At 39.6% G+C, this 72,089-nt stretch overlaps 3 protein-coding genes across 5 annotated transcripts; 1 reads left to right on the top strand and 2 right to left on the bottom strand.

Moving 5' to 3' along the window:
• Positions 1-9,013: 9,013 nt before the first annotated feature.
• Positions 9,014-15,114, top strand: LOC122776695 (mitochondrial carrier homolog 1-like). Of its 2 annotated transcripts, none has more exons than XM_044037349.1 (12): positions 9,014-9,256; positions 10,082-10,166; positions 10,251-10,357; positions 11,043-11,111; positions 11,216-11,273; positions 11,597-11,648; positions 12,885-12,944; positions 13,119-13,212; positions 13,853-13,900; positions 13,986-14,053; positions 14,416-14,491; positions 14,882-15,114. In XM_044037349.1, exons 1-12 carry the CDS (start codon positions 9,104-9,106, stop codon positions 14,954-14,956), a joined length of 945 nt encoding a protein of 314 aa, XP_043893284.1. In that variant the 5' UTR covers positions 9,014-9,103; the 3' UTR covers positions 14,957-15,114. The 2 variants fall into 2 exon arrangements, with proteins under 2 accessions (XP_043893284.1, XP_043893283.1); XM_044037348.1 differs by having other exon boundaries at positions 11,040-11,111.
• Positions 15,115-27,131: 12,017 nt separating this feature from the next.
• On the bottom strand, positions 27,132-32,766 carry LOC122776732. 2 transcript variants are annotated; one of them, XR_006361257.1, is made up of 5 exons: positions 32,064-32,766; positions 31,946-31,972; positions 30,459-30,650; positions 29,028-29,553; positions 27,132-27,249 (listed from the first exon to the last, which is right to left on the bottom strand). XR_006361257.1 is itself a non-coding variant. In XM_044037402.1 (4 exons), exons 1-4 carry the CDS (start codon positions 32,134-32,136, stop codon positions 29,087-29,089), a joined length of 759 nt encoding a protein of 252 aa, XP_043893337.1. In that variant the 5' UTR covers positions 32,137-32,765; the 3' UTR covers positions 28,701-29,086. The 2 variants fall into 2 exon arrangements, 1 of the variants encoding a protein (XP_043893337.1); XM_044037402.1 differs by lacking the exon at positions 27,132-27,249 and having other exon boundaries at positions 28,701-29,553; positions 32,064-32,765.
• A 1,766-nt stretch (positions 32,767-34,532) lies between these two features.
• pex10 (peroxisomal biogenesis factor 10) lies at positions 34,533-41,201 on the bottom strand. Its single transcript, XM_044037277.1, has 6 exons — positions 40,700-41,201; positions 39,476-39,556; positions 38,828-39,240; positions 37,555-37,721; positions 37,059-37,194; positions 34,533-34,720 (listed from the first exon to the last, which is right to left on the bottom strand). The coding sequence occupies exons 1-6, from the start codon at positions 40,809-40,811 to the stop codon at positions 34,652-34,654; spliced, it is 978 nt and encodes a 325-aa protein (XP_043893212.1). The 5' UTR covers positions 40,812-41,201; the 3' UTR covers positions 34,533-34,651.
• Between the last annotated feature and the right edge of the window lie 30,888 nt (positions 41,202-72,089).

Here is a 72,089-nt window from a genome sequence, read left to right as displayed (position 1 = left end):
ACCGGCAACATTTCTGAACTTTCCTCGTGGGATGTTGAAAGTCAGTTCACTCTATGTGATAACATGGGAGGAGGAGGAGGAGGAGGAGGAAGAGGAAGTCTTTCAACTCCGACCCTGAGCTGTTCAGCAGGATTAGGCCAAACAGATCAATGGAGAATCGACACAAAAAGCACACGACTCCAGCAGCTTTACTGCATTCTTTCTGTCAGAGGCAGAAACAGAAGTAGCAACTGAGCAAAAATGAAAAATATGCCCTTTGATTTGGTGAGTTGGAGACTTTTTATTGTTACTTGAGCATCGACGATGGCTGTGGCGGACCAGTGGCATCTGCTGGGATTATACTTTCTTCTTTTTCTTTTACTTAAGTAGCATTCATACTCTGTCTTACGTCTGTCCGTCCCAAACATTACTCCCCTACATACATCAGTGCGTCTTTTGTGTTGCTATGGAAGTTTACAACAACACTCCCTCAAACAAACATAGTGACCATTAAGAGGTTATTTTATTGTGTTTGATCCGAAAATAGACTGAAACACAAGCGGATTTTGCAAACTTCCGGTTGCAGAACCTTGACATGTCTCCAACCAATTCAAAATGGGAGTTCTAATGGGTGTCGTCAGTAGAGGTCGACCCACACTTGTGCACCTGTCGGACAGTACTAGCTGTCAATCCCACTGCAGACTTGTAAGAACTGTGACAAGGACCAAGTGAAAGGTGTTTGCTGTGCCGCCAGCGTGTTTCCACCTTTAACGCAGAAACATCCACAGTTATTTAGATTAATTGCTCTCAGAGAAATGGACCTCCCTGACATGTTTGTTCCAGTTTGTCACATCCTGATGCCGCTGTGGACTCGCCCTGTAATGATGATCAACACCAAAGGCTCCTCTCCACATTTTCATGATGAATATGTGCGTGTTTTCAGCGCAGACCCAGTCAGTGCCGCCTAATGAGTTTGTCACATCTCACAGATGAGGGCACCTTTGCTAATTAACTTCAGCCAGCATCCTCCGTCCTTGTCGACGGCTGAGAGCACTGAGCTGTTAATTCGCCGGCCTCGCTGCGAGCGAGCCGCAGTCTTATCGGCCTCTCCACTCTGGACATGAGAGGGACATTTAAATGTGTCTCATGGAAACACGGCAGCACAACAAAGACACGCTGGTGTGGGGGAAATGAGCTCAGCTCAGAGAACAAAGAAAGATGATGGACCCGATCGTGATTAAGAGGAAACTGAATACATTTAAGTGAATGAAGTCAGTGATTAAGGCTGCTTTACATGAACTGATGTTTGTTGTGAAGTGGCTAAATATAATTTGGATCACTTGGAGGGTGAAATGAGTCATTCTTTGCAAAGTTTGTAAAGATGCCGGTAGGACATGCGTCTACTTCAGGTTATTAAAGGTCCACTGTGTAACTTTCAGGACGGTTTATTGGCATAAACTGAATACACCCATCAGTATGTTTGTGCAAGTGTATAATCACTTTAAAATTAAAAAAGTGGAATAACATTTAAATGTAAACAAAAGCCATTTTCAAGGTCAGGTTCTGACGATCACACTAGACTGGGTAATGAGGGAGACCACAAAAGACCACAAAAGAAGGAAGGACAGGGATCCAGTGGACGCTGATGGACATGCTAGATGACCTGGACTTTGCAGATCTGAGCCCTACTATCAGCCAGATGAGAGAGAAAATGGTGAAACTGGAACACAACTCGAACCGAGTAGGACCGGCAATAAACGCAACAAAAACAAAAGAAATGCGGGTCAAAACAGCTGGGAAGGACAAATCTGTGTGCTGCAGAGGAACAGAGCTGGAGACAGTGAAGGAATTCACTTATCTCGGGAGCGTCGTCAGTAATGATGGAGGGACAAACCAGGATGTGAAAGGCCAAGGCTGCGTTTTCCCAGTGCAGTCTTGTGTTTCAACTGAGAACCGTACCTTTCTGTGTGGTAAGCGGGGTACATTGAATCTTGTGGTGAGAATTCAGATTTAAACTGAAGTTTGTGACGCTCAGTAAACTGAACCATAGTGTTTTTTTTGTCTCTTGCACAAACTAAAGAGAATAATAAGACACTTTAACATCCTCATCTTCAACTCCTGTTAATTACATCCAAGTCCTTCTGAAGACTTCTGTGATGTGTGTGAAGAAATGACCACGCACTGAGTATAATCTCCTGTTTTACTTCTTCATCCCCTTCAGCTGCAACATTTTCACCTCCTCCAGACACTGTTGTCATTGTGATCATTAGTGTAAAGGAAAGTCATTTCTCCTGCGGCGCCTCGGGAGAACACATTCCATCTGTTTGCAGGGACTTTAATGATCTGGACTGGGAGGAGTCATTAGTTGGCCATGAGATGCTGATGAATAATTATTGTTAAACTTGGGACTGGTGGAAATAGAAATAAATGTTTAAAAAGGATGGTGACTGTTGGGGAAAAGATCTATACACAGAAAAGTAAAGACATGTCACTGTGTTTGTTTTATTTTTTTAATTCAATAACTTTTTGGTGCAGAACATCATAGAAAGATTGTTTCCCATATTTTAAATTCGTATTTAAGCAACATCAGAGGGTATGTAGTACTTTTTTTCCCCCACATTGGAGTACAATGTTATTAAATGGTTTATATTAATATAGTGCTTTTCTGGACATGCTACTTTGTTGAGGCTAAATTTATAGATCCGTCGATCTGTGCTACTTCCTCAGTGTTTTGCTTTTACGAAGACCGTTTTTAAGATCATTAAAGGTACAGTGTCATGTGTGTTCAGACTCATACAGGTAGGAAGATCTGATGATGAAAACTACCCAGCAAAAAAATGCCTCCACATAGATTTATGTCGGTAACGTGATCTGAGCTGTCAAACTAACCCCATATGGATGGATGATTTAAGAGAAGATAAATTATATTTATAGAGGATAACTTTATTAACAATAATGAAGTGTGCATGATTCAATTACCCAATATTCATGTTGGTGACCTGCATTCACAGTTTGACCCCATTTATACCAGCGTGAACCCCAACTGACCTCATAATCCATAAAGTGTCCATCCTTCTCAACCCTGTGGAACCACCAGCTAATAAAACACTCACTGTGTGTGTGTGTGTGTGTGTGTGTGTGTCAATCAATACCAGATAGAAAGAGAGGAAGATTTAAAATAAAATGAGCGGTGGGAAATGTCATTGGTTCCAGCTCTGCAGACTGTATTGTTTGAATTTATGACGAACTGACCGGAACATAGATTTAATTTAAACTCACCATATATCTGTCCAGACGTCTGTTTCCTCCGCTCTCATACTGACATTTACCATCAACTGTGCTTCCAAAAGGTCCTGTGCCTCAACAACAACAACAACAACAACTACGAGCTATATAAATGTCAATATATATGTCAGAGTATCACAAGTTTGCCTTTTCACAAAGGTGATTGTCGGTGGAGAACGTATTTTTAGTATCTCACAATCAAGGGCTCCCTGAAAAGCTGCCCGACTACAGTATGTGGCTGCATGTGCCACTTCCAACTGCTGTTTCCTTTACCATGCAGCATGTAGTGAGCGATAAAGAGTGATAAATGTTGTTTCTTCCTTTAAAATTAAAGTGTTCCTTATCATAAACCTAATGTCTATTTCCTAATGACGTGAAATGTGTATACGGAATTGATGGCAGTTCTTCCACATTTGAAGTTGATGTCATAATCCCGCCCCTATTCAAGGCACCGCCCCCTGAAATTTCTGTTAGAAGTGTAATTATAATCTTTTATTTTACACACTCATCAGCGATGGTGAATTTTACTTTTGCATTTAATCTTCATTGTGCAAACACAAAATGGCCGCAGGAGCCTGAGGGTTGGGTATCTTGCTCAAGGGCACCTCTGCCCTTGATCTGTCTGTGAATTTATATTTTATACATTTGCAATATGCATTAATCTAATCTGTTGGTTAGGGATGTGTGGTGACGGGTTCTTCCTTGCTTTTGTTGTCTAATCCCATGAAGCACTTTGATTTGCATAGCTTTGTATGAAAAGGCGGTGTGAATAAATAAAGTCTGATTGATTGAATCTGATGAGGACAGTGTGGTGTGTGATGGAGGACAGTATCGACTCTTAAAAACCACCCTCTCTTTTTACTGCCACTGCATTTCAGCTCAGACAGAAGCAGCACTTGAAAATAACGGTTATGTTCATTACTGTGCGAATGGAAATGGTCAGTGGCCTGAAACCAGCGTCTGTCATAAATACTGCCTGTAAATCAACCGACCCACAGTGTCTCAGTTTGTGTTTTGTGTGTACTGGTATTCCTTATATCGTGTGGACCTAGATCTGTTTACACAGTCACATTATGATGACTTGTCTTCCTTATGGGGACAAAAATCGAGCCCCCATGATGACAATTACAATATTTTAAGGTGAAGACATGTTTTAAAGTTAGTGAGGTTAGGTCAGTAGTATTTATTTAAAGGGGACATATTATGCAAAATCAACTTTTTAACCATTTTAATACTGATATTTGGGACTCTGGAGGCCCTACCAGTCGCCAAAGTGTGGAAAAACAATACTCAGTCATGTTTTCGTGGTCCCGCTTAGTGTAAGTATAGGCGATAAAACGCTCGATGTTGAATTCCTTGCGCTTATGACGGCAGCATGCGCATTTCACCGCAAATGTTACCGCCCCACCAGTAAGTTTACTTGGAGAGCTCCACCTTAGCTCCACCTTGTCCCTGCGAGAGTGCAGGCGAGGGAGGAAGAGCGGTATTATGTCAACGCGGAGGGACAAGTGTGCTGTTGGTGGCTGCACAGTGGAACACAGTGTTTTACACAAACTTCCAGCCTCAGAGGATTTTATATATGAAGAATGTGCCGGATAAAGTCAGCAAACGTGTGTTTGTGTGTTCGCACCACTTCACATAGACTGCGGTCAGCGGTCGCCGTATTTAGTCAGCGAACTATTTCACGACGTACAAAGACACACATTGTCAAGAAAATACAGTCACATACAGCAGCTGTTTATGCAGCGATCAGCGGTGGATCAGCGGTGCTGTCCATAAGTGTTTTTAACTGATTTACAGTTCGGCACTGTTCGGCTCGATCCTTATGTGGGACGTCTCTTCCTGTGACGGCACTCTAGCTGTTTTTGATATTGTCAGAGAACTAGTGGAGGGAGGGGGAGAGGAATGGAGCTGAGCGAGTGAGCGCTGTAAAGAGGACAAATCAGAAACCCCCTGGAAGAAGTGGGCGTGTGTTTGCCTGTGTCTCATTTGCATGTAAAGGGACCATGCACAAAACCGAGCGTTCTGAAAGGGGCGGGTTTAGCAGGGTTATTGAACTGCTATGGTGCTTCATCCTTATGGTATTTTGACCAAAGCATGTCACTGACATGTTCATTAGGACACAAGGGAACTATTTTAATTGGGAAATAGGGTATAATATGTCCCCTTAGTGCATCCTCTGCACAGATCTGTGCCACAGGCGCACCCATGGTAAATTGCCGTGGGAATAATACACAACTCCTTATATGGACATCCTAGGGGGGGTCATATGCTTATCTGTTGTTGAGTCACTCTATATTGCACATTCTTAAAGCCTCTGTATATACACTGTACATTTAAACTATGGAAAAAAGCAGCCAAAATGCTCTGTGGTCTAAGGATTAAGGTTAGAGTAAGTCTCCAGGAAATAAGGCAATGTCCACTGAAGTCATGCAAACCAGAGTGTGTGTGTGTGTGTGTGTGTGTGTGTGTGTGTGCGCACGCTCACTGTGGACACACCAGCTTTTAACCATGTGTGTTTAAAGATGACCTACTGTTTTTTTTCCACAAGTGACAAGGTGAAGGCGACAACCGACGCAAACAATGACACCAGTTATGTAAATTAATCAAGAGTCCTGTTGACATTTACACAATTCAAGCTTTAACGTGTCCTGTAATCAGTGAATGAATGAGGAGTGAATGAGTGAAGATCAGCGAGAGTCGCTATCACTCGTCACGTCTTCAGGCACTTGTCTTTTTTTAAACCTATTATTTATGTAATGTTACGCCCTTTTAATAAAATAGCAAAATAAAATTTTCCTTATCTTCACCAGGTTTTTATTTATATGAATAATATAGATTGTCTTATATACTGTATATATACACTCATAGAAGCATCCACTGTTAACAGGAGGTGGACAACAGCCTGGATTTATGTTTATATTATTACTGGCTCCAGTGATCTGGCTGTGTGTCATACAAATTAAACTGTCATATAAATATACGGTATGTCTCTATAGACTGGAAAATATGATGATGATAATAATGATAATCTCGTCCTCACAAACAGGGATTTTTACTCAGCTGTTGTTCTTAGGACATCCCATTTATTTGGACAACATAAATAAGGTGTTAACCATACTCAGTTAATGCCTGAGATAGGACTCCTAAACTTAACCAGTTCCTCAGAAATTTAACACCAGATCAGATTAGGACCAAATCCACTATTACGAGATTAGTGTTAAATTTAAATATTTTAGTATAAACATAACACTGAAAAAAAGTTACATACACCCTGAGAATCAAACCCACTCTGAAAATGTTTTGAAAAAAGTATTTTAGCATTAAAGTAAGACTTAAAACAGTTAGACATAATGCATTCCCTCGCCCCTTACCCTGAAAAAAGCCCTTTAAATTTGTGGGACCCAGGCAAAAATGTCCCCACAAAAGGTGTTTAGGTTATGTGGTCCTCACAAAGATACACACACAAGAACACAGGTCATTGTAAGGCTCATAGCACCACGTGCTGGATACGTTAAGCAATTACCACATGTCCATATCACACCAGTAACACTCTACATTACTCAGTTATATTTACTTAAGTAAACATTTGGATAAATTGTATACTTGCCAGAGTAGTTTTAACTTTTACTTGAATCATATTATTCTAAAGTAACAGTACTCTTACCTGAGTACAGTTTTTGTCTCCTCTGCCAACCTCTGGGTATTTTATGAAAGGTAAGCAGTGATACTTTATAGATTTAATCTTATGTGTCATTGAAAATGAGTGTCTGCGTTACATCATATCCAATAACATCAAATTGAACTGAATCAATCCATAATAAAAAAAATATGAAATATGAATAATGTTCCAGGCCCATTCTACTTTTAAACTCAGAAAAAACTTAGGTCATTATACTCAGCCCTAAACACCTCAGAGAAAAACTTTCTGATCACATTATCACTTTAGATGACATCACCATAGCTTCCAGTTCTACTGTGAGGAACCTTGGATTTATTTTTGACCAGGAAATGTCACTTCACACATAAAACAGGTCCCAAAATATAGGTTTACTTGTGGTTCCCAGAGTCTGTAAGAGCAGGATGGGAGGCAGAGCCTTCAGTTACCAGGCTCCTCTCCTGTGGAACCAGCTTCCAATGACAGTTAAACTTTCCTTTTTGATAAAGCTTATAGTTAGAGCTGATTCAGGGAAACCTGGACCATCTCTTAGTAATGTTGGTATAAACCTAGACTGCTGGGGGAATTTCCTGTGGTGCACTCACACTCACTCTCTCACACTCAGGGTATGAAAATGACTTTTCGTATGTCATTAACCTTGTCTCTTTCTCTCCCTAGTTTGTGTCTTTCCTTCCTTTCCTCTCTCTCTCTCTGTATCCTCATCTTGCAGGTTGCAGGATCCAGATCCAGTTTTCGAGGCTGTTGCTATCATACATATCATCACCATTATAATTATGCTATAATTACAAGTTGATATTAGTATAATTTTTATCAACACTCGCTGCTGCTGCTTATATAAATTGCATTGTATTGCTATCAACATGTCATCATTGACTGTATAAACTTGTAACTTGATACAGTTGTTGTCTATCTGCTCCTGGTCTCTTTCTCTCTTCTGTCTCTACCTCATCTCCCTCTTGTCCTTTCTGTCCCCCACTTCTCCTCTGTCCCCCATTTTCCTTTCACCCCAACCAGTCGAGAATCTCTGAGCCTGGTTCTGTCAGAGATTTCTTCCTGTTAAGAGGGAGTTTTTTTCTCTCCACTGATGCCTAGTGTTTGCTTATTGTATGAACTGTTGGGTTTCTCTGCTTGTTTGTTTGTTTTTTTTAAAAGGTATGTTTACTCCAGAATAAAGACCCAGTGTGGTTTTGACATTCAGTATTACTGTGTCTAATGTGCTGTGTTTAAAATTTAAAACATAATAAATCTCAAACCTAGGCAGTTTTGTTTAACTGTGGTGTTTAATTTTGCCAACATGGGATAAATGGAAGGAAAAATACCACTGTGTAGTATATTTATTATATGGTGGTATTTTTATTTATTTTTATTTGCACTCTTGTGCATATAAAGGTTAAAATCTACTTTAGAATCAAGGACCAACGTGGCTTTGATCTCCAAGTCATTTTGTCTTCCCGGTTTTTTTTTTTTCAAATCTATTCCAGAATCGAGACCCTTGTCACTGTGGAGATTCACATAAATGATCTGATAAATGATTTTTTATCAACTTATTTTAAGGAATAATTCCTGTGACTATTCTATTCCATTTTGAAATAGGACCATTTTCGGATTTGGTTTTTAAGGAACATTTTTGTTTAAAGTTAATTGAACAATAAATAAGGATGTGTTTATAAAGGAATGTGTTCCGAGTATGAATCAAAATGTACAATATTTTATTTTTATATACACAAATCTAACAACTTTAATATTTTTTTTATTTGTGACAACTTTAAAAAAAAGTAGTTTGCTCCATTCAAAAATGGTTTACAAGAAATCAAAAATATTCAGGTGGATTATTTACATTAAGTAATAAAGCAAACCTATTAATTTAGGAAAACTAGAAATGTTTGCTTCACCTTCTTTTTCTGGTAAGATAATTGTACTCTTACTCAAGTATTCCTTTTTTGTACTTACTACTATACAAGACCGATAATCGGTTGGAAAATAGGGAGTCTAGAGAGTAGAGTGATTATTGTATCCACTAGATGGCAGCAAATCCGCCTTTGATGCGTCTTCGTCTGCTTTGATGCAAAGAAGAAAAAGGACGCTGTCGTGTTGCTGTCCGTCTGTTAGCAGCAGAATGACCGGTGTGAACGCTGCGCTCCATCTCTGGCTCTTTACTTCATGATGGAGGCGGAAAACTCGCCCGGCCTCGTCGTCGCTGCCGGACAGGAAGCTACAGCGACTCCCGAGGATGTGGAACCCCCGGTGTTGCTGCTCGGAGCGGCGGTGACAGCCGCCTTGCACCCGCTAATCTACGTGAAGCTGCTCATACAGGTAGCCGATGTAGCTAAGTGGCTAACGGTAGCTACAGGGGTGTCGTGTTGACGGTGTGTTTTTATGTGTGTATTTATGTTTTTGTGAGGACCAAACTGCTCATAAACCGTAGGAAATGAGGACATTTATTAAGATGCCCTCACTCTCTGTCACACCTGTTTGTGTGAGTGTCTGAATCGGGTTTATGTTATGTTTTGATGGTTAAGGGTAAAGATACGAGCTCTTGTGAATGGAATGGAAGTCCTAAAAGGACATTTCTAGCTCTGGTTCTGTGTGTGTACATGTCTTTAATGGGCTGTGAGGACAAAACGTGATTAAAACGTCTTAATGAGGACATTTTGAAGAGAGGTTGACCAATATCGACTGGTGGCGATTAGGGCTGCAACGATTATTTGATGAATCGATTACTAAGACAATAGAAATTATTAAAACCGAAGACATTTGAGAACAGCCTGATTTCCAGGTTTGTTAAACACTGACGTTTTTCAACCTTTTAACTACATTTTATGGACAAAAGAATCATCGCAGCCCTAGTGGTGATATCAATCAGGTACAGTCATTGTGGACCTTTTTAAACGATGAAGCTGTTAACAACACATTTGTGGCACTCTACTCATAAACTGTATGAAGCGACTGGCCCCCAATAATGGACCATGGTTTAATGTATTATGAGAGTTAAGTTATGGATTTAGTTGTGTGTGTTCATGAGAGACTGTAAAAAATAAAACTCGCCTTGTCGAATTACAAAATCTAAAAGTCAATAGTTTCTTTATTCCAACAAAGCAGATAATCTATGGTTTAATCTGAGTCTTTGTTGTTGTCCAGGTGGGACATGAACCTCTTCCTCCAATTGTGGGCACGACCATGTTTGGTCGAAAAGTCTTATACTTGCCTGGCTTCTTCTCCTATGGTGAGTGTGGTGTGCGATCTTGAAATGGAATGTGTCTGGACGTGAGTTCAAGAGTCGCTGACAATGAGATGGCTTTGTTTTCAGCACAGTACATTATCAAGGTGGATGGAAAGATGGGACTCTTCCGAGGACTCTCGCCTCGTATCGTGTCCAGTGCCGTCTCCACCGTGGTCAGGAGCAAAGCCAAGAAGGTAAAGCAAGGACTAGCATGAAGAGCTGCTCCTCTTTGCTAGTAATTGAGTTGTTTGGTCCACAAAATGTCGATCAGCATTTCCCAAACCTCATAATAATGATGTTTTGATGTCTTGTTTTGTCCACAAACCAAAATAAATAACTTTTAATGAATTCTTTGTTGTAAGGAGCAAAGAAATCAGGAAATATGCTCATTTAAGAAGCTGAACAGTAAAACATTAATTTGAAGAAAAACACTAAGAATGACTAATCTAGAATAGTTGCCTATCAATTTAGAAATTGATTAATAATTGATTATCGGCATTATATGGTTGTTATCATACATTTTTTCATTTGTAAAACTTGATTGAAGTTGCTAGGTGACTAAAACTCTTATCTAAAAGGTTATTTTTGTCTTAGATTTTTATGACCTATTTCATGCATTTATAGTTTAGTGTAAATATTTTATATTAAATAATTTCTTGTACTACTTGTTATATTAAACATATATATTTTTTTATCTGATGGAGGTAAAAAAGAAAAATGGCTAAAATATGGACCAAAAAACAGCATTGGCCACAGGAAAAGTTTTTTATTGAGGTGATGTAAGAAAGAAAGGGAATGTGTGTGTGGCATAAATGGACAGGAAGTGCAAATGCTTAATGTCAAATTAGACATTAACAGCCAAACTTATTTATCCAGCAGGTGGCACTTTTGACCAACGTAGAAAAGATAGAAGCGCCTCAGTCTTCACTCGGTAAAGTGGTTAAAGAGGTGAGAGGTCAGCTGCTCCCGACCGACATGTCATTTCTGACTAATACTGTATTCTTTCATTTATTTTATTGTGTTTTATTGGAGCAAATCTTTCATCTCTGCAGACCACACATGAGATGATCATCCAGTGTGTGACCAGAGTTGCCATTCACCCTTTTCATGGTATGTCCTCCGTTTTTTTTTTTTTTTTACTAATTTCAAGAGATAAATGTGTTATTTGATCACCAGACAGTGGATATGAGATAGACATCTTATTACCACAACAACAGAAGAAGTTGGGATTGAAAAACAAAAATAAAATGGACAAAAAGTCAAAGTCAAAATCACAAGTGTTCACTATCTTAACAATTATGTTCACTGCTTTTATCTTGTTGTTAGTTGAACTGTTTCAACAGGAAACACAAGTGTGTGTGTCTGATTTTGACTGTTTCTTGCTCAAGCTGGTGTTACACCGACACCTTGTGGTTGTTTTTTTCTTCTCGCAGTGATGTCCGTGAGGTGCATGGCTCAGTTTGTTGGCAGAGAGGTCAAGTACAGGTGAGACACAGTGCTGTTCTACAGGGAAATCTACTCTTTTATTTGGGTTAAAGTTTGGAGTGGAAGTTATTATTCCTAATGATATAATCCTTGATTATGTTTGTGGATCCTCAAAGGTATTGATAGTGGGGAATTTCTATCGTCAGGATAAACGTGAATGAGGTACTTACAGCCCTAATGTTACAATTTAAAGTGCCACAAGGGGGCGCTTGCATCCACCTATCATCATTTCTGTGGTCTTGATTATAAGGGCCCGAGCCACGAATGGCAGGGGCCGGGACCTATTGAAATCCTTCAGATTAATGTTATTATATCTGTGGCTTTCCAGTCATTTTTGCAAAAAAACTCCTGAAACTTGGCATGGAGGGCAGGTCTGGCCAAGATGTGATATTGGCATAGTTCCCAAACCCGTGCGGTACTCAAGGGCTCTATAGCGCCCCTGAAGGTGAAACGTGGATGGAGCACACCAACATCAACTTGCGCCGAATTTCACTAAACTTGGTGGGAATATGTTATAGCCCAAGATGAACAAAAAAGTCCATTGGGACCACGGGCTCAACTCAACAGGAAGTCGACCATTTTGAATGTATCGTCCACCATGGCGATTTGCACACTTCTTAAATGAACGAAACTTGTCTGAGTGCGTGTATCGTACCGACATGCAAATTCGCCATGAAACAGGAAGTGCCCTATAACTTCGCCATACATTGACTAATCGCCTCAAAACTTCATACGTGACACGAGAGACCGACCCCGAACATGTCTACGGACACAAACTTCACCCAATGTGATGTCGGCCATTTTTAATTATTATTGTTAAGATTCTTGTTTTACACTTTATAATGTTCATTGTTCTTTTTGCAATTATTAAAAATAACGTCAAGAACAGCTACTTATTTTATTCAAGATATTCGGAAGATAATAAAGCAACCAACGATTATTTTCACAATCGATTAATCGTTTGGTTGATAAAATGTCAGAAAATGTTGAACAAAATGATTCAGTTTTAATTTCCTGGTTAAATGAAGCGAGGAAACTGAGAAATAATACAAAATAATAATAAATAATCTGAGAAAACCTGACAGTTACTGATTAATCGGTGCAGCCCATGAACATAGACATGAAAACAGAACTGTATTGTGACTTATGTCCGGTCAGCAGATAATCGCTGAGTGTGAGAACATGTTTACGTTGTCTGTCTTCACATGTTAATGCATCTTTTTGTCTCATTTTCAGTGGCTTGTTCACTTGTATTAGAAGTATTTTGAAGGAGGAAGGATTCACAGGATTCTTTACGTGAGTTTTATGACGACCTCACATTTGATTCGGTCAAATTATTCCTTGTCGACATCCTCCAGTCTGACCTGTGTGTGTGTGTGTGTGTGTGTGTGTGTGTGTGTGTGTGTGTGTGTGTGTGTGTGTGTGTGTGTGTGTGTGTGTGTGTGTGTGTGTGTGTGTGTGTGTTTGCAGTGGTCTCATTCCCCACGTGCTGGGAGAAGTCCTCTTCCTGTGGTGTTGTAACCTCCTGTCTCACTTTATCAACACCTACGCTGTGGACGACAGTGTAAGTTCTTTTTTTAATGAGCATTTCAGACGATTTTGGGCATTAAATTACATGAATGAAAACAGAACATTTGGTCTTAAATACTGCATTTAAATGTGTCACGAGGTGGAAAATTTGGCTTATGGAGAAATGGTGCATGTGAATGAGAGCAATGGAAACGGGTTCAACAAATAAAAGAGGATGTGTAGAAATAAAGCGACTGAAAAGATAAAAAAAAAAAGGTGCTGGAAAAATGGAAGAACTGATGGATACAGCGAGCCAAAGGAGAAATGTGTGGAATAAACAGTAGCTCAGGCAATTAATTATTTTCATACAAATTTATCAAATTGTTGATCGGTGTCTCCTGAACCTACTGCCGCAATGAAGTCTCACCTGGACATCCGTCTGTTATGTCATATACTTTAACGCCACCTATTGTTTATCTCAATGAGGTAACTCACATTTCCGTAACAGCAGTGGATGGAAATGGAAACAGTATTTTGCAAAAAAATGTGGTTAAATGTGTTTGTCACTTTTAAAGGGGACAGATTATGCACTGCTCCTAAGGACATTTGTTGAATTGCAGTTAGAAAAACTTTGTTAAATCAGTTAAAATCCACACACTCACTCGTTTCCATCTGTGTGTTGTTTTCTGTTTCAGTTCAGTCAGGCTCCAGCTGTGAGAAGCTACTCCAAGTTTGTGATGGGTGTAAGTTCAGCATTCACATTGTTTGATTAAACATTTCCCTTTTCCGGATCTGTCGCTTAAATGCTGTGTTTTTTTGTTTTCGTAGATCGCCGTGACTGTGCTGACGTCGCCGTTTATGTTGGTAGCTGATGTTATGGCAGTCAACAACTGTGGGTGAGTTCCATCTTTTCAACACATTTGAGTTCATGAGTGGCGAGGCCACATGGTGTGTAGTCTTTAGCACTTTTGCCTCTAAAGAAAGAAGAGCCTGAGTCAACGTCACAAAGAAAAATGCACAAGTTTGTTGCGTATATTGAAGCTGAAAATAAGTAAATAGAATTTATTTGGTACTCTACCCAGCGACTGGTATCAGTTTTTTATCAGAATCTTTTTCAGTGCTCAAACTACAATGTTTACTACAACAAAGAGACTAAGTTAACTAAGTCCAAACTATCGTAGACTTGGACTGCTTTGTGAAATGTTCTCACTTTCTGTCACACAATAATAACACAACAGTTTGTGCTTTGTGTCATCAGTCTGGCTGCAGGTCTTCCTCCTCACTCTCCTATCTTCAAGTCCTGGATGCACTGCTGGAATCACCTGAGGCACAAGGTAAACTCAGGACACGAACACATGAGAGCAAGTTCAGTAGAATCTTTAAAACGTTTCAGCTTTTTACCCACAGGAAACTGGCGTTTTGGGAGACATGCAACGCTACTTTTGGAATCTCAAAATGCCACCCTAGCGTTTACACGACGATGATGTCATAGCGCCGCCTCTCTAACATAACACTCACCCTCGTCAGCTTCATGCGCTCACTCCACGTCTTCTTTTCCGTCCTTGGTGTGTTGTTTTGTGCCATTTTACCATGTTTTTTTTTCGCCGTTGTCTAATTTCAGCTTTCGTGACATCTGGGTGTAGTAGTCAATATCCGTAGGACTAACAGGTTTACCTGTATTTTAAAAATCATACTGCGTTTTAATCTATCTCTCTCTCTCTCAGGGTCAAATCTTTAGAGGATCCAGCTTCTTTTTCCGCCGGGTGCCTGTGACCTCCATGCCAATTATCAAAGACTGACTCATCATTATGGGATGTTGGCACCACTGCTCACACACCAAACACCTGTTGTATGAGCTGCAGAGACTTTTTTCTTTTTCTTTTTTTTAATTTACATTCATCATCTCCATAGCAACAACTGCTGAGGCTCGTGGGAACTGCATTCTTAAAGAGAGAAATCATGGGTATATAGAGTATATATACACTGCATTCCAAATTATTATGCAAATTGTATTTAAGTGTCATAAAGATTAAATGTTTTGTTTTTCAATTAAACTCATGGATGGTGTTGTGTCTCAGGGCTCTTTGGATCACTGAAATCAATCTCAGACACCTGTGATAATCAGTTTGCCAGGTTTGCCACACACGGGTTCGTGCAGATAAAGGCACAATGAGGAAGGTTTCTGCCAGACAAATACATGGCATTAAGAGAGCAGCTTCTAAAATGCCATTACAGAGCAGCAAACAGGTATTTGAAGCTGCTGGTGCTTCTGGAGTCTCGCGAACTTCAAGGTGTTGGATCCTCCAGAGGCTTGCAGTTATGTGTAAATCTTCTATTCGGCCACACCTAGAAATAACCAGGTCCTGAAATGTAGATGTGACATGAGTGTTTTCTGAATAAAGAGCACCAACATTTACATTTAACTGATTTTGATTCATCGTTTTTATATTCACATTGATGAACATATATACATATATATGTGTATATATATGTATGTATATATGATCAATGTGAATATAAAAATGATTAATCACACACACACACACACAGACAGACTGCAATTGTACAGCTGTATAGTTATGTATGTTCATCAATGTCCCCTGTGTAGATATACAGTCTGATTCTTCTGTGAACCCCACCACCCTGTCTATATATATATGTATATATGTTCATCAATGTGAATATAAAAACGATTAATCAAAAATGCTAAACTATGACTTTTTTGTCACATTTTGGACGACATACTAAACTATGACTTTTTTGTCACATTTTGGTCGACATACAAAACTATGATTTTTTTGTCAAAATTTGGATGACATACTAAACTATGACTTTTTGTCACATTTTGGACGACAAACTGAACTATGACTTTTTTGTCACATTTTGGACGACATACTAAAGTATGACTTTTTTGTCAAAATTTGGACAACATAATAAAGTATGACTTTATTGTTAAAATTTGGACAACATAATAAACTATGACTTTTAAAATTTGGACAACATAATAAACTATTATTTTGTCACATTTTGGACGATCATACTAAACTATGACATTTTGTCACATTTGACGACATACTAACTACTGACATTTTGTCACATTTTGGACGACACTAAACTATGACATTTTTGTCTAATTTTGGACGACATACTAAACTATGGCATTTTTGTCTAATTTTGGACGACATACTAACCTATGACATTTTTGTCACATTTTGGACGACATATTAAAGAATGATTTTTTTTAATTTTTTTTAAGACATACTAAAGTACGACTTTTTTGTCAAAATTTGTACGACATACTAAACTATGACTTTTTTGTCATATTTTTGATGACATACTTAAGTACGACTTTTTTGTCAAAATTTGTACGACACATACTAAATCTTTTGACTTTTTGTCATATTTTTGATGACATATTAAACTATGACTTTTTTGTCCAAATTTTTACGACATACTTAACTATGACTTTTTTGACATATTTTTGATGACATACTAAACTATGACTTTTGTCACATTTTGGACGACATACTAAAGTATGACCTTTTTTGTCAAAATTTGGAAGCCATACTGAACTATGACTTTTTTGTCAAAATTTTTAAGACATACTAAAGCATCACTTTTTTGTCAAAATTTGGACGACATAATAAACTATGACTTTTTTGACATATTTTTGATGACATACTAAACTATGACTTTTTGGTACTTACGCGTTCCTTAGGTAAGGACGGTCAAAAAATTCAAAGCAGCCTATGCTCTAAAATGAACGGGAAAGCCGCCATCTTGGATTGAAAGTACATTTTTTGCAGATGTTGGCCATTTCGCACCAATGGTATGTGAACGCACTTGTCATAGAGCTTTCATGGGATCACCTTGAAACTTTGTGAGGTCACTGTGAACAAGTTGAGGATCCAAAGGTATCAAAATCTTTTCATTAAGTATCACGGCGAACAAGAAGAAGGTCAGGAAAGTTGGCGAAAATCACGATTCCTCGCAACACACAACAATCTCTTATAACTTTGCCATGGAAGATCAGATATTAACCAAACAAGTGACAATCGATGATGGGCCCTTGCTAAAGATGTCTATGCAAAAACTGTAAATTTTGAAAACATCGCCTCCTGGTGGTGGCAAACACTAGGAAGTCTGGTATTTCGCAACACACAACAAACTCTTATAACTTTGCGATTGAAGGACAGATCTTAACCAAACTTGTGATGATCAATGATGGGCTTTTGCTGAAGATGCCTATGCAAAAACTGTAAATTTTGGAAACAGCGCCACCTGGTGGTAACAGAAAGTACAAGTTCACAATTTCCATTATAACTTTAACAAATTTCCTTGTATCAAACTCAAAATTTGGGAAAACATTCAAAACACATGGTAGATGATGCGTGCCTAATATGATAACAAATTGTTCAACAGTGTTGCCATGACAAAACTGCAAAGTCAGATATTTGCGACAAAAAACAAACAGCTACAACTTTGCGAATACTATTCCAATCTGAATCAAACTTGCTAGGATTGATGATATTTAATTCCTGAAGATGCCTATATGAAAATATTCACTTTCAAAAACAGTGCCCCCTGTTGACGGCAGACAATATGACGTCTGGTATTTCGCTACAACAACAAACTCTTATAACTTTGCGATGGAAGGTCAGATCTTAACAAAACTCGTGACGACCGATGATGGGATCTTGCTGAAGATGCTTATGCAAAAACTGTACATTTTGAAAACAGCGCCTTCTGGTGGTAACAGAAAATACAAGTTCACAATTTCCCTTATAACTTTAACAAATTTCATTGTATCATACTCAAAATGAATGAAAACATATAAAACACATGGTAGATGATGCTTGCTGAATATGATAACAAATCGTTCAACTGTGTTGCCTGGCATAAATGCAAAGGATTCCCTCAACTGAGTGGTTTGTTCATGCAGTAACCATTGCTCGCCACATGATGGAGGCATTTGCCTACAAATCTATCAAATCTAACATTTACAGTTTCTCATGCTGCTCTAATTGGGATTGTTGTATCCACTTGAAACTTGATACTTGAGACCTCAGACCCGTCCGGAACATGTCTGTAAAGCAGTAATGCCAAAGTCAAATACACGGGGGCCAAAATAAAAAAAATGGTACAGGTGGAGGGTTAAATATTTATTAAAACTTGCAATTACTGCACATATTGAACCAATACCAATACCACAGCCTATATTGCACTCAATCATTAAATTAAATTAAATTAAATTAATTTAAATTAAATTAAATTAAATTAAATTAAATTAAATTAAATTAAGCAAAATATAAATAAAATCAGTTGCAATATTTTCTCAAGGCTCTTTCAGTAACAAATTGAAAACGTTTTTCCGTCTTCTTTTTAACAGGTAAACAGCAAAATGTTATTTTCCTTCAAAGCTCAATGGCAAGATAAATGCAAAAATGAAACAACATGTTACAAAACAAATCAGTGTGCTGCTCTGATCCTCACCAATGTCTGTCTTTTATAATAAAATTAGAAGTTAGTGCAAACTTGAAAAGTGCAAAACAGTTGCATGTTTCATAGTGCCTTCTTCAGTTATATTCTTTCATAACGACACACTGTCTCCACACACAAGACACACAGGCTTTCCTTTTACTTCGGTGAACATTATTCTGCCTCCCACCTGTCTTGAAAACCCTGTTTTCACCGTCTACTTTTCTATTTGTCTATTTGGGGGAGTGGGAGATGAAAAATGACAGCAATGTTTAGTTTTCCACTGTGACTGTGATGCTGTTCATGAAGGATGACACGGGATCGCACTCACAGTGCATCTTGGGATGTGTAGTATTATGGTGCTGAGGGCACATAATAGTGCAAGCCGGTTTTAATAGTAATTAAAAATCATCCCGTGGGCCAGACTTAACTCATTCACGGGCCTTGATTCTGACATATGTGCTGTAAAGGATAACCTCCCTACAGGAAGTAGAACTCCCGAAACAGGAAGTCAAGTCTAACATTTTCCAATCTTCACAAAACTTGATATGTGAGGAACGTCCCTGAACACGTTTACGGACACACCTTTCACCAAACAGGAAGTCGGCCATTTTAAACAGGAAGTGCCATCTAACTTAGCACATGGACGCTGAAAATAGGCTAAGCTGAAAATTACTACTGCCGCAAGCGGTGAATGAACGGAAGATGAGCTAGACGTCTCGCACGGCGAGGTGGGCGCAGGGAGACCCGCGAGCCGTCAAGCTCGTTCTTCTTCTTCTTCTTCCGCCTACCAAATGAATCGCATTTTTGAGGCCCTGAACATGCCCCAAAACTCACCAATTTTTGCAAGCGCATCAGACCTGGTGTAAATTTACGTTTATTACTGTTTCGGGGAATGTGCGTTAAAAAATGAAAGTGGGCGGGGCAAATAACTGCTCCACACCCTAAAACTTGTGGGCCTGAGGAGCACGTTTAATGTACATGCACGAAACTTGGTACACGCGTTCCTTAGGTTGGGACGGTCAAAAAAGTCAGCGTAGCCTATGCTCTAAAACGAACATCTTGGATTGAAAGTAAATTTTTTGCCGATTTTGGCCATTTCGCACCATCGGTATTTGAACGAACTTGTCCTAGAGCTTACATGGGATCACGTTCAAACTTGGTGAGGTCACTTTGGACAAGTTGAGGATCTAAAGTAGTTAAAAACTTTTTAATAAGTATCATGGCGTACGAGAAAGGTGCCGGCAAAATTGGTGAAAATTTTTATTTTTCGCCACAGGCAACAAAACTCTTATAACTTTGCAATAGAAGGTCACATCCCAACCAAATGACCTAGGGTTGATGATGGACCATTGCTGAAGAAGTCTGTGGAAAAACTGTACATTTTTAGCACAGCGCCTCCTTGTGGTAACAGAAAATACAACAAATACACAATTTCGGTAATAACTTTTACATAGTTAATCGTATCAAACTCAAAATTTGTGAACACGTTCAAAACACATTATAGATGATGCGTGCTTATTATAATAACAAATTGTTTAACCGTGTTGCCATAGCAACACTGCAAAGTCAGATATTTGTGACAAAAAAACAAACTGCTACAACTTTGCGAATCTGAGTCCAATCTGAACCAAACTTGCTAGGATTGATGATAGTCCGGCCCTGAAGACACCTATATGAAAATGTTTACTTTCAAAAACAGCGCCTCCTGGTGACAACAGACACTATGACACCTGATATTTGAATGAACTTCTCCTAGAGTTTTTATGCGATCACCTTGAAAGTTGGTGAGGTCACTGTGAAAAAGTTGCCGAGCATAAGTTACTGAAAGCTTTTTAAAATGTCACTCGGTGTACGAGATAGGGGGCGCCAAAGTTGGTGTTCATTCATACTTTTCACAACAAAAGGCGAAACTCTTACAACCCGTAAAACTTGTCCTCCTGAGGAGCACGTTGAATGTACATCCACGAAACCTGGTACTCACGCATTCCTTAGGTCCAGACGGTCAAAAAAGTCAGCGTAGCCAAAGCTCTAAAACGAACAGGAAAGCCGCCATCTTGGATTGAAAGTAAATTTTTTGCAGATTTTGGCCATTTCGCACCAATGGTATGTGAACGCACTTGTCATAGAGCTTTAATGGGATCACCTTCAAACTGGGTGACGTCACTGTGGACAAGTTGAAGATCTAAAGTTATTAAAAGTTTTTCAAAATGTCGCATGGTTTTTGAGATAGGGGGCGCCAAAGTTGGCGTTCATTCATATTTTTCACAACAAAAGGAAAAACTCTTATAACCCCTAAAACTTGTCCTCCACGTTTAATGCACGTTTAATGTACATGCACTAACCTTGGTACTCACGCGTTCCTTAGGTCAGGACGGTCAAAAAATTCAAAGCAGCCTATGCTCTAAAACGCACGGGAAAGCCGCCATCTTGGATTGAAAGTAGATTTTGGCCGTTTCGCACCAATGTTATGTGAACGCACTTGTCATAGAGCTTTCATGGGATCACCTTCAAACTTGCTGAGGTCACTGTGGACAAGTTGAGGATACAAAGGTATCAAAATCTTTTCATTAAATATCACGGCGAACAAGAAGAAGGGCGGCAAAGTTGGCGAAAATCACGATTCCTCGCAACACACAACAATCTCTTATAACTTTGCCATGGAAGGTCAGATATTAACCAAACTAGTGACAATCGATGATGGGCTCTTGCTAAAGATGTCTATGCAAAAACTGTAAATTTCGAAAACAGTGCCTCCTGGTGGTGGCAAACACTAGGAAGTCTGGTATTTCGCAACACACAACAAACTCTTATAACTTTGCTATTGAAGGTCAGATCTTAATCAAACTTGTGATGATCGATGATGGGCTCTTGCTGAAGATGCCTTTGCAAAAACTGTAAATTTTGGAAACAGCGCCACCTGGTGGTAACAGAAAGTACAAGTTCACAATTTCCCTTATAACTTTAACAAATTTCCTTGTATCAAACTCAAAATTTAGGAAAACATTCAAAACACATGGTAGATGATGCGTGCCTAATATGATAACAAATTGTTCAACAGTGTTGCCATGACAACACTGCAAAGTCAGATATTTGCGACAAAAAACAAACTGCTACCACTTTGCGAATACTATTCCAATCTGAACCAAACTTGCTAGGATTGATGATAGTCAATCACTGAAGATGCCTATATGAAAATATTCACTTTCAAAAACAGTGCCCCCTGTTGACGGCAGACAATATGACGTCTGGCATTTTGCTACAACAACAAACTCTTATAACTTTGCGATGGAAGGTCAGATCTTAACCAAACTCGTGACGATCGATGATGGGATCTTGCTGAAGATGCTTATGCAAAAACTGTACATTTTGAAAACAGCGCCTTCTGGTGGTAACAGAAAATACAAGTTCACAATTTCCCTTATAACTTTAACAAATTTCATTGTATCATCATTGTATCATCATCATGAATGAAAACATGTAAAACACATGGTAGATGATGCTTGCTGAATATGATAACAAATCGTTCAACGGTGTTGACATAAGAACACTGCACAGGATCTACTCTACTGAGTGGTTCGTCAGTGCAGTAACCTTTGTTCGCCACATGATGGAGGCATTTACCTACAAATCTATCAAATCTAACATTTACAGTTTCTCATGCTGCTCTGAAAGGGAAAGATGGGGCAAAAGGTACTGCAAGAGGGGCCAAGGAAAAAAAACCCAGGGAAAATGAGAAGAGCGAAAAAGTAACAGAGGGAAAAAAGAGAAAATGCACCCTTGTTATGTAAGTCAAGGTACCTTCCCTAAACACGTTTACGGACACGCCTTTCACCCAACAGGAAGACGGCCATTTTAAAAGGACACGCCTGACATTGCGCAGGGATGCAGCTGAAAAAAACAGTACCACAAGCGGTGAATGAACGGAAGATGAGGAAGAGGACTCGCGCTGCAACATGGACGCGTGGGGACTCGCGAGCCGTCAAGCTCGAACCCGTTAATTACCGCTTGCGGTACTAGTTATTATTATTATTATTCCTCTAAATGAATCGCCTTTTTGAGGCCTTTCCCATACACGAAAACTCACCAATTTTTGCGAGGGCATCAAACCTGGTGTAAATTTACGTCTGATAGTAGTTCGGGGACACTGCGTTCAAAATTGAAAGTGGGCGGGGCTTACGAAAATGAAAAACAGCTTTCATCAGGCCGATTTTTCTCGTGTTTCACGTACATGCACGAAAATTGGTACACGTGTTAAGCATGTCAGGACGGTCCAAAAAGTCCGTGCTAGCGCCGCTGTAAGTCCTACAGGAAGGCCGCCATCTTGGGTTGAACAGCCATTTTTGGCCTATTTTGGCCATTTTGCAGCAATGGTATGTGAACGAACTTGTCCTAGAGCTTACATGGGATCCTGTTCAAACTTGGTGAGGTCACTGTGGACAAGGTGGGGATCTAACGATGCTTATGGTTAGTTGAAATGTCGCATGGTGTACGAGAAAAGGGCCGGCAAAGTTGGCGAAAATTTGTAATTTCTCGCTACACGCAACGAAACTCTTATAACTTTGTGATGGAAGGTCCGATCGTAACCAAACTTGTGGCGATCGATGATGGGCCCTTGCTGAAGATGGCTATGCAAAACCTGTCAAGTTTGTAAACATCGCCTCCTGGTGGTGGCAGAAAATCTAAAAAAAAAAGTTACTTTTACAATTTCGGGAATAACTTTTACAGAGATTATCGTATCAAACTCAAAATTGGTAAAAATCCCCCTAAACACAAGGTAGACTATGCGTGCTCAATATGATGGCGTAGAGTTACATGATGTTGCCATGGTAATGATGCAAAGTCGGATTTTTGCGACAAAAAAACAAACTGCTACAACTTCGCGAATCCTAGTCAAATCTGAACCAAACTTGCTAGGATTGATGATAGTCCGGCCCTGAAGACGTCTATATGATAATATTCACTTTCAAAAACAGCACCCCCTGGTGACGGAGACAATATGACCTCTGGTATTTGAATGAATAAATCCGAGAGTTCTTGTGCGATCACCTTTAAACTCGGTCAGGTCACTGTGAATCAGTTGAGGAACTTAAGTTATCAAAAAATTTTTAAAATGTCTCATGGTGTACGAGATAGGGGGCGCCAAAGTGGGTGTAAATTCCTATTTTTCACAACAAAAAGCGAAACTCTTATAACTTTGCGATGGAAGATCCAATCCCAACCAAACTTCCTATGTTTGATAATGGGTAGTTGCTGAAGGCCACTATATTGCCAAAAACAATACATTTTGAAAACAGCGCCTCCTGGTGGTGGTAGAAAATACTAAAAAAAAAAAACTGTTACAACTTTGCCAATCCTGGTCCAATCTGAACCAAACTTGCTAGGATTGTTGATAGTCTGGCCCTGAACAAACCTATGTGAAAATATTTCATGTCAAAATCAGCGCCCCCTGGTGAAAGTGGACGGGCCAAAAAACTGCTCCAACCCCTAAAAATTGTGGTCCTGAGGAGCACGTTTAATGTACATGCACAAAACTTGGTACACGTGTTCCTTAGGTCGGGCCGGTCAAAAAAGTCAGCGTAGCCTATGCTCTAAAACGAACAGGAAAGCCGCCATCTTGGATTGAAAGTAAATGCTTTGCTGATTTTGGCCATTTTGCACCAATGATATTTGAACAGATTTGTCCTAGAACTTTCATGGGATCACCTTCAAACTTGGTGAGGTCACTTTGGACAAGTTGAGGATCCAAAGGTATCAAAATCTTTTCAATAGGTATTATGGCGTAAGAGTAAGGGGCCGGCAAAGTTGGTGAAAATTTTAATGTTTCGCCACAGGCAACAAAACTCTTATAACTTTGCGATAGAAGGTCACATCCCAACCAAATTATCTAGGGTTGATGATGGACCATTGCTGAAGAAGTCTGTGAAAAAAACGTAAATTTTGAGCACAGTGCCTCCTTGTGGTAACAGAAAATCCAAAAAATAAACATTTCGGTAATAACTTTTACAGAGTTAATCGTATCAAACTCAAAAATTGGGAAAACATTCAAAACACATGGTCGATGATGCTAGCTTTATATGATAACAAATCGTTCAACGCTGTTGCCACAGCAACACTGAAAAGTCAGATATTTGTGACAAAAAACAAACTGCTACAACTTTACGAATCCGAGTCCGATCTGAACCAAACTTGCTCTGATTGATGATAATCTGGCCCTGAAGACGCCTATATGAAAATATTCACTTTCAAAAACAGTGCCCCCTGGTGACAGCAGACACTATGACACCTGATATTTGAATGAACTAATCCTAGAATTTTTATGCGATCACCTTGAAAGTTGGTGAGGTCACTGTGAACAAGTTGCCGAGCATAAGTTCCTGAAAGCTTTTTAAAATATCGCTCGGTGTACGAGATAGGGGGCGCCAAAGTTGGTGTTCATTCATATTTTTCACAACAAAAGGTGAAACTCTTACAACCCGTAAAACTTGTCCTCCTGAGGAGCACGTTGAATGTACATGCACGGAACTTGGTACTCACGCGTTCCTTAGGTCCAGACGGTCAAAAAAGTCAGCGTAGCCGAAGCTCTAAAACGAACAGGAAAGCCGCCATCTTGGATTGAAAGTACATTTTTTGCAGATTTTGGCCATTTCACACCAATGGTATGTGAACGCACTTGTCATAGAGCTTTCATGGGATCACCTTCAAACTTGCTGAGGTCACTGTGAACAAGTTGAGGATCCAAAGGTATCAAAATCTTTTCATCAAGTATCACGGCGAACAAGAAGAAGGGCGGCAAAGTTGGCGAAAATCACGATTCCTCGCAACACACAACAATCTCTCATAACTTTGCCATGGAAGGTCAGATATTAACCAAACAAGTGACAATCGATGATGGGCCCTTGCTAAAGATGTCTATGCAAAAACTGTAAATTTTGAAAACATCGCCTCCTGGTGGTGGCAAACGCTATGAAGTCTGGTATTTCGCAACACACAACAAACTCTTATAACTTTGCGATTGAAGGTCAGATCTTAACCAAACTTGTGATGATAGATGATGGGCTTTTGCTAAAGATGCCTAAGCAAAAACTGTAAATTTTGGAAACAGCGCCACCTGGTGGTAACAGAAAGTACAAGTTCACAATTTCCCTTATAACTTTAACAAATTTCCTTGTATCAAACTCAAAATTTGGGAAAACATTCAAAACACATGGTAGATGATGCGTGCCTAATATGATAACAAATTGTTCAACAGTGTTGCAATGACAACACTGCAAAGTCAGATATTTGCGACAAAAAACAAACTGCTACCACTTTGCGAATGCTATTCCAATCTGAACCAAACTTGCTAGGATTGATGATAGTCAATCCCTGAAGATGCCTGTATGAAAATATTCACTTTCAAAAACAGTGCCTTCTGTTGACGGCAGACAATATGACGTCTAGTATTTCGCTACAACAACAAACTCTTATAACTTTGCGATGGAAGGTCAGATCTTAACCAAACTCGTGACGATCGATGATGGGATCTTGCTGAAGATGCTTGTGCAAAAACTGTACATTTTGAAAACAGCGCCTTCTGGTGGTAACATAAAATACAAGTTCACAATTTCCCTTATAACTTTAACAAATTTCATTGTATCATACTCAAAATGAATGAAAACATGTAAAACACATGGTAGATGATGCTTGCTGAATATGATAACAAATCGTTCAACGGTGTTGACATAAGAACACTGCACAGGATCTACTCTACTGAGTGGTTCGTCAGTGCAGTAACCTTTGTTCGCCACATGATGGAGGCATTTGCCTACAAATCTATCAAATCTAACATTTACAGTTTCTCATGCTGCTCTAATTGGGATTGCTGTATTCACTTGAAACTTGATATGTGAGACCTCAAACCCGCCCGGAACATGTCTGTAAAGCAGTAATGCCAAAGTCAAATACACGGGGGGCCAAAATAAAAAAAACAAGTGGAGGGTTAAATTTTTATTAAAACTTGCAATTACTGCACATATTGAACCAATACCAATACCAATACCATAGCCTATATTGCACTTAATCATAAAATTAAATTAAATTAATTAAATTAAATTAATTAATTAAATTAAATTAAATTAAATTAAATTAAATAGGAAAAAGAGGAAGTCTGCCATTTTAAACAGGAAGTGCCCTCTAACTTAACACATGGACGCTGAAAATAGTCCAAGCTGAAAATAACTACTACCGCAAGCAATGAATGAACGGAAGATGAGCTAGAGGACTCGCACGGCGAGGTGGGCGCAGGGAGACCCGCGAGCCGTCAAGCTCGAACCCGTTGATTACCGCTTGCGGTACTAGTTATTATTGTTTCTGTTGAACCATTAGTTTTTGAGTCAACATGAGACATGTCCAGTTTAAAAAAGACACTTATCGCTCGCGACATGAGCAGCAGCAGCAGGTTTGAAAGCAGGACAGTTTTAAAGACATTTTCCCTGTGTGTGTCTCTCACCTGCAGCAGCAGCAGCAACAGTCACAGCAGAGTCTGTCCTGTGTCCTGTGTCCTCCTGTCTTCAGCCACAACAGCAGAGTGTTTGTTCCCAGCAGGTGTCATGTGACCAGTGTGGCTCCGCCCCTGGATGTGAGGGAGTGAAGTGTAAGTATTAACAGCTCAACTCAACAAGTAAAAAAACCTATAAACTCTGGAACATCTGTTTCTCTTCTGTGTTTTTGGTCAGACACAACATTTATAATAAACAAAAATAAACTTTATTTTTAGCTATATCATATTATTTTCTACATGGATTATTTGGCCTTGCCTTTTTCACACATTATTAACCAGTCTTGTATAAAGTACCTTAAAGTGATACTTAAGTAAAAGCACAAGTATCTTACCAGAAAAATGGACTCTGTAAGTTTTTACATTATTACCTAAGTAAAAGTCTTAAAGTATATGACATTTACTGTACTTAAGTATCAAACGTCATTTTCTGATATAAAATGTACTTAAGTTGTAAAAGTATTAGATAAGTGAGGATCTAAGGTTGAGCCATGGTGGCTCAGTGGTAGACATTCCTGTGGTCTTTCAACAGGAATGTTATGGGTTCAATTCCTGGCCCTGCTTTTCTATATGTGTCCTTGAGCAAGACACTTGTTGAAGCGTGTGACTGGGTGAAAACTGTAGTGTAAAGCAGCTCATTGAGACTAGAAAAGCTCTATATAAATACAGACCATAATAATAACTCTTCTTCTTCTGATTTTATTTGGTGGTAACAAGTAACAAAGACAGTTAGAGGAAGTGTAGTGGAGTAAAAGTAAAAGTTGCTAGAAATATAAATAACAAAGTAAAGTAGTATGTGAATTTTGTACTTTACTTTGTTATTTATATAAAATAAAAAAATAAATACAGCAACAAAGTTTTTGTACTTTTTTACATTATAACACTTACTTATTATCTGAAAATAATAAACTACTATCTCAAAGGTTTGACTTACTGTCTCAATAAAAGACGAGTTACTGTCTTAATGTTTACAATAAAGCGGTCAAATAATGACTTCATATGTATAAATAATGAATTAATTCATTAATAATGAATGATTCACTATCTTAGTGATATATTATTTCAACATGTTAACCATCTCAAAAATGCCTCACTATCCCATTAAGTTGACTAACATTGTCAAAATAGTGACAAAATACTATTTAGAAATGTTTGTCAAGAGATTACTACCTTAAAATATTGACTTGTTATTGCAAAAAAAATGACTCAAATCAATACCTCAAATTATTCACTATTTCAAAATAATGATTTACTCTCTCAAAGTATCAACATACTTGTACAACAAGTACAACATGGATGTCCTTTACACGCCCGACTTGAAATGTGAGTGGTGTTGTTGTTGTTGTGCAATGTTTGTGTAGAAATCAGTTACATCATCATTTTGTGCTGAGGCAAGAAGAAACTTCCCTTTCAGAACTTTAACGTTTGATTGACATTTTTGTTATTTTGTTAATGTTAAGTTAATGTATGTCCCTGGATATACTGTGTGTGTGTGTGTTTGCAATGGCACAGTAAAAGAGCATCAGTTCAGTGTGTAAAACGTTGTTTAATTGCAAATAAAATGTATTTTACACTATTTACATGGCACAAAGTTGAAAAATACAAGTGTGGGAGTGGAAATATTTAAAGGATTAGAATCCAGTTGAGTCTTATCTGTCTTTACTTTGTGACCATTACAGATGATTTGATTTTGTATTTATTTTTGTTTTACTTCTTTGTTAAAGTTCTCTGAAATGGATTAATTCCTTGACAATAAGATACTTTGAAGGCATGTGTAGAAAGTTCTATCACAGAGCGACACAGCAGTCAAGACACACTGTGCTTGTGGTGCCTTGTTGTTAAAGGCTGATCACCTGGGTCTGGTTGAGGTTCGGGAGGATCTGGTTGAGGATTTAGAAGACTCTTGTCCTGGTTAGAAGGAATACTTTGTAAGTATGTTTACCAGTGCCATGCAACCATATAAACAAAACGAGATCAGCAATGCATTTGCTGCTAAGGCATAAATCAGCGTTGTGGACCAGAAACTTAGCAGATAGAGAGTTTTGTTGCAGTAAGCCACAGCAGATGAGACACGCTGTGGTGCTGGTGCCTTCAGGTGCTCACTGCTGATGGGGGCTGACGTCTGAATCAGCCTCTTCCAAGTCTGGCTGTTTTTGATCGTCTGAGTCTGGTTAGGGTTTAGAAGGCTCTGGTTCTGGTTTAGGTTCTGAATGCTCTGGTTTTGGTTAAGGTTTAGCAGACTTTGGTTGCGGTTGTCCAGAGCGGGAGCAAGCTTGTTGTCAGGCTCCGCCGAGGTGAAGAAGTTCCTGTTGTTTTCGTCTGGATCAGTGATATTCTTCTCATAGTTTGGGGGATACACGGAATAAATCTGGTAACTACCTGAGAACAGAGAGAGAGAGAAAGAGACAAAACTAAGTCACCAATAAATCACGGTCATCACATTTCCAGCTGAGTGTTTGTTGCACAGACCCAGAAAAATGTTGCTATTTAACTTTTCTGCAAACCATGGAAAACAGTACACTTGTGTGCAAGTGGACATCATTTTCTATGGTTCTCCTGAGAAATCCTGGACCTCTATAGTAAAATGAGTCCACTTATCATGTTATCAGACTGCCCTCTGAAAACAGCGATGTTATGTCGTATGCAGTGAAAATGGAGGACACAAACAAACTACTCTGTCCTTCCGAGTAGACAAGTATTCTGTTTTTGCGAAACGCCACCATGGAGGCTTGAAACTGGGGGTTCAGATTCCACAGTTGCCACTTGATTCATACACGTCATATCGACATGACATGCCCACTCAGCGATGACTGTTTTTATGGATATTATGATGATATGATGGGGAAAACACGATCTTTTTGTGGCCCTTTCTTGTCTGTCCTTAGTGTCTGTTAGTCTGATATAGAGCTGCAACTAACAATTTTTTTCATAATTGTTTAACCAAATTAACCAAGTAATTGTTTGGAAATTGCAAATAAAATGTATTATACACTACTTACATGGAACAAAGGTGAAAAATACAAGTGTGGGAGTGGAAATATTAGGAGGATTAGAATCCAGTTGAGTCTTATCTGTCTTTACTTTGTGACCATTACAGATTTTGCATTTCTTTTTCTTTTACTTCCTTGTTAAAGTTCTCTGAAATGGATTCATTCCTTGACACTAAGATACTTTGAAGGCATGTTTACATTTACTGTAAAGCAAGGCCCTTTCTTAGAGGTTCAGCCACATTTGCAGAAATGTAAAACACCAGCATATGATCTTGAGGACTGGGTTGTAGTTACCATAGAAGAACCAGATGAGGACAAACAGGCCCAGGATGATCATGCACACCGTCCAGACTTTGTCCAGAGCTGCTGAACAGAGGATCTTAGGCAAAGCATGCAGGGCCATCAGCAGCAGGGCCGATATCCCACACACCATCACGTACACTGGGATACCTGGTGCTGCCGGACATTCGTGTAAATAAACTCCACCTGTTCACAAAGAGGCAGAGGCACAAAGTGTTATAAATATTTAAGAGAATTTGGGCCATTCATTCTTTCTTACAATAAACGAAATCCCAGCAGCTGAGGTTTATGTGAAAGTATTGCACATTCAATTCTAAATCATCACCTGTCGCCTGCACATGTTCACTTTCTTTTCCTCACCCTTGAATATATGCAGTTTTTACCTGTTACACAACTTTTGTAGTATAATAATAGTATAGTATAGTATAGTCCATTGTACTATATTATAGTATAGTATAGCATAGTAAAGTATAGTCCACTATAGTCAAGTATAGTATAGCATAGTATAGTATAGTATAGTACAGTGCAGTATTGTGTAGTATAATGTAGTATAGTATTGCATATTGTGGCACTTTACAGTTCAGTATAGCACAGACTAACACAGTTAATATAGTTACAGTTATAATTTAGTATAGTGTGTATGGTATGGTATAGTATAGTTAAGTATATTATGTCATATTACAGTACAGTATAACATAGTATAATACAGTACAGTATAGTATAGCATATATGATGAAAGTATTTGTTAAATTATAGTATAGTGCAGAATAGTACAGTGTATCTGTAGTATAATATATATACAGTGTAGCTCGGTATAGTATTATGAAAGTAATATACTATACTAAAGTAGATAACATCACATTATAGTTTAGTAGTATGAAAGTAATTTGTTAAATTATAGTATAGTGCAGAATAGTACAGTGTAGCTGTAGTATATACAGTGTAGCTCAGTATAGTATAGTATAGTAGTATGAAAGTAATATACTATACTAAAGTAGATAACATCACATTATAGTATAGTATTGCAAATGACGGTATTTTAAAGTTCAGTATAGCACAGAACAATACAGCATAATATAGTATAGTGTAGTAAAGTTTAATATGGCATATTACAGTACAGCACAGCAGATCATATATGATGACAAGTATTACTCTATATTATAGTTTAGTACAGAATAGTGTAGTGTCGTATGGTATTATGAAAGTCATATACTGTAAATAGTAAATCAGACACCACAGTGTAGTATATATATATATATATATATATATACATACATATATATATGTATATATATATATATATATACGTATATATGTATACATATATATGTATATATGTATATATATATATATATATATATATATATATATATATATATATATATATATATATATATATATATATATAATATAATAAGTATATTATATATATATATATAAGTATATTGTCAAAAGAAAAGATCATTGAGTGTCTCACTTACCTATAGTGATCTGTGCAGCAGGGAAAGCTAAGGAGAAGAATAGACAGGATTCACATTTAAAATTCAATTCCCAACTTGTTCTTTAATTATTTGAGATTATTTTTCCTCATTTACTCACCTGCCATAAGAACACCTGCAGCGATCATGCCAAATATATAACTAAATTTAATCCTTGCCATCGTGACACACATATCTGCAGTATGAGCACAGTAAATCTAACAGATACTGATTTGTCAGTGAGTTAAAATGAAGAGATACAACTCAGGGACTAACATTATGTCTGGCTCTGTGAAAACACCTGGGTGTCAGTTTGGGATGTTGAGTCATGTACACATGTCCTAACTATCGAACGTGAAATCGATTGCAACACCTGAGGAGGAAACATGAAAGCGTGGATTTTCCTGTGATGACTCAATTACATGGTGTTACAGCAACATTAACTCCACAAGTAGGACAAACGTCCCACTATTAATGCATGGACAATAGGATGGGAGTAGAAACGCTACACATCTACAAATACAGACCTGTTTGAAAAGAGAATTAACTCTGGTTCAAACTCCATCACCTTCATGACAGGTGACCGTGATGTTACTTTCTCTCTACATTGAATCAAACCTGCTCCTCCTCTGCTATAAAATGATATTACATTTGGCCCAATAATTAGTGTTTATTAACTAAAACATCATTATTTCAAAACAAAGTGAACAAAGGAAAAGGGTTTGGAGATCCTGGCAAAAAAGTAACAAAAAGGTGGGTAGCGTAGGACCCAGCGTGTTCCCAAAAGAAAAATAGATTAAAGGCGACATAGAATGCTTGTATCACACATATATGTTAGTTATGGAGGTCTACTTACATATATTAACTTGTTTTCATGGTTAAAAACTAAGGAAGTGCCGATCCGCTTCGCAGAGCCCAGGAAAACAATACAACACTATTTTCTCAGCAGTGGAACTGTTTGTTCTGAAACTTTAGGGTTTCATAAACGAGGTAATGACGCAGATACACACACAAACGCAGCGTTAATTGGAGCTTCTGGTCTATGTCGCCTTTAAATAAACTAAACCCGAGAACACGACTGCCGGTAACCCCCAACCAAGTCCTATATTAGGTGAACTGTAGAGAGAAATCAAGCTTGCTGCCCTCTCTCTTTTCACTCCCCCTTTTAAACTTCCCTCCCCACGATGACGCCTTCTCCTCCTCCATCACTCACAGCGCAGGGATGCAACCACTGAAATGAAGCACAGATTAGTGGAGAGGAAAAACACAGGGGAGAGGGAGAAGAGGTAGTGAAAGACAGAAAAGAGACACAGAACAAGCACCCTCTAAAAGATTGTTTGAAGAAAGATGATTTGCTCCAGCTATGAATTCAATTCAACATGCACTTGCCTCTTTTGAGTCCATAGTCCTTTCCTGAGAAAAATCTGATTCCATACTAACTGCTATTATTATTATGGAGTGCCTTTTAACTTGTTACTACTTACAATGCCTCACAGCAAGAAGGTTGCTGGTTCGTAGGTACGAGAGTGAATGTTTGTTTGTGTTGGCCCCGAGATGTACATGTGGCGTGTCCACCAGCAGCCCCACGACCCTCATGTGGAGGACAAAGCAGAACAAGAGGAGTGAGACAGACAGACAGACAGACAGACGACTTTGAGTGAGTGGGTGAATGAGTGTTCATATCTTTTACGAGAATCGCTGTGAGACAGTCGCCTGATGAATGACAGCATCATCAGCAGACCACATGACTCACAACTGTCGATTTATCCTGCAGCAATAAAAGGGGGCGGAGCTGTGTATCATATTATGTGTTAGAAGTGTATGTGTGTGTGTGTGTGTGTGTAAGGTGAGGTGCTCATTAAAGTGGAACAAGAAACACACACACATTGAATGGCCGACTTGTGTCAACATTCAAACACAATATATTCCTTCCTGATATCAGCACATATATACACAGCACATATGTATTCACTTTCCTTACACGTGTAAGAAAGTGAATGAATGAATGAATGATTGAAACGTTTGGTGAGCTACAGTACTTGGGACTGGGAGCTACAGGTATCTCTTGGAGACCCCTGGTCTAGAACTTAACCCCATTGAACTTTCCCATCAGAAAAACAAGATTTTAGTGAACAATTAATGCAAATATGGACTGAAATATGTGTCAAAACATTTCATATCAGACGCACGCCATTACCAAGCTTATTGCTTTAATGACCCATCACCCACTTTTCTAGCAAATACAATGTTTTGTCCAAGTTCAGCTTTAATCAACAGAAAAACAGAACAAGTGAATTTAGACATTAACTGCATTTTATTAACAGCTGCTTTGTTTTTTTTATATAAAAGACATATTTAAATAATTACAGCCACTTTTTTGGGATTAAACAAAATTAAGAGCATCAGGTTGAATCTGAAATTACAGCATGTTGGAACAAGTATTCATATGTTACATAGAGGTAGTTTTTACAGAGCTCTGCAGTCCAACACTGTGTGTCTGTATGTGTGTACTTGTATTTACATCTTTGTGAGGTCCAAAACATGTACAAACCTGTTTTTGTGTGGACATTTTGTCTTTTTAAGGGCTTTTTTCAGGGTTAGGCACTTAGTTGTGATGATTAAGGTAAGGGTAAGGGGCTAGGCTAGGTAAAGCATTATGTCTTTGATGTGTCCTCACTGAGATATAAAAACAAGTTTGTGTGTGTGTTCCTAGCTGTAGTTCCTCAGGTAAACCAGTCTGTGAGGCTGGAACTTCTCCCGACACAGAGGACACTCAGCCTGCGAGCAGCAAAAAAAACACAAACACAAACAACAATGTTAACATTTTCACGGATAAGTGGAACATTTCACAACGTCAGTTACTGGAGCTTCAAACTATCCTCAGTTTAAATTCAAATATGGTCTACTGTGCATTAAGTCGCTGGGTGTGAAGATGGTCAAAACTTTATATTAGATCTTGAAAAGCACTAAATTAATTAGGGCAGCAATGATTATAATCATTAATCAATCACTAAATGAATCTCCAGCTATTTTGATAATGAATTAATTGGTTTAAGTGTTTTTTTCAAGTTTCTGATTTTTCTGCTTCTTAATTATGAATATTTTCAACTTTCTTTCTGGATGTTTGGGAAACATTAATCGACATTTTCTCACATTTTATGGACCAACTGATCCCATTTACTAATATCCTGTTAAAATAAGCTGCTCGGCTGAGTTATCCACAGTTTCTTCATGTGGAGGAGTTGATGAGTACAAGCAGAAGACACCGACACCTGCTGGCAAATTTAGTAATAGCAACATTTAACATGGTGAAATGTGAATTATGCGATCATAGTAGAGCTGCAACTAATGGTTATTTTCATTATCGATTAATCGTTTTGGTGCAGAAGATTCTCAAACCTGGAAGTGTTTGGTTCACAAACCAACATTATTCAGTTTTAATGATTTCTTTGTCATATGGAGCAAAGAAACCAGAAAATATTCACAGTTAAGAAGCTGGAAATTGTTTATATCATTATTATTATTATTAGTGTTTTTGTTTTTGTTATTGTTTTTTAAATAACACTCAAACCAATAAATCGATTATCAAAATAGTTGATGTTTAAGTAATTGTTTCAACCCTGGATCACAGTGAAGTGGATAGCTATGGATAAATGATATTTGTGTTCTTTGTTTCCCTAAACATGACCAAATTATAATCTACATGTGATGCAGATGATGTCACACATCACACACACATCTGTGTGTCTGATGAACTCAGTCACATAAAATAAGACTTATTATCATGAGAAACATTGAGCATTTTTATTTTATTTATCCTTAACTGATAGAACAACAGTCAAACCATCAACACTGTCAGGAAGTATGAGTTAGATCAGATACCATTTTCTCCTCAGTGTTGCCCAGAATACGATCAAGAGCCTTTAGTTTGTAAACAGTTTTAGTATGTGTGTGTGTGTGTGTGTGTGTTTGTGTGCGTAGGTGGGAACAACTGCAGTGTGTGTGTGTTTAATTGTATTATAATTATGTCTCTGCAGTGTCTGCTGCTTTTTTATTATATACCTGCTGCTGCTGCTGTTGTTGTGCTACTGTGCTTTTTCTTAGGCCTAAAGCCAACGTTCACAGTGCTCTATAAAAAGTTTCCTCGTCTCCTTTTATCATTTAGTTTGACAGGCATTTCTAGAAATAAAAAAAACATGAATAAATCTAGGAGAAAAACAACAGCGACTTCTGTTTACATTCAGCTACAGTTTAGAAAAATAAAAAAATTAAATACCTGCCAGTACAAATTAGAACAACAGCTACTTTAAACACAAATTTAGGGTTAGGGTTAGCCTCACTTAATGCTACTCATACTACTCCTGTTACTACTACTACTACTCCTGTTACTATTACTACTGCTGCTGTTACTATTACTAATGCTACTACTACCACTACTATGACTGCTTATGCTGCTGCTACCCTTTAGTGCTTAAGATAAATACTCAAATCACTTTTCAACAATGTGAGCTTCTCAAATTTAGTGTGGTCGTCAACCCATAAAGAACCACAAGTTTTACTCTAGTTAAGCAGCAGTGGAGCACATTTAAAGAGCAACATCAGTTATCATGGTGTTTTGCTTCATAACACTGAAAAACCAGAGTTAACAAAGACGAAGAAAACAAGTGCAGAGGAGAAAATCGTCTTCCAATATCAAACCGATTTATGGCTCCGTATACGAGGAAGATCATAGGGAAATCTGTTAGCAGATTTCTGAAAATATACACAGTTCAGTGTATGGAGTGGAGCTGTGCTCTATTATTACTATGTTTAAAATGTTTAAAGAAAACTGGGTCAACTTTGTGTTAGATGATTGTCGATTGTGTTCACAGCTTTACTGTGTTAATTGCGTGTTGACTTTGATGTGACTAAAGAATATTTATGTTATGTCAATATTAACATAGGTATGAGCGGGTATTACAGGATTTGTTCATTGATGATGTTGTTAAGTTTTGTAAAACTTATTAATGGACATTAATAACCAGTAAACAGGTTTGACCTCTTTGCTTCTGTGTCACCATGGATGTGGACAAAGTGGCTAAGCTTTAAGAGTATTGTTGACTGAAAGTATCCTGACCTTGGTGTTGCACCACTCTGTGATGCACTCCCAGCAGAACAGGTGTCCACAGGGTGTGGAGGTCGAGTGTCTTCTCTCCTCCAGACAGAGGATACAGCGGGTGACTCTGGGACTCAAGCTTGTTGTGCGCTGAGGACTGAAGACACAGAGAGTTTCTATCGTGTGTTTCTTCATGAAGGTCTTTTCAAACAACACTTCACTAAGAGAAAGTCCAGCAACTCTTGCGTTGACCTGCTTGAGTCTGTCCAATGAATGATAAATGGAAACCTTGACTTTCGGGCTGTAATATTTGTTCTTTATTTCTTAATTATATTTATTTGGGCACTCCCTAATTGGTGACAGTAACACCAGAGCTGAGCACTTGTGATCACATCATTTAAGACAGAAATTAATATCAGGTCCGATATCAAAATCTTGAGAATAATCTGATACCAACATCACTCAGATACAGTGATTAGTGTTGAGATGAAGCGTACACAGACAGCCAGTTCAGTACCTGAGTTTCCTGTAGAGCTTCCACTCCTTCCTGGCTCTTTGTCTCCGTCTCAGGTTGTTGAGCTGGAGACTGACAGTGATGACCAACTGAAGGAGGGACACTGTGCCCAGCAGCCTGTAACTGTTCCTGATGGTTCTGTCACTGCTGTCCAGGCCCATCACACGCAGCTACACACACACACACACACACACACACAATATTAATGTACAGTACTGTGCAAATGTCTCGAGGGGTCACCAGCTTTGTTGTTTTTATGTCTGTCAAACACTGTGTTCAATGGCATTGGGATTGGAATGATGTGACTAAATGTTGGTCTTATATAACAGCAAACTGTCCATGACTTTACCTGATAAACCATGTGTTTTGTTTGTAACGCTCAAGCATGTCTTGAATAAACCTGGTGTAATGGAACTTTTACCACAGCAGATATTTGTCTACATGAAAGAGTAGAACAAACACAGGTTTTACCTGTAAAATGAATTCGATTCCGCCCCAGGTTTAAGCCAGGTATGGAGGGTTGAAACTTCTGAAACACGTTTCCCATATTTTCAGTGACTGTGAAATAATTATAATCTACGGTCTTAATAGCATTGCTAAAACAACAAATCTGATGGTGACCTGAGACTTTTTCATAGTATTTTCTATATATAACAAGGTGGATTAACTTGAACTCAATCTGATCTAAAGTTCCTCATCAACAGCAATAGTCTTTTGTGCAGATATAATGAGGGTGGCATGGCTCAGGAGGTTAAGTGGCCATCTGGTGACCAGAGCAAGTTGGAGTCACCTTGAGCAAAACCACTGAACCTCTTAACTGCTCCTGATGCTGCACAATGAGTGTGCGCATTGCAAAAACATAGTAATCGCTTTCAAAGAGACAAAAGACACAACTTTGCAGCTAATTAAGAAGATCAAAAAGTTTGAAAGTGCTTGGTAAATGTACATAACAGAACAGATGTTTTAGCTCAGTGTGAAAACATCACCACTGAGGACACCGTCCGTGCATTTTACTGAAAAATACAACCAATAAAATAATCATTACTATTTTTGGTTGGTCCGTGACATGGGTCTCTCAGTCTCAGGGCCCTGTCAGAAAATCCAGGAGAAACGCTGACAGCAGCTTTTATATTTTTGTCACAGGGAAGTATTCACTTGAGGTTTGAATGCAAAAGTAGTTCTGTCACTCCTTGGCTGGAGCTACTAAAAAATAAATACATACTTCTCTATTCTTTTTAATGAGTAATATATGAATAATGTGAAAAAAAAGACCTACATAGCTGATACCAGCCGTCCTCTTAGACAGATGATAGAAGGAGCCCCTGATGTAGAACAGAGCCGCATGGAATCGGTGTAGGAGGGTCAGACCCTGATGTAGGACAAAGATGGCCGGCAGACACGCTCTCCTCTGGGACTCTGACAGCAGCCCCACTGCCCTCTGCGTCCACTTCCTCAGCCAGGACTCCAGGCTCCATGTCCCAGATGCTGCCTGCCGCCGCCTCACAGTGCTGAAGCTCTCCTGCTCACCTTCCAGCTCATTCTCCAGACACACCAGGACCTTATCCAGGAGATATGGCAAGAATGCATGGCAGAGGACAAAGAGGCCACGTCTGGCCGGTGAGGGTATCTTCCGTTTAGACGGATCCACCTGGACAATGCTGACATACTCTTCCCCTAATGTTTGGTAACCTGGTGAGGAGGATGTTTCAAATAAAAAAAAAAGTTGCTTATAAATAGAATGAACTGTAAAAAAAAAGAGCTTATTGTGTAGTTTTGTCCGCAGTTGGTTAGCCCAAGTCTCTCTCTCCCTCCCTCCCGATTAACTAACTGATTCACAATTCATTAATTGCTGTAGCACTATAATTAAAAAAAAGAGAATCCTGCCTACTGTATCTGTAAATCCAAAGGTTTGGTTAGCAATTACCTGATAATGTAGTTAATCCATAGTATACAAGGTCTGATAGCAGCTCTATCTCTTTCCTCCAGTCCAGCCATCTTTTAGATCCTGAAGGGGGGAAAAAGAACAAAGAAACCTTTACTTTTAAAGCACTAGTGCTGCCCAGACAACAGCCTTCATATAGAGGATGAACAACACCCCGAGCGGCCACTTAATTAGGTACAGAGGAATCCTGAAATTGTTAAAAACACCACCCGGGGTTGATGTTCTGTTGCTGATGCTCATCTGCTTCAATGCTTGATATGTTGTGTGCTCAGAGAGAGTCTGGTGGTAATGAATGATTCATTTAGTTACTTTTGGCTTTCTATCATTTCAAACAAGTCTGGTCATTCTCTTCTGACCTCTTGCATCAACAAGGCATTCTTCTCCCAGAGAACTGTCTCACCGGGTTTCTTGTTCTCAGTGAACATCTCAAAATAAATCTTCAGTTTCTAAACTAATTGTGCCATGTTCTTAGTCACTTCAATCACCCTTTTTCTGTTGCTTGGTGTGACATCAGGTTATCTTGACCATGTCAACATGCTTGAATGCTTTGAGTTGCTGCCTTGTGGATCCATTTGGTGATATATTGTTGTTCTTCCTAGTGCAATACAATAATTGATATACCAGGGCAAATATTGATATTTTAATTAACAAATGAAGGTGCTGTAAAGTAATTGTTACTTAATAAATGAAGTAGTGAATTAAATTTTGGCTTTTTCTATTACTGAACATTGAATTTGCTCATCTTCTCCTACACCCATTTTCCCTTTTTTATATAGTGTGTAGTTAAGCCCATGTGTGCCCTTTAAACTGGTAATGACTGTCTCTTTCTTCTGGCTCCACACCAGTGTGCTTTTGGACATGTCAACTGCTTTTGTTGAAATATGTCCGCATCCTTGCAAAATCACCATTATTAGCAGAGTGGCGCAGCGGAAGCGTGCAGAGGTCGATGGATCGAAACCATCCTCTGCTAACTTTTGGGCAACACAAACACAGCATTGTCTGTACATTTGCATACGTCAAGGTTAGTGACTATATGAACTGATGAAGACACTTCTACACATTTAACACAATAAAATCACATATTTCGGATGAGTTTTGCAACTCAGAGGAGATAAGAGAGAAATGAGCATCTGTTTTGCGTGTAAAGATAGATGCTACAGTAAGCTAAAGGCAGCAGAGAGCTGCTTGACGGTATATTTAACTTACCAGCAAGTGTTTGAAAAGCTTCGTTGGCGTTGTTTCTCAGGAAGGTTTGATAATATTCGTCTCTTTGGCTGGACCGAATCAACTGGGACTGGTTTGCCGGGGCGAGGGGCATGCTTGTTGTTGTTGTTCTTGGCTAACAGCAGGGTTTTGATGTCAGAAGCGAGCCAATGTGTAGTTCATGGCGACATATAATTCACGTCTACTGACCGAGGTTATTATTGAGAACAAAAATAAACCGAGTCGCAACAGTTACATCCACAGAACACACGTTTCAGCCACTTTGAGCTGTACAAACTCAAACACTGCAGCGTCACGATGACGCAGCTCCGCTAACAGGCTAAGCTAACTCACTTCTGTGTCCACGGTGTGTGACCTCCTGACAGAATATGGATCCGTTTATGGGATTAAAGTTTACATTATAATACACTTAATCTGTGACCAAATAAATACAGGAAACACAAAGGAAGTACATTCTTCTTCTCCTTTGTATTTGGTAGAGGAGAACCGCACCAACAACGTATTGCTGCCCTCTACAGGTCGCTTTTCTTCTTCGTTGACTCATTTTGGCAGGTGGTAACAGCGTAGAGGTGTATTACCGCCACTTAACGAACTGGAGTGTAACTGCGATGATATGCGTAAAGGAAACCATGAAAAAAATAAATAAATAAATACATTGAATAATAATGTCTATTGATCCTGTATCTCGTAGGTGTGATGGCTAATCATTGCCCTCCATTCAGCCCCTGAGGTGCCCAATAATGGATTCAATCTGGGCTTTTTCTACCACTGAAAATTGAATTTCCTCCTCTTCTCATCATAACTCCTACACCCATTTTCTTTTTTTTATAAAGTGTTAAGCTAAGCCCATGGTTGCCCTTTAAACTGTTAATGAATGTCTCTTTCTTCTGACTCCACACCAGCGTGTTGTTGGATAGTGTACAGATGTTGTCCAGTTTCATTTATACCCCAGTCTTGTTGCCATAATTTTAGCATTAGCATTTGTATCCCCACAATTGCTTTCATATCAACTCCTTTTGCTCGAAGTGCTTGCTTTACCAGAAACTCTTATGATCCTTCCTGCATCCTTATGATTTAAACATTGTCTGCAGAGTGGCGCAATGCAAGTGTGCTGGGCCCATAACCAGCGATGGATGGATTGAAAACATCCTCTGCTAAGGATTTTGGGTAGCCTTTGGCTAAGAGGGAAAAAATTGTGCTTGTAACGCCAATGATTGGCGTGACCCTGAGCAAGATACCCAATCGTCTGTTGCTGCCCATACTCCAGCAGCTCTCGCTTGTTTCTGTTCATTACTGGTGTGTAATAAAGACGGTTTAAATGCAGGACAACTTCACTACCACTGACTGGTGTGTGTGCAAAAATTACACGATGCTATTATTGTACATTCTGTATATGAATTGATGAATTTTTTAAACCAGAGCTATCTAACAGATTTAATGCTGCTGCCTAAAGCTTTCTGAAACAAAGATAGCGTCATCGTCGCCGATTTCTTCTACTCAGTGTTGTTTCATATTTTCTTATAGAGTATAATCTGTGTCGATATTCCAAGTTTCTTCATTTTAGCCCAGCTGTCCAGGTTGAGTAAAATACACAGAGTGTATGGGAGAGTATGGGAACACTGTTTCTCCAGCTGCTCCCGCAGGTCTCTGAACAGTTTCCTCATTTGAAGCGAGTAGATCTTTCCCTGGATGAGGACATGATTGAGTGATTCTACTGTCACACTTGACATCAGAGTGTTTCTCAATCAGTCAGCCCTCGGTGCTCGAGTCCTTTTCCTTTTGCACTTAAAATGAGTTCGTTTTTTATATTTCCATTGTGCTCGGTGTTGCAAAGACCGTCCCCTTCATTTCATTTTCTCACGTGTTTTGATTCCTATCATTTCATCCTGTGTTGCATTTTTTCACCCTCTACACCAGTGGTTCAGAAAACCTTTTATACCAAGAACCACCTGAGGAAAATACTGAGCTCTCAAAGGAACACCATTACCACCAATGTTAAAATACAGTGGTGTAAACAGGCCGAGCAAAGTCTCATCCTCCTCCTCTTCCTCACATACACACACTGGTATAGTGAAATTAGATGAAGATGGAGCGAGAGATACTTTGACTCTAATTATTATTATTATTTCTTATTTTCAAAATTCCTCACATACCCTTGTTTATACAGTAGAACAGTATTTCGGATTTCCCCCCCAAGTACCACCAGAGGAAGCTCACGTACCACTGATGGTACTTGTTCCACAGTTTGAGAACCATGACTCTACACCCATATATGGTACCAGTGATTTTCGGGACACTCAAGGTCACAGTACAAAGTATAAAGACAGTACAAAATGCAAATGTAAAATATAATTATGAATATAAATATAACAAACAACATAAAAACAGAAGTAGGTGTGTTAATGTGGAGGAGCTCTGCGAGATACTGAGGGGCGACGTTGTTGATGTCCTTGAAAGTGAGGAGACGCGATGTGATGCGATGTTTAACACAGAGACAGTGGAGTTGCTTGACCCTCACACCTATACGGTCAATTTAGAGTGTCCAGTTGACCTAATCCCCATATTGCATGTCTTTGGACTGTGGGAGGAAGCCAGAGAACCCGCAGAAAACCCATGCACACACGGATGAACATGCAAACTCCATGCAGAAAGGCCCTTGTTCCAACCGGGGCTCCAACCCGGGTCTTCTTGCTGCAAAGGCAAGAGCGCCAACCACTACACCGACCGCGTGGCCCTGATAGGATGCACAAACCTTTAATATCACATATATACTTTACTGAGCCTGCTGTAAAGATAATGTACCACTAACATCATGTGACCAGAATGATTTATTTTAAGATAAAGACGACAAAAAACAAGAATGATGAGTGCAGTTTTGTAAAAATAAAATAAATAAAATAATCGGACAGATATTAGATATTGGTATCGTAAATTTAAACGTGGCATAGAGCCATTCTCACTGTCTGTACAGTGTTAAATCAGGTTTGATTTCTTTGTTATTGCTCCTGAGCCGCTGCACATGACTGAAAACCCTTGTTATCCTCAAACAGCCTGCGTGCCACTAATATTTTCCTCTAAATGGAAACATCATTTACAAAAGGGACATCATGTTTGATTGAGGAACACCTGGAACTGATTGTGATTGTTACTCATCATGTTATAAATCAAGAGTGAAGTCAACTCATTTGCCTATAGACTTCCATTCACACTGTTTCCTGGTTGGTTTCGGGAGGAACCTGGATGTCTGAGTCCAGCCTAAAGTCTAGCAGCGGGCCGGTCCCCGACTCGAGGGTTGTGGGAACACCATCAGACCAATATTGTGACCCAGTTTTGATGTGACCCCTCCACCTGGATGAGTAGGTGAAGTACAGTCATTCACTAATTCATTCAAAGGCCGGGCAGCTCCACTGTGATCTGCCTGACAAGTTGCAGAACCAGTTTCTTTGTCTCCACAGTGCTGCTCCCTGAGCCAGTTAGGTGTACCATAACCGCTACTGAGAGAATGTTCCTTTATAAACCCACTCCGATCCTTTTACTGCAACGTCCTGGCAGCACTCGCATTAACCCCTCAGAGTCCCTGTCACGCCATCTTGAACACCAGGAAGTTGCACTTTGCTCTCAGTGTCGGGGGAGGAGCTGGGCCTTTCCTCTCCCTCCTCCTTTAACTCGGGAGCTGCTTGTATCTTGAAGGTGGAGGCTCAGGAAGCAGTTTGCCGCTCGGACTGAAAACCACACACCAGCACACGAGGAGAGTCTGCACAGGTAAGACAAGAACTCGACTGACCGCGTGCACCTTGTGTCTGTCTACACTGCCTGTTTGATTGTGATTTTTGACAGGAGAGACGTGAAGCTCTCCCTCGACACTCACTTTTATGCATCTGGGAGTTCAGGAAAAAGTTGTAGTCTTGACACATGAAATCAGTCAGGTGCACGAGATTCACCACATCAGAGCGACAGCACAAGCAGCTGTGATTCAGATCTTATAGATAAACATCAACCAGCTGTGATTCAGATATTATAGATGAAGATCAACATGCATACCTGTGTGTCATCGCAACAACACTTGTGCTGTTGTCATTCCTGTGATATTAGAAGATCATTTTTTTAATCCGTATATGAATGAATGTCGTACTCGGTTGAGGTCGGAGTGTTTCAGTGAGTTTGCTGCAGTCAGAGTTTTCCTCAGGCTTCGTATTCTTTCAGTCGAACTATAAAACTTCAAATAACCAGAACTCTAACGTGTGAGGCAACATTTCACAAATGTACGAGGCAGCATGATGTGTTTGGGACATCTTATACTGTATATTCAGAAATTATTATGATTATTGTTATTATTTTGAATAATAACAACAACAACAATAATAATAACAATAATAATAACAACAATAATAATAATAATAATAATAATAATGATTATGATAATGACAATCATAATCATAATCATAATCATAATCATAATCATAATCATAATAAGCACAACAACAATCATAATAATTTGACAGCTTCATACTGTCTGATGCAAGTAGCAGATGATCATTTGCAACACCCGTCCCAAGGAAGAGAGAGGAAGAAAGAGAAGAAGGAAAAAAGTCCTCTGTCAAAGTCATTTTCTGTTGTTTTATATCATCGCGACGAGGCTTTAATCCCGTGTCAGTGAAACCAAATGAGTACACAAGCACAACTAACAATAGACGACACAGCAGCTGTGAACACTGTGTGTGTGGGTGGCAGGTTGTTTGCAACGGGGACATCCTTCCTTGATGGTCCCTGTGGACACACTCACAGGCAAACACACACACACGCACACACACACACACACACACACACACACACACACAGTGGGAGAAGGGGAACTGAGGTGACGACACCTGCTGAGTAGACAGAGCACATCTGTTTCAGCTGCAGCATCAAAAAACACACATGTCATGTCTGGAATTCAACCGGAACATCACAAAGGTGCACACACACTTTTCCTTCAATGCATTTAGGTTTTTTTGGTGCTGAGGTAGCATGAAAAATAGACAAATGAATGAAAAAAAATTACTATAAAGTAGTCTACAAAAAGTCTTTGGACACATCAAGGAGTAAATCGAGTTCCTAATCCAGTGCTTGAAGTGGGCTGGCACTTCCTAATCGGACTATTTTGAGTACAGGCTCTTCTCACGAGATGCTGGTACTCTGGTTATCTGTGCACTTCATTATTATGGCCTGGAATAATAATCATTTCTCAGGATGTGCTTTGTGGCGTTCACCAGTTTCTAGTGTCTAGAGTTTTTATTTTTATTGTTAAACAAGAACATTATCTATCAGACAGATGATCCACTGTGGTCAACCATAAAGAGAGAAGCTGAAAGAACTTGAAAGAACTTGGAGATTGGATAATCTAAATATACAAGTTGGCAAAACTGTGGAACATAAGTCCAGTTTTTTGTTAGTATTTATTATAGACTAAAGATTTAAGTAGATGTTGTGAAGATGACAAACATCTTCTGGCATCTTTTATTTACTGAGGATTTTCACAACCCTTAGTGTTCATGTGGAACATAATTGCTGTGGGGATAATACACAACTCCTGAGGTTTTTTTTTGTCTTTTATCCTTATTGGAGTAGAGTTTTGTGCAGAATTCACTTTTCTTTTTGTTCATAAAAACGAGGGAAGCGATCTTTGAAATGTGAAGTATTTCCAAAAAAAGTACTTTTTGTCCAGGTGTGTTTATATAGTTAGTGAAAATGAAAAAGAAAGTTTCATCCGATTGTCTATAAGGTGTGCCTAAAAAAAGGATATTAAACACTTCCTCTAGCCTCTGTCAGGCATGTCCAAAGTCTGCCTGCGGTTTTATAATGTTTTATTTATGTCCCTGGGATGGACCGGGACAGAAAATAATGTCCATTAGCTGCTAAGGAGTTACGCTTTGAAACCAGAGTCCACTGGGTTTGCAGCACAGTCGTGACACATTCATTCATTCACCTCCTATTATGATATCTGACTCCAAATGTGAAAGAAAGGCAGCATTTTTTCATTTATTCACTCCTGCGTGGCTAAGATTTGGTTACATTGCCATTTAAAAATGACAATTGTGACAAGGAAAATCTAATTATTATTTGTAAATAACGTTTATTGTTTTAAAAAAAACCAATATAAGTTCACTGGCCCCCAGGAATCTTCACATTAACAAATCTGGCCCTCCATATAAAACGTTTGGACACACGTTTAGTAATATCTCCAGACATACATGGCTCATATGGATACACACTCTGACATAATTCAAGCAACGCAGTCGTGTTTGCGTGGAACTCACTTGCAGCTCATATTGCTAAACACACAATAAAACCAGGTTTAAAAAAACGTGTGAAATAACATCTAATGACCCTACGGCTGTTGTATTGTGTAAATCATTAGTCACGCAGATATGAAGTAAAACCCGTATGTCTGGAAGTGTGTGTTTACGTCCACTTTTCCCCACCAAATTTCATGTTGATTTTTGTTTATATTTGTCTATTTTTAATGTCCATGTTTTTGTGTGTGCAGCAGAGGAATAATAGCACAATGTTATGACCACATGACACAAGAGGGACATATAAAAGCTGAGGATGTTTGCACACTGAGCCACGAGCAGGAAACTCCTCTGAAGTCCACACACGTGTGGTCATGGTGTGACAGAGAACTGAGGAAGAAGAAAGACTCAACACATTGATGACTGGCCAACCAGTGAGCTTTTTCAAAAGGATAATAATTATAAAATGACATTAAACTGACACAACAAATACTATCGTACAACCAACAGCAGTGAGACATTGATAAATACTGATGATCACAATAATACTGGCACTGCAATGTATTAAATTTACACATTGACTGCTGATTGAACAGATTAGACTCCAGGCTCACTGAAGTCTGGCTCTTTGCCTGATTTGGACGAGGCTATGGCTGCATAGAATAAATCTTCATGGCAAATTATGAAAACTTGTTCCCCTGAAACAGAATCTATAAGCTTCATCAAAGCAAGATAAACTGGAAAATCATGCGTTCCATTTACATCAGGGAACAGGGAGCGACGACAACTGCTATTTAACTACGTTCCAGTTGAGAAGACAGAAGAAAAAAAAAAAACCCATGACACACAGGCGTCTCAAACTCAAACGACCTGGGGGCCACGGAGCATCTAGTCTGGTCAGTCAAGTGTAAAAACTACTGTTCAGTCGAGGGTGGGCGATATCATCTTAAAAAGATATCCCAATAACAATATAAGTGGAGATATTACATGGAATTTCAAAATAAAAGAGTTTGTTTTTATGATGCATAATTAGTGTAGTAAAAAATACAGAAATAAGTCATGGTAAGTTGATATTTTGAGTTTGAGATCTCTGCCCTACAGCATAGCAACATGACCATGCATAAAAAGTGAACTATGCTATGTGTAACGTGCAATAGAAATGAAAAGCACAGTGTTTGCTCACTATCGACATGAGTGGTGTGTGTCCCTGTGATGGACCTGTCCAGGGTTTAACCCACAACCTAAAAGAGATACTTGAGCAAAAGAACGTAGAAGTACCAGTTACCAGAAAATGACTTTGGTAGAAGTTGAAGTCAATTTCTTTAATAATATTACTGACGTAAAACTAAAGTATATGACATTTACTGTCTCAGTAAAAGTCTCATTTTCTGATATAAATGGACTTGAATTTCAGAAGTAAAAGTATTTAAAAAAGTGAGGACTTAAGATTGAGTCATAGTGGCTCAGTGGTCGGATGAGTTGTGAGTTGGGTTTAATTCCTGTCTCTACTAGTTTCTACTGTACTGTGTACTTGAGCAAGGCACTTAACCCCATGTTGAAGCGTGTGAATGAATCTATATAAATACAGATCATTACCAACTCTTCTTCTTCTTCTTCCTCTGATTTTATTTGGTAGATAGTTAGAGGGAATGTAGTGGAGTAAAAATAAAAGTTGCTAGAAATACAAATAACGAAGTAAAGTAGAGTCACAAAGTATTTGTGCTTCGTTGCAATACAACACTGGTAACCCGCCTTTGGCCCTATGTCAGCTGGGATTGGCACCAGTGACCCCACAACCCTCATACCTCATGTGGAGGATGAAGTGATAGACGATGAATGAATGAATGAATGAATGAATGAATGAATGACATGAGTGGCAGCCAACTTGGAATCCTATGTTTTTGAGGATGCTCTGATTGCTTTTCGAGTTGTAAATCTGACCTGCGTTTGTGTGGAAGCTTGTGTGAAGCTTGTAAATTCTGACTTCGGACTGCATGGAACACACCATAATCCATTAACTTGGGCTGACACACACACACACACACACAGACACACACACACAGACAGTTATGTACAGGAGACGATCAGATAAACTGTAGATAATGTAAGTGGCTGCAGACCATGTTGTGAAGTCAGAAGACAGCATTTGTGCCATATGACTCCTTTACTGTACGACTCCAAACAAACAGGCGTTTGTTTGGAGTCGTACAGGACGGTGCACGCTGCACGCTGCACTCTTACTGTTACTGTTTAATTTGATATGTGGCTGTTCAGAAGAGGAGAAAAGTCTTTCATCCACACTGTATGTAAGTATTATTTTCTGTTTCTTTTATGAAACTGAGCCATTTTGACACTCACACTTACGTGTCGGGGGCGTCATGTGACTTCATAGTAGGAGAGCTATTCAGGTTATACGGCAGCTGTAAAAAAAAAAGCTTTATCAGTTCTCATGAAGTCACCTGATCCACTTAGTCCACTTCTCTGTACGTGCTCTGACTTTGGTTCTCGGTTCAACTGAAGATGTGATTCCAGTTTTATAAAACACGACTCAAACAAAGGAGGAAATCGTGCTTTAGTCTGATTCTATTTTCAGCCGCAGATTAAAGGGACAGTTGTATGAGGTACTTATACAAACATACATAGTCAGTCTGTTACACTTACACACGCGTGTGACTACATCGTGTGTGTGTGTGTGTGTGTGTGTGTGTGCTCCCTGTGCCGAGGAGCGGAATATTAAAGCCTAAAAATGTATTTACTTATTTATTTTACCAGATAAAATGTTTGAGAGCCATTTACAAACATGACCTGGCCAAGAGGCTCCAGTATGAATAAATACATAAACACATAAATACATATAAACAACATCTGGTACAATTCAGGGCCGGTTCTAGGATTGTGTACAGGGCCCCACTGCTGCCCTCAAAATCATTCTAGTACATCCCACAATATACATACACAGTGTATTTTTCAGTGTATGGTCCAAAAGAACATGATTTGCTTTAGTTTATGTTGACACCTGTAAATTATCTTTATCATTTTTCATTTTGTTTGTAAACATTTAGGGATTTTCTGTCGACAGTTTTCCGGTGAAGTAGGTTTTTCATAGACACTGGGTTTTAGTTTAGTTTTACTCTGGAGTTTGTTTTCTTTTTTTTCCTCTCATGTATCTTGTTTTATTTTGTAGGCCCTTCCTTCCTTCCCTGTGTTTGTTTCCTGCTCTTATTAGTTTCACCTGTGTCTCGTCGTTAGGTTCCCCCACAGTCTCCCTGCTCCCTGTGGTTTTTCTGTTTGTGTAAGCTTGTCTTGTTTACCCTCATTTGTTTGGATTCAGTGTTGGATATTTTGTTTTGGTGGATTCTGGCTCTTCTGCTACCTACCTGCTGTAAGTCCTTTTCGGTTGTTTAAAAATATGAAACTCAGTTATGTGTTTGGGCGCCTGTGTCTTGTTGACAGTTTTAGTGGCTGAGAGCTGCCAATCAATCAGAAATGTTTAAAAAGGATGATTCACTGAATGTTTGAATATTCTAAACTCCAGCGCATGAGTACTCGTGTAAGTAATACATGGTAATTTAACAGGATGTTGCGCTAAAAGAGATGCTTTCAATGACCCTGGTAAATTTCAGTAGCTTCATGATGCATTCATGAACGTCTTAAATTTGACTTATGCAAACATACACACAGTCCACTAACTAAATGCTTGCTGCTGCCACCTTGTGTTAACAGATGCACCACAAAAACAATTTTTTAATCAATACAATCATTGATAAAACACCTTTTCCAGGTTTTTTTTATTGTATTTAGAAGAATTCATATTAACTAATCGGCTTTGTATTTACAAGAATTCATATTAACTAACCAACTTTATATAAACAAATAATTAAATGCCTCTCCATAGACCCAGTGCCAAGTACATAATAAAAAAACAAGGACATCCAATTCAACAACAATAGTAAAGTGCTTTAAAATATAGAACAGTTTTGGATAATTCATGGTGTTATGTCAGCTCGGATATTGCCCAACATTACATCACTATTTTAGTCGTGCTTTCTGTATAATTATTACATTTATTCCTTTTGTTAAAGTGTTTTTTGAGAAATAAGACAGATTTAAAACTATTTAGTTTCATAACGACTCCTCTCCTCTGCATTTGCAATAAATTGCCACGGATGACAAATCTAATTTCTGTTCAGCCAATCAAATCTCGCACATGCACAGGCATGAATGTGACGTTAGTAACAGCGTTGAATCACAGGTGAAGCAGGTGTTTACACGGAGAGCCAGAGAGCCACTGACTCAGAACAGCAACTCGTATGATCGATGCTGCTGTGCTCCTTAAACACGTCAACACACCTGACAACACAGCCGTCTGACATGTAGCAGATGCTTGTTCACGTTGTGTGTCTTGTATGATAGAGCACTGGTTATACTCAGAGAAAACCACCACCGCAGCTGTGAGGTGAGTGTTCGACAACAGCAGGAAACACGTCAGGCTTCACCAACTGTCTGGAACCTCAGTCATGAACATGACACCTCCCCACTCTCTGCAGATGAGTGGGAAATCTTTGTGTGGTAGAGCAGGAGACTGGCAGCGTGGATCTGCAATGATGATGTGATGAGCAGGACAGCAGAGTCTCGAAATCCTCTTTTCCACTGGTCCAAAAAAAAAAAAAACCCAAAAAACCCCACCCGCTGAGGTTTGTCTGTTGTTAGAGTGAGAATAGATGGAATCCGTGTTCACTCAGTCGCTGTGATGCAGTAGATGTAGTTTGTTGTACGCTCTGGCTCTGATCAGCAGTCATGTAAACATACAATATTAGTACAATACAGTCATTTCCAGTTGGAACTAATGTGAAAGTTATAAAAATAACCGAGTGGAACAGTTTGTTTTAGTACACATAGGGGAATTAGGAATAGTAACCAAAATAACAACTTTTTTTCCCTGTGCTACCAGAGTAAAATGGTACAGTTCGGTCCGGGTGAAGCTACAATGGCTCCACCCACGTCAGTCAGCTGATTGGGCGACAGCGAAAGGGTCACGCCCATGCGATCGGTGTCAGTGATGTGCGGTGAGGTTCATGACAGGGATGTACAAATATATGAACCCAAAATAGAAGCTTATATTTCAATTTTGACTTTAATTGAATAAATTGAGTTGTTTTAAAAGCTTTTAATTATGTTTTAATAAACATACTGTTCAACAACACAATAGCAAGAGAAACAAAAGAATATTTATTAATATAAGGTCAAATTCCAAAATGTAAATGCTTCTTTCTAATTAAGATTTAAAATCGTCGGTCTTACCTTTTATTTATTTTACATATATATGTGTATGTATATTACTATTATTATATAATATATATAGTGATAATTATCACTATATATATATGTGTATGTATATATTGTAAGTCCATGCGCCTAATCCTTCTCCAAGAATGTCTCTGTCACGCTGCTGTAAAAACCGCCCTCTGTGTAGAAGAAGAGCACGCAGCGACGTGCTCCTGTTACCCATTGTGCATATGCAGCTCAGCACTGCCCCCTATCAGTGTGGCACGGTACTTTCTGCCTCACCCCGTGCACTTTCACTGCGTATTTATGGCCGATCAGAACTAAAGTCAGAACTCGGTCTAAATAGGTCGCACACATTCATTAAATATATTAGACAGACTGTGGAACGTCCGCATGTGTAGTACATGTATATTGGCGATATAATGTAAAGAGAGAGTCGTGTGTGTGTGGCACACGCCGTTCCTGTTGTGTCGCGTTAGACATCTTTTGCTTGTTGTTGTTGTTGTTGTTGCCGTTTGATGTCGTCTTCCGTCGGCATCGCACAGGTACAACGTCACGCTACATATCGCACTGACGCAGTCATGGACACACATAAAATGTTTTGGTATCTTGCTGCACAACAGCTAATAATCACCATCTTCAATTTGTCTGAAAACAGACAGTGAAGAGACAAGTTGCCCGACGTATTACTTGGTCGACGCTGCCGGTTATTTATTTTTTATATGGCGTTATGGCTCAGCGCTGCTTCCTGCCAAAATGGCGTTGTCTGCCAGAGATCTATTGTATTTTGAATCTTGGCTCCACTTCCTCTCCAATGTGGAAAAACAGAAACTCCTGCACTGGAAATAGAAAATGAGATGTTTTCCGGTGTAAAAGAGGTGAAAGGAAATTTTCTGACATCTCTGACATGAAGTGTGCATTTTGAGGAAAGTGTGCAGTGTTATTATTGTGTTCCTAATGAAGTGCTTGTTGATGTTCAACTAAACCACTCTGAAATATTCACATAATCAGAGACTCGTTACTCTGCCAGCTCACTGGCAAACTAACAAGTGGCAGCGTGTGTGTGTGTGTGTGTGTGTGTGTTATGTTGTGTTTATTGCTGCAGCAGTAACACCATCCAAAAAATCATTACATTCGAAGACTAATCAAAGCTTGTAAATACTGAGCACTTGAAAGGGCAATGAACATGTCTGTAGGGTGTAATTACGTCTGCAGCATCTGCATTAAAAAACATTCAGACTCACACACAGCCCACACTTTAGTTTGATTGCATTATGGAGGGAAAAAGTGCCAAGTTTGGAACACATTCTCTGACCTTTACAGAGCTGCAGCCCGCTAAAAATATTTCCTACTTTTCATTTCGTGCATCTGTTTGTGAATGACTGTGACCTTTTCAAATATGTTGCACACATGCTGACCGCCCTGGACCGCATTTGCTGACCGTACAAAGGGAGACCAAATCTGACTTGGAAATGAGCCGTGAGATAACTTTTCTGACTTTTTCCTGACTGTCAAAAAGCCTCAGCTCTTTGTGGAAGTGTGTGTGTGTGTATATACTGTGTATATATATATATATATATAGATCTATATATATATATATATCTATATATATACCAAAGATACCCTTGAACCTCGAGGTGAACACTTGTGATCAGATCCCTCAGGACGCACATGATGGTTCTCTGTGTCTGTGATGTGCATGCATAACAAAGGCTTCTGTTATAATTCATTAAGCTTTAGTACATAGTTGTATGTATGTATGTATAGACCGATTCATCCATGACATTTACCATTTCTCAATGTCGGATTATTTCTTAATTGGCCCGTTATGTATTTTTGTGTGACACAGTATTAGCGCTGCAACGCGTAATAATCGATTGCTAATCTATGAGTCAGTTTGAGTGCTTTTCTTTTCAATAATTGACACAAGTTTTCAGATTTTTAAGCTTCTTAAATGTTAATATTTTCTAGTTTCTTTGCACCATATAAGAAAGAAATCATTAAAAGTTAATCATTTTGGTTTGTGGACAAAAACAAGACATTCGAGAACATCATTTCAAGGTTTGGGAAACAGCGACCAACGTTTTTTTCTGACATTTTCTGGACCAAACGAAAAGAAATCGACAGATTAATCAATTATGAAAATAATCTTTATTTGCGGCCCTATACAGTACACTCACTACAGTAACTTACACTGCACGCGCACACAGACAGCTGTTCAGTCTGTTTTAAAACATTTTGTTCTTACAAACAGCCGTGACATCAGTCGCTATTTGAATACAGGGAGGAGGAGACTGATCCGATCACATGAGGTCGCAGACGCACTTTAACGTTGTCCATATACGATCAGATCAATGAGGTCAGATGTTAATATCAGGTGGTGCACAGGTTTAGGTGTCTTGTTTCTGAAGGACTTGTTTCAAGACGACGGCGTCATTTCTGTTACATCAGACAGTCAGGGAGGAAAAGATGTGGATGTGGTGAACAGTAGGTGTTCAATAAGAGGTGGTTTTCAGCAGGACAACGTAGCCGTCACTGAATTCTCCTAACTCTGCAGTGACCATCTGCACTGTCAAGGTTTTGTGTCTCATGCAGCAGCAGCAGCAGCATCTAAAGCTGCATCAGTTCTGCCACCACTTCCAGAGAAGTGGAGCAAATGTCGATGCGTGTGTGTGTGTGTGTGTGAGCAGATTGAGGCCTCCACTGATCTTCTTTGTCACGCTGATTCTTTCTTGTGTTTCTTGGTAACAAAGCAGAAAAAACATATGACACTTTACTTGGCTTTGTGAAAGAGAACACCAGAGCTGGCCCACATCCCCAAAAACTTCTTGCTTCACTTTTCAGTTTTTTTTGCGAGATCAGTTTTACAAGAAGGGCAATCGCATGTGTATCTTCTTGACTCTGCTGCAGTGAACACACCACACACTCTGTAACATGCTGCCAGCCAACTGTATCCCCCCCCCAGGCTTGGCAGCTACAGTACGAGCCTGAGTGTGGTTTGATGGGAAAGTGGGCTTGCTAACCCTTTGTTGAGGTTTGTTTTTCACCATGGTGTTGGTTTTCAGCCTCTTTCAGGGCAGTCGAGGGGGGATTTAACAGCGGTGAAACCCGGCACCTTACATGGGATAAAGACCTGGTGGAGTGAAAACAATCCAGCCTCCTGGGAAAGTGTGTTGCTGTGTGTGTGTGTGGCTGTTCATTCATTTATACAATAGAGGGAAAACTCGGACAAAGATTCAGGGCTAAAATGTAAGAAGCTGTGTTTCTCTGTGATTAGTTTTAACCCACTCACAGTGCAGATCAATATCAATACAGAATCTCAGTAATATGTAAAACTGAAATGACTTTGTCCAAAATGATGCATGAACAAACCAAATGTCAACACTTGACTCTTGGTCATATAGTGCTAGATATAAGAACTGGGCTCATAGGGAGCCAAACTTCAAGTGGAAGTGGAGCACATACTTTTACAACACCACTGTAAATATCCGCGCATACGTTGTCGTAAAAACTGACTGCCGACACTGAAAGGACAGGAAATCGTTGTGTGTGTTGTTTCATCTTCCTCGCTTCCTCTGCTTCTTTTTTGCCGGCTCTGCCAAGATGAACACCCGAAATAACGCTGTCGCCATCTTCATCTTGTAGCCGGTATGTCCTGATTGTAGCAAGACCTGAGACCCTGATCTGACAAGACGGGTCTTCCACTAACAGACAGCCCCCCATCTCCCCACAACAAGCGACTGAACCATCACAATGACTCCGAAGCCTTTAAATGAGTAAAAATCCGGCGTAGTTCTGCTTTAAAATTACACTAATAACACACATTCTCCTTTACAATTCAGAAGGAAAGTACTTGCTCAAACAAAACGACATCGCTTACATCAGTGTCTGTGATTCTAGAGCCCCTTGTTGCTCTGTGTAGAACTAATGTGTTAGTTTGCCTTTGATTGTTGGCCTGTGATAGTGATACACAGCAACATGTGCAAAGAGCTAATGAATCAAACCAGTAGCCTCGCTCTGTTTAGCTCTCACACGCTCACATATTGAACAGTAGCTCTGATAACAATAGGACTGTGTGTGTGTGTGTGTGTGTGTGTGTGTGTGTGTGTGTGTGTGTGTTCATACATGTCTCACTGCCTCCCTCTTTCTCTCTTAGTCACAGACAGCTTAGGAAAGCAGCCAGGTTTACACAGAGCATGTAACAAGGTAGTCACAACAACGCTCTGCAGCCCAAAACCACAAGACGAAACACACTCTTCTGCAAAGAGTGTGTTTCGCTCCCCCCTCTCACAGCACCGTTAATACATTCTTCAAGCGTCCACGGTGAGTGTCGACTTGAGCTCTGACACCTCGGCCGTGGCTGGACGGATGTGTTGTGTTTTGTCCCCTGGGTGCAGAGTACACGTCCAGCTCGGTCTCGCTCACAGAGCTTCATTTGAAAACTTCCTCTCTCTCGCTCAGACTCCGTCTCGTCCGCGTCGGTGCCGGGAACCGGAGGTTAAGTGCATGACCGCGCTCCAGCTTGTATCTAACTCGCTGCACTTAGCAACAAAGAGGGTGTTAACCTGCAGTTTAATGTTACCGCTTTCAGGAACTCTTTTGTTTCTACAGTCATGTGCATAGTAATGGACTCGCCGGTGTAGATATCCGTGTACACCACATACTGCAGATTTGATGGATTACGGAATTTAATTAAAGGATTAACGTGAGGGTAAAACTATGTCAAATATCTCTTCTGACTTTGTCACCACACAGTGACTGTGTCACTGTGTCACTCACCAGCCAAGTTTAAATGATTAAAAACACACACACATACGCTTTAGTGGGGACCAAAGCACGTGTCTGCACAGAATACTTTCATAAATGATTCAGTATCAAACATCGAGAGAGGTGACATTTTCAAAATATTGGTCGCAGTTTAACAAGATACTGTCCTCGAAGTCTACAGTCCTGCTCTCTGTCTCCCTCTTTCTATACAAGTGGTACTGCAGCCTCATAGCTGGACTCTGCTCTTCTTTCTGTTCTTATTCTCAACCTCATTTTCTTCATCTTTAGGAATTTTGAGAATTTTCTGTGTTTTTGCATCGAGATAAGACCCATTCTGAGAAAAAAGTAATAATTCTGAGATTAGAGTCAGATTTCTGACATTTTTATTTCCCATGTGACCCTAATCCTCTTCCACAGTTGTCTGTGTTGTCACCGTAACATGTTTTTGCCCTCTGTGATTTTCTAAGCTAACAGTGGTAGACCACTGAGAATTTAGATTCTTTCGTCTTTTGTTATTGAGAATAAATCAAGATAAATCGGGAGCTTGTAATAAAAGTCATATACTCTGAGAGAAAGAAGCAGAAGTGACAGCTTGATTAATTCTGGTACTTGGCTGGATTTGTCAGCGTAACCAAGGGATAATTCAGGTTTTCCCTGCAGCTCTAACTAAGCTTCATCAAAGAGGACGCTTTCAGTTTTTTATATTTTTTCTTCAGATGTAGAGAGAGAGTGTGTCTGCGTCTCAAAACCCACACTGAGAGCTGATTCCACAGGAGAGAAGTCTCAAGACTCGCGCAAGAGTAAATACAACTCCTCCTCTGCTTACTCTCCACTTAACTAATATGGGTAATGTACACGTGAAGTATGGACTGCAGATTGTCTCCTTGATGTGGTGCAATTTGTAATCATGTGTCCTCGTCACAACCTCGGGATAAACAGAGCAGCAGGGCGGCGCGTGTGGGAGAAGTCACCGCACGCACATGTCGGGGCAAGTCAAAGCAGAAGTGGCTCGACGAGATGCTTATCTCACATTTCCAATGAAGAAGGCTTTGATGGACACGGTCCTGTGTGTGTGTGTGTGTGTGTGTGTGTTTGGTCACTTCCAGGAGCATAGTCATTAATATTGTCCACTAACTCTCTTTGGTTATTCATCTCGCTGTGGTTCGGGGTCAGAGCTGCAGATCACACTTTGATGTCTGATCTAATCTGCTGCTGCACTGCACGCGCCGTCAAACTGTGTCGTGTTCTTTCTTTGTTCTCAGAGAACAAACTTGCTTTTGTGAGAAAAGAACGCTTTATTTTTCAGCAGACTGAATTATAATAGTACCGGGAAGAAAATACTCACAAAACGCCAGCGCAAATGCATTTGTACTTGTGTAGAAATGTCTTTTTCCATTTCATTTTCCTCGTAGTGTATCCTCAGGCGATACTCGGAAGAACAACAAAGCAAACTTGGGAGAACCTCATTCTTGTCGCTGTGGATTAACAGCGGTACCAGGCATGTGTCGAGAGGTTTTACCCACAATTCATAGTCGGGCAGCGTCTGCACCAGTCAGTACTAGTTGGGAACAGTCGCCATGGCTCGTTGGCACAGGAATCTGTTAGTGTGGGAGGGTAACAGACCTGATCTGGGGGGACAAGTTCCCTTTCCCACTTGGCCGTGGACTGAACGCTGACAATGTTTGTTTTCTTATAAACTGTCGCTCTCAAAGAAATGGAGATCGATGCGTTCAGTTTTATTCAGTTGGTCTGACACATCATGAAGTCTGTGATCTTTCAGTCGTCATCATTCCTTTTCAATAAAATCAGTCGGTTAGTGTTTTCAAAACCTGTAATGACCAGTTTGGAATAACGCTGTTAGGTAACGGCGTTATTTTTTCGGTAACGGGGTAATCTAACTAATTACTTTTACTGGACGGAAAATGCGGTGGCGATAAAATCACTTCTTCAAGTTCATTGTGATCAAAGGCAAGAACGTACATGTAATGTGTACATTATGTCCCGGAGCAAAAACTCCGTTGTAAGCAATTCTAATTTAATGAAGCATCTCAGAACGGCACACACTTCTACAAAGTTAGTTGCCAAAAACACAGATTATTGAGAGTTTGATTTATTTAATTAAGAATAAGACTACAGAGCTAAACACACGTTTTTGTTGTTTAAAATTTACTTTTGTTGTCTCAGGTTGAGAGAGTTTGATTTAATTTGCTAGAGTTAAATGCACTTTATATGGTGTAACTGTTTACTTTTCTTACAAAGATAATACTTGAAGTGCAGGATAAACGTCTGTCGACGTGCAATAAATATAGAAAGTTATGTACAAACATCTGTCTGTTCTACTCATTTCAACTGACTTGTGAAAACTGCACAAAAAAATCCGAATTCTTTGACATATAGCAACTTTTTTTTAACAGTAACGCAAATAGTTACTTTCCCTGGTAACGAGTTACTTTTATTATAGAGTAATTCAGTTACTAACTCAGTTACTTTCTGGAACAAGTAGTGAGTAACTATAACTAAAGTAACGTTTCCAACACTGGTAATGACTTAACAGCTTAAGACACTTCTCATCCTTCCTTTTCTAGTGCACATGGAGGAACAATGGTGGCGTTTGCATACTTGAAGGCATGTGGTTGCTCTGTGTTTGCATAGTAAATGTCCACTTCATCGCACACAATGCAGACTCTGGCTGGTTTGTCCATTCTAGCTGCGTCTGTATAGCACATGTAAGAAGCTTATTCTGGACAAATTACTTTTTATTTTAAAGAAATTGTACGTTAAATGCAAACATACCACTGGGTAGTTTGTTCAGTTTCTGCTCATAAACCCAAGCTGCTGTAGAAACATGATGGTGGAAGACGGCAGCCTCTTCATTTGAAATTGATCACACACATAAACACATATTTGATTCCTTCCTAAATGTTAAGTTTCCTCTTTAGTTTAGATGTTGTTTTTCTTCATAGAGATTTTCCTTCCAACAACCGTTCCAGCCCGTACAGTCGTTCACTGACGACGTCATCAAGGATTTTCCTGTGAAGTTAAGGTTTCACTTCACAAACAAATGAATGAATGAATGAATGTATGAATGGAGCAGAAACTTCCGCCCGCGTGTTGATATTGGAATTACCACTTAACATTCCAGCTATTCACACACACACACACACACACACGCACGTTTGTGCTTCATTCAAAGTAAGGACACTCATAGACATAATGCATTCCCTAGCCCCTTACCTTAACCTTAACCATCACAACAAAGTGCCTAACCCTAACCTAAACCCAATTCTAACCCTAACCCTAAAACCTGGTCTTAATCCCCAAAAAGCCCTTTAAAGATGTGAGGACCCGCCAAGAACACATAAACAGTTAAAGACTATTCTTATAAGGTTATTCAACCAGTCCCTGAAAATATGAAATTCTGCCTCATGAGGACCAGGTTTTGGTCTCTATAAGGACTACTGGTCCAGGTGTTTATGCCAAAACAGGTCCTTAAGAGGTAACAGATACAAGAACACACACAGCTTTCGTCCATGTTATATAGTTGATAATTATAACCATAACCCCAACTTTAACTGAACCACAACTCATATTCAACTCACTTATGCCAAACTTAAACCACAGCCTCAGAAAGGAGGTTCTGCCTCATGAGGACCTGGACCTGGACCTGGACTATTTGGCCCTAAAAAGTCAGTGATTACTCCAGAAAAAGAAGTAGCAAACATGAGCATACACACACACACACACACACACACACACACCTTCTCTTGTGTCCAGGTGGAATGTGTGTGTGTGCGTTTGATGGTAACAGGAACGTGCCCAGACCTGCGGCTCAGGCAATCTGACCGCCAACCTTTTCAGGAACAGTTCTCAACATGTCCGCCAGCCAGCCAGCCCACTGTGTCGACAGAACCGCGACTTACTCCCCCGCTGCACTACACATTACTCACACACACACACACTCGTTGTTCAGTTGTGCAGGGGCGAACAGTGGGTGACACTGAAGCTACGCAACATTGACGCTTCATAACTTTAAAAGCAGAGCGGTTCTGAGGTTGATTCCGGTCGTTGCGTGGGAGGCTTTTTATGAGGCATGTGCGGCAGAAGACAGGAAGGTAGGTAAACAAAGGATGTTTAGGTAGGTGAGGTGATGTGAGGTGTGGTCTGACATGTTGGCAGCTGTCACGCTGCTTTGAAAGCACGGGGAAGTTTTGTCTAGAAGTGGAGAAGATCTATGTGATTTTGAATGAGTGTTTTCTTTCTCAGTTCCTGGTCTGTTGGTTTTTTTAATCTAGTTTGTGTCACTTGTGAGGTCTAAGCACAGGAGGTCTAATGGAATCTCAGGTCAAATGAGGTCTGAGAGAGCCCATAGGGGATGGGAGTGACCTACAGTGACCTCTGTGGTCTTCAGTGAGCACAACAGGTCACACGAACACAAAAAGAGACACACGACAATTTGTAAACGTGATGTATTTTCATCTTTGTTTGTTTTAAACACTCCGTCTTCAGTCTGGCAGTAAAATACAGTGGTAAACACATTTTGTGTGTTTTAACTTGGAAATGAAACTTCTGCTGCTGTGTTAAAGGTCCAGTGTGTAACATTTATGTGAATGTGTATATATATATATATGTATATGTATGTATATATATATATGTATATGTATGTATATATATATGTATATGTATGTATATATGTATATATATGTGTGTATATATGTATATATGTATGTATATATATATACATATACATATATATGTATATATATATATACATACATATGTGTGTGTTTGTGTGTGTGTATATATGTGTGTATGTGTATATATATATATATATATATATATATATATATATATATACATGTTAGAAATGAAGGAAAATATCAGTACACTATAACATCATAAAGTTTCAAGATACTGTATTGAATATTGGAAGTATACTTGATAGTGGTTCTCTGATAATGTATTTTTTTGTTTTACTTAAGCCAATGACCACTAGTTGGCAGCAGGTTTTAAGATAAGATAAGATAGTCCTTTATTGGTCCCACAGTGGGAAAATTTACATTTTTGTCAGCAGCAGCAAAGACACTAAAGATAAACATAATAAATAATAAACCAAGAAAGTACAATATAGAAAGATATTAACAATATGACTGTAATAATTTAAGTATCACTGCACTTGTTCTTTTCTAAAACTGATTTTAAGTTCTGTGAAGATCTGTGAAGTTTCTCAGTCATGTGTGGTTGACAGTAGGCGACTGGACTTGCTTGAGTTAAGTTAAACTCAACTCAACTTTATTTATAAAGCGCTTTAAGCAGCCGTAACTGAGACAAAGTGCTGTACATGAAAAGAAATAAAACAAAAAGTAAAACAATAAAACTATTAAAACAATTAAAACAATAAAAATGTAAAGATGCTTCTACGGGGCTGAAACTTAAGTCCAGTCACCTACAGCTAACCACAGTAGTTCTTGTATGTATATGTCCTGTATAAATAATGTAGTGCCTTCTTACATTTGTGACTGTGTCTTCAGCTTTTATGCCTCTCAGATCCTCCACTGCCGTTCTCTCAATCATTTCTGTGGTTTATGGAACAACCTCCCCTTAAATGTTTTAACAGTCACTATCCTTGATTTTAAAAAAGGAAAATAAACTCAAGACACACACATCTTCGATATGGCTTTTAATTTGACGTTGGTTTTATTTTATGACATTATAAACTGATTTTATTTCTCATGTGGTAAATAAAGATGTGGATCATTCGTATTATAAGGCAACAGTGATGTAGAATAAATACACTGCACTGTGTGCATGAGTGGGACTTTTCTGAGAAGAAAATGTATTAAAATGTCGTCATAAACTACATGAAATCTCATTTTCTGTGTGTCTCCCCTCGTCTTCTCCTCTGTAGGCAACTGTGGCGGCTTCACCTGCCTGTGATTATGGCACAGACCAGGACGACCATCAGTCTTTTGGGTCATCGCGTCTGACAGACTTCCATCATCGTAATCCGCTCTTCACAGATGAGAGATTAGAAGTTGTTTTTTGGCTCCTGCAGCTTCTCTACCTTTGACCTTCTCCTTCAGCATCTTCTCTGGAATGACTGTCTGGAGGAATTTTACTCAAAGACTTTCTAAAGTTGTTTTTGAAACCTGGATGGAATTCTTACTGTATATTTGACTGTTTATCGGACAGTTTGACAGAGTTAGAAAGCGGTCGTTGAATTTCACACATTTACTGCTCCCGCTGAACTTTGTTTTGAGGAGGTTCTACTGTCGTTCCTTGAAATTGACCATTTTTGATAACTTTTTGGATTATATCAGATTCAAAAAGCGTCAAGTGCCTGATTCTTTGAGGTGTGAGTTCAGCGGCGACGTCTTTAAGTTCAGACACTTCCGTGTCCATCACGCAACATCAGTCATGGAGTCGGTGGCCGCGAGGATGGCCATGGTGACCGACTCTCCCAACCCCTCGCTGAGGTCCAGGACTACAGTGACAACAGACGGGGACTCTTTCGTGAGCACGACCAGCCTTCCCTGCTGCCACTTCCTGTCTGCCAACGTCATCAATGTCGGTAAGTGACCTAAACGTTACCTGCACGTGGCGCTGAGTGCTGTTTCATACATGCAATGTAAAGCAGTGATGATGTGTTCGAGGTCTCGTGCTGTCAGCAGTCGTCCGTTGTCTCGTTGAACTTATTGTGCATATTGTTGCTTGGCTGAAGCTTTGGAGGACTTCACCATCTGAGTGAACAACTTCGATGTGAAGAAAGATACAGGAATGATTCAGACGCCATTGACTGGCAGCTGCCCGGTAGAGAGGCAGCTCAGTGTGTCTGAAAGGCAGAGAGTGATTGTAACTGCATTGCTGTGTACTTTCCTGTCGTGTTTATGTGTTTATAATCTCATCAGAGACTTCAGAACTTCAGTTGCTAGTGTTGTCTTGCTGCTTCCGTTTGTGCTTCTGTATCAGTTTGAATTCCCCCTATCAGTAAAAGTGCATCTTAGCACATCTCATGATTACATGATTACAAATGAGAATATTCCACAGATTGTAATATTTTGAAATATGCTCACATCCATATCTGGCTGTTCAACATCATCCACACTTCCTGCTTTATTATTCTACCACTTTCATTTCATCCTCCAGGCGTGTGGACATTTGATTAACAAGGTGGAGGAGTTCTGTGATAAGATCCAACACCTGGGGGGAAAGACAGGGCCTTGCTGCAGGGAGCGATTTGGTGGAATCCATAAATGTAAACGTGTCAGTGCTGAGCTTCTGACTGTGATGCTATGTTTTGGCCTCATAGCTGCTGTCACTGAAATCCTTTATTTACAACTACAGTGTGGATGCTGTCTTACGATAATTGTTTCTAAAGTACTTTGGTAACGTTTCTGTTGTCTGTTCTCAGTCATTAACTAACTAACTAACTAACCCAACTGTTAAGACCGTCTGCCTCTCATCCAAAAGGCTTCTTTCTGTTCTAAATCTGTCTTTTAACTTAGCGTTACTTGTCCAGACTGCATCCACAAAAGTTGGAGCCGCATGGTGCGGGAAACAGCAGCAGCTGTGATTGTCACCTGCAGGCTCGTAGTCAGGCAGCTGTTCAGCTAGTGCTTCATTGCTGTTAGTGGAACACACTTTTTCATGTTTGCGAGAAGCCAAAATCGAGATTGTGATGAAAATACTGAATCCACATCTGAATCTCTTTGTTTCATCCATTGTGCAACTGTAGTTAAAGAGCATGAAGCGTCTTAATCTGTGACATTTACTCAGTGTGACAGTCAGATGCTGCCGCACTGCAGCAGAAATCATCAGATTCTCTGGCTCGGTTATATCAAGGTAAAGCCCTTTGTACCTGATGTTTTTACGCACGACAAACAAACTGGAATTATTGGGTCACAGCTTGTATACAGAAAGAAAACGAGCAATCTCCCTCCTCCTCTGTGTCCTTGTCCTCCGGTTCCTGCACTCCATGGTCAAGGAGCTCCTCGAATGGCAAGAATGTGGAAGACAAGAAGACAAGAAATGACTGGTATATAGGGGAAAGACAAAATATCAATTTGGTGATATATATCGTCATTCTTCGTTGTGCAATATGATCATCGATAGGCCAGGGCAAATATGGATATTTTAATTCTCTAAAGTAAACAGTCCCTGCCAGTTTCACTCGCCGGGCGCCACGACTTGGGTGGAAGTTACGTGGCTGAAGAAGAGGGAGTTTACAGCGGGATAACGGTGGAGAAAGCTACGTTAACAGATGCTCCATCCACGTTCAATACATTAGACTTTAGACGGAGAAATCCTGCACATTTAACTTTACACGTAAAACAAGGTGTTGTTTTCTTCACTTAGACAAATATCCGATGTATCGCTATATGATCGTCTTGCAATATATTGATTATCACAGAATCGCCGTGTTGTGATATTATTGGTATCATGGACCATATCATACCTACACCTGCTGGTGTATTATAAGAACTAACACACAGGATTCAGCCAAACTGGAGTCACACACTATGAATGTGATGAAATGGACTCACTAAGTAGTTCAGCTGTGAGCACATGCTGTATCATGCTTCAGGTGCATTTCCTTTATCCTTTTTTTAATCCACAGTGGTAGAGTAACAGGCTCTTTAGTGCACTCCTCCCTCAGAGAGGTGGTGAAAGACTGTAGCTCACCAGCCATGACTTGCTCCACTGCTCTGCGAGATACATCATAACACAAAATAACTATAGATAAATGTAGGTTACACTGCACTCACACACACATGCAGCTACGTCGCTTCTACGATTGTGTAATATTTGTTGAGTTTTGTGTCCCCATGACAATACAGAACATGAATGTCAATAACAACGAGTTTGAATCAGCCAATCATCTGCTTTGTAACAACCACTCCATGAGATACAGTATGTCTATCTATAAAGGTTTATGTAATTCTATTTGCTCAAGTGCTGTAGTGGGAGGAGTTGAAGACTTCATATTTATGGATTGAGCCGTAAAGAGACAAAGTCACTGATCTTTGTAAGTGTAAGACTTGACTGATGATCCTGTATACTTAGTTTTTGTGACCTAAGTTACGGTTCCTTGCCCCATTCATTCAGATCGTTGCCCGGTCTTGTTTGCCTGAAATAGTTGCCCAGAGGCGTCTACAACCATCATGGCTACTGAGAGTCTTTCCTAGAAGGACAGTGGTGTGACAATCCTCATTGCCTGGAATTCCACAGAAGCCCCAAACCGGAGATAATTCAGACAGCTGCGTGCAGCGACCGGCACACACACACACACACACACACACACAATTCCAGGCAGATCAAGCAGATGAGTGTGTGCGAGTGATGGATGAAGCAAAGGCTTCAGGTGCTGGAAAAACAGTCGGTGTTTACCTGCATGCCAAAACCCCCCTGTAATTTAGCCTCATCTGCAGACTGATGCTGCCTTCAGGTACAATCAGAAAGCAGCTGCTGAATGTCAGGGTGGATGGAGATCTGTCACATGTTTGTGTGTGTGTTTGTGGCACCACGTAACGACATTGGCACGACCAGTGGTCGTCATGAGGACCAAAGCTTAGTCCTAATGAACCAGAACCTAATTTCTAAATCTATGCTAATGAGGTAAGATGTGAGTTATGGTTAAAATTAAAGTTCGGCGTAAACGGACAACTGAGGGTTTTATTGTGGAGCTAAAGGAGTCCGAGCAGAAGACTTTAATATTTGTGATTTATATCGGATTGTAATTCATGTGAGGACAGATCCACTCGTTTTCATGCAGAAACCAAATCAGCAGCATCAGTGTCACTACGGTCTATAATCCCATCACGACGTGAAGGCTTCATCAGCGCTCTTGTCTGCTGTCACGCCTCTTTTGTAAACATGATTTAATCACGAGGAGCTGGAGTTCTTCATTAATCGTCAGTGAGGTTGTGGATGATGATGATGATCATGATGATGATGATGATGATTTAAATAAACTCATCTTGTCCTCCGGACCACGAAACCTCGTAGAAAATCTATCAAACAAACGCAGCAGTGAGCTGCTCCGATGCACTCGCTGACACCGTGAACAAACAAACAACTCATGGATTAATCTGAAACTGAAAATGAAGCCAAAAACAAATGCTGTGTCTTATTTAAAACACAAGTTGTTTCTTTGTTTTCACCTGCCAGTCGTATAAGAGCTTAGAAAGCAGCTCAGTGTGGAGAGAATTGAAACAGCAGGATTTAGGATCAGATGGAGACTAAATATCATGTCTGGTCACTGACTCAAGCATGACAGACTGGAACATCTGTGCAATCTGACTTCAGATAAGCGGCAGAAAAGAGAAGGATGCATTTTTAAAAGATTTATATCTTAAATTGGAAAATGCCGGCATGAAAAAGTTGCTTAAAATATGTTTTAAAAAAAGAAAGACATATTTTGCCACTTCATGTCTCTCAAACACGCACGCACACACACACACACGCACACACACACACCCCCAGTAACAATTGTTCCATCCAGTACAATACTGCTCACTTAGATGGAGACTTCACACCGGTGAAATTCATTGCTTTTATAAAAGAGACCCTCTGTGATGCTATCACTATATCAAATATTGGATTTTTTTTTTATTACCAATATCATTCACGCTTAAACTTGTAACCTGTATATTGTTTTCATTATAGCCCAGTGTGTAAGTGTTGTGTCATCACACGTCACGTTACACAACCAGATGGGGGCAGTACAGCTCCCGGTTCCTCTGTTCTCTTTCATCACAACAACTCAATATATGTTTTTGTCTACATCTCTCACACACTCACACACACACACACACACACACATTTGGCTCTTTGTTATGGAAGCATTGAAGGATGCCCTCATCTCTCTCTCTCTGTGTGTGAAGAGCTCTAGTGTTAATGAGGTTATGTCTTCACTCTGTGGCCTGAGCTGTGAGGAGCACAAACAGTTGAAACTGATAACACTGTTTCTGCACTTGCACTTCAGGCAGAAGATATTCCACTGACAAACAAGCTGCTGTTAGCATTTAGATTAAAAGGAGCTTCTCAAAAACTCTTATTTCTCTAGAGCAGGGGTGTCAAACTCATTTTTGTTCAGGGGCCACATACAGCACAATTTGATCTCAAGGGGGCCGGACCAGTAAAAATAGTAAAATAATAGCATAATAACCTATGAACAACAAGAACTCCTTTGTTTTTTCTCCTTTGTTTTACATTTAATGAAGGATAATTTTACAAAACATGAAATTTCTTGAGAAATATAAGTGCAATTTCAACAATATCATGCCTAAATTTACTATTTACACAGCACACTGGATGTATAAAAGGCACAAACATTTAGTCACGGGTATCTGGAGCATTTGACATTACGTTTTAGTGTGAAATTTTAACAAATTCATCCTGTGGGCCGGATTGGAACCTCTGGCGGGCTGGTTCTGGCCCCCGGGCCGTATGTTTCACACCCCTGCTCTAGACTAAAAACATTTTTTTGACTGTGTGGAAAAAGTGAGTCTGGTCATATAGGTAAAGCGTTTCTTGTGCAGCAGGAGATTGTTTATGTCCTATATTTTCACAACAGCAGGAGAATGTCTGGAATACAGGAATGTCATGATGAAGGAGCTGATATTTATATTCTCAAATACTGAAATACCCCTCAGCTGGGTGCCCCAGGCTGCAGCAGCCCTGTTACAGGAGACTGCAACAGCACCTTTGTCAGAAACCTCCTAACGAGGCCCCCGTGGTACTAGAGCAGCGACTTATGAACCGTGAAACGCGCTCATGCTTCAGGGAGACAAAAGCAGCAGAGCGAAGAAGAAATGTGATCATTCTGGAAAGAGAAAATTGTTGTTCTGAATAAATAACTAGAGTTACATTTACAGTAGCACGTATTTTTTTGTCTTCATTTCAGTCTTAACAACAGTTACTTTTCCACAAAGTAAATAAAGAAAACTAGGACCACCAGGGAAACAGAGCTGACCGGCTCTGACCATGTGGAGACACAGCAGCAGCCATTTTGACAAATCAGGACGGCGTGAACCTGCAGGAACAGCCATCAGCCATCATTAATTTCACGATTTAGACCCTTGACTTTCCTCCTGTGAGCTGCTGTGCAGAGGGAAGAGGTCAGGAAGGTCATCGGCAGACACACAAGGGCACGGAGTAAATCAAGGCATATGATTTACGATACATGTACGGTACAGATGAGGAAAGAATAAACAAGACACGCAAAGTACCAGAGATGAGAAAGATCAACGCCCGAGAAACACAAAGTCAGAGACTTGAAGTTAAAATGAAAAACTAAAAGCCCAAAATCAACAGAAACATCTTTACCAAAGTCAGGGAAGTCAGTGGAGTGAATCCTTTCCAAATGGGTTTCCTAGAGAAACGAGACACGAGGTCTCCATACTGGCTCTTTGGGAGGATGTAAATTGAAGTGTTTATCATTACAGGACAAATCCTCACTGAGAAGGTTCTGCCCAGCAAACATACAGCATATGAGGCTGAGGAAACACAGAATACAATCCTTATAAAGTTTCCATGGGGTCTGATGACATTAGGCATAAAGGCAGATTATGGCAAATGGGTGTTAATATTTCCCCACTTAACGTAAATGTAGATTCTGTAAATCAGCTCAGACCTTTTCCACCGTGGAAAATGACTTGTTTGTGTCCTTTATATAAGTGCTATATTATACACTCTGTGTCTGCGTATGATTGTAATGGATCCGTCGTTAGATTGTAGGCTTTCATCAGAGTTTATTACCTGTGTGTGTGTGTGTGTGTGTGTGTATGTGTGTACTTGTAGTTATTACCTCTTTAGGACATTTTCTTGCATAAACACGGACCTTATCAGGACCAGGAGGCTTCATGGAGACCAGATTCTGGTCCTAATGAAGCAGCATCTCATTTCTAAAGGAACCCTTTAACGCCTAAGCCTCAAAATGTCTGTTCTGGACTTAAACTTAACCATAAACTGACTTGTGCTCTTTTGCCCAGTTTTCCAGAATAACTTTCAATATCTGGGAGTTATTTACAACTTACTGCATGTTAAAATAGTGTACTAACAATTTAGAATGAAAAAAAAAATTTGAACTGTGTAAAACATATTTACAATAACATTTGTTTTCTGAACAAAAAATGGAAACTATGTACAGGTGTTTTTTTCCAACTCTCTCCTCTCTGGTGACAAAGACGCTGATTCTTCAGGTTGTGAAATGACCGTAATCACCACACGTTGGCTTTGACGTGCAACTTCTGCAATTGTTTTTACGACAGCACAAACTGCCGCGTAATTACAGTCATGCAAACATGATGTCTGTGATGTGCTCGGTGTTAAAGGGTTAATTTTAGGGCTAAGATTTGAATTGAGGTTGGTGTCAGGCTTTCCACATGAATGGAAGTCAATGCAGAGTCCTGAAAAGCATAGCTGTGCAAACCTGCGTGTGTCTGTATGTGTGTACACACACACACACACACACGCTCACAAACCCAAAGGACGGCTCCACCATTGACTGCCATTATCTATCCAAAGTAATTAACACCAATAGCACCTCTGGCTTGCTCGAGCACAAGTGCTGCCATTTAACAACTGCCACATGTGAGGCTGATGAATAATATAGCACCGCGTTTGCACATAACACAGATAGAGAGCGGGCGCCGGAGAACGTGATAGCCGATACCGAGGCGATGGAGAGGGATAATGAAGATGATATCATGCAATATTGACGAGCGCGCCCGAATGAGGCAGGGGGATGATGGTGATCGCCAAACACCGCAGTACAGTACATGAACACAACATCAAAAGGCTCCAGGGAAACTTTGACAAGAGTATGGTAATTTGTATTTGTGTGTTCCGTAGTTCATGTGGCGCTCAAGTGCCGGGATGTGTAAAGTAGTAATTATTAGGATTAGCTCGGGGTTAAAACAACCCCAGCATTATTTTCATCAAATTCAAAGGGGAACTCCGCACATTAAGACCAGCACAGTCACCATGGGAGTGTAGGGAGTGTAGACTTAATGGATGCACATTATAATCTATGCATTCTGGATGATTTCATACATTTAATTTAAACTCACAGTCAGCGGCGCCATGATTGACTGTGACGCTGCTCCAGTACGTCTGCTCTTTTCAGAAAAATGGGACCAGTTTGATTTGCCTGTGTCTCATTAACCGCTGCATCGCTGTAGCGACGCTTCCCGGGGACAGACAAAATCAAATCAAATCAAATGATGAGCGCTGTCACAGCCATGCAAACATGTTCCAACAACAACAACAACAACAAAAACATGAACGCATTCAACACAGCTGCGTTTTGTTTACTTCCTGTGGCGGTTGACCTTGGAGCATGAATGCTAGCACCAAAACAACGAGGATGCTGAAGCAGACAAAAGATCGTGGCTCTAACTTCACTGTTAAAGACGGGAAACTGCAGTAATTTACACTGAGGCGGCGCCATGACGGTGCTTATATGATATAATATAATGAGTATAAGAGATTTCTTTCTTCTCTTTTTCTGTTTATGCACAAGTGTATACAGTGTGTAAGCAGTGTAGTATAAAGTACAAGTATCAAGTGATAATAAAAGTACAAGTATCTTAGCAGAAAAGGACTTTGGTAGAATTGAAGTCACTTTTCTTTCTAATATTACTTAAGTAATACTTTAGTAATAGTACTTAAAGTATATGATGGTTTCTGTACTTACGTATCAAAAGTAATTTTCTGATATAAAATGTACTTCAGTTTTAGAAGTAAAAGTATTTAAAAAGTGAGGAGTTAGGATTGAGGGATGTTAGCTCTAGAGCGAGTTGTCTTTTAATCTGAAGGTTGTGGATTAGATTCCTGGCTCCACTCGTCCTGCGATACGTCCTTGGGCAAGACACTTAACCCCATGTTGCTCCTGCACATCGGTGTGCATTGATGAGCAAGTATGAATGTGTGAGTGAATGGGTGTGAATGGGTGAATGGCAAAACTGTAGTGTAAAGCAGCTGAGTCGTCATCAAGACTAGAAAAGCTCTATATAAATACAGTGATAGTATGTATTTATTTGTTA

Source organism: Solea senegalensis, linkage group LG11, assembly GCF_019176455.1.
Source record: "Solea senegalensis isolate Sse05_10M linkage group LG11, IFAPA_SoseM_1, whole genome shotgun sequence".
In the NCBI taxonomy this organism is placed as follows: Eukaryota; Metazoa; Chordata; class Actinopteri; order Pleuronectiformes; family Soleidae; genus Solea; species Solea senegalensis.
The sequence above is the reverse complement of the archived record's forward strand: the minus strand, read 5'-3'. Positions and strand labels throughout refer to the sequence as shown.

Excerpts from the sequence above, each read along its gene's own strand:
- pex10 (XM_044037277.1), bottom strand. The coding sequence starts at position 40,811 with ATGCCCCTCGCCCCGGCAAACCAGTCCCAGTTGATTCGGTCCAGCCAA. Across the intron at positions 39,241-39,475 it reads TGGATTAACTACATTATCAG|GTTACCAAACATTAGGGGAA; the intron begins GTAATTGCTAAC and ends CCTCCTCACCAG. Across the intron at positions 34,721-37,058 it reads CAGAGTGGTGCAACACCAAG|GCTGAGTGTCCTCTGTGTCG; the intron begins GTCAGGATACTT and ends TGCTGCTCGCAG.
- LOC122776732 (XM_044037402.1), bottom strand. The coding sequence starts at position 32,136 with ATGTGTGTCACGATGGCAAGGATTAAATTTAGTTATATATTTGGCATG. Across the intron at positions 30,651-31,945 it reads TGCTGCACAGATCACTATAG|GTGGAGTTTATTTACACGAA; the intron begins GTAAGTGAGACA and ends CTTTGTGAACAG. Across the intron at positions 29,554-30,458 it reads CCTCATCTGGTTCTTCTATG|GTAGTTACCAGATTTATTCC; the intron begins GTAACTACAACC and ends CTCTGTTCTCAG.
- LOC122776695 (XM_044037348.1), top strand. The coding sequence starts at position 9,104 with ATGATGGAGGCGGAAAACTCGCCCGGCCTCGTCGTCGCTGCCGGACAG. Across the intron at positions 11,649-12,884 it reads GGCAGAGAGGTCAAGTACAG|TGGCTTGTTCACTTGTATTA; the intron begins GTGAGACACAGT and ends TCTCATTTTCAG. Across the intron at positions 14,492-14,881 it reads GGAATCACCTGAGGCACAAG|GGTCAAATCTTTAGAGGATC; the intron begins GTAAACTCAGGA and ends TCTCTCTCTCAG.